General features: G+C 44.3%; 3 protein-coding genes across 3 annotated transcripts; 1 reads left to right on the forward strand and 2 right to left on the reverse strand.

Annotated features, from left to right (window-relative positions):
- Positions 1-19,647: 19,647 nt before the first annotated feature.
- Positions 19,648-30,311, reverse strand: LOC147980772 (uncharacterized). Its single transcript, XM_087515753.1, has 3 exons — positions 30,308-30,311; positions 28,679-30,027; positions 19,648-20,058 (listed from the first exon to the last, which is right to left on the reverse strand). The coding sequence occupies exons 1-3, from the start codon at positions 30,309-30,311 to the stop codon at positions 19,648-19,650; spliced, it is 1,764 nt and encodes a 587-aa protein (XP_087371879.1).
- Positions 30,312-36,673: 6,362 nt separating this feature from the next.
- Positions 36,674-38,045, reverse strand: LOC125548886 (uncharacterized). Its single transcript, XM_048712409.2, has one exon. The coding sequence runs from the start codon at positions 37,871-37,873 to the stop codon at positions 36,878-36,880; it is 996 nt and encodes a 331-aa protein (XP_048568366.1). The 5' UTR covers positions 37,874-38,045; the 3' UTR covers positions 36,674-36,877.
- Positions 38,046-63,187: 25,142 nt separating this feature from the next.
- On the forward strand, positions 63,188-64,094 carry LOC125548887 (RING-H2 finger protein ATL78). The gene has a single exon (XM_048712410.2). The coding sequence runs from the start codon at positions 63,188-63,190 to the stop codon at positions 63,947-63,949; it is 762 nt and encodes a 253-aa protein (XP_048568367.2). The 3' UTR covers positions 63,950-64,094.
- Positions 64,095-72,089: the final 7,995 nt, after the last annotated feature.

A 72,089-nucleotide genomic window follows, 5' to 3' on the forward strand; every position in this document is an offset into this window, starting at 1 on the left:
TTGTTAATAAGACTTGATCAACCTTGTTAGTGGATTCCTTTTGATGAGCATGAGATGGATGAAGTTAGAAAGCACAACTCTCTGTACCCTCCTTTTACTTTCTATTATTTAGATTAAATAAAGCAAAAACAATATTTTCTATATGTTCTCTGAATTATCCTTGCAATAAAAAATACCCCGAAAATAAAAGTTCTCCAAATACCCTGAAAATTTAATATGATTTTTAGAATATTCAAGAATTATTGGCACTGAGAACACACCACGGGGACCCACCATGTGCCCACAAGGGTGGAGGGCACGCCTACCCCCCTAGGCCACGTGGGCCCATGGTGGCCCCCCTCCACTTATTCCAGCCACCACACACTCCTTCTTCCTCCCAAAAAAATCACCAACCAGCTCAAGCATGAGTTCTAGTTCATCTTGCTGCCATTTTCGATCTCCTTGCTCAAAGCTCCATTCACAAAACTGCTTTGGCGGATTGTTCTTTGGTATGTGACTCCTTCAATGATCCAATTAGTTTTTATTCTAGTGCTTTATTTATTGCAAATTTTTGCTGCTTAGGTGACCCTATTCTTGAGCTTGCATGTCAAATTTATGTGGTTAAAAGTAGTTTTAATGATGATATGGCCTCTAGGCACTTGTAGGAGTAGTTGCTATCAATCTTTTTGAGTTTGATTCACTTTTATTTTCAGTCAATAAAAAAATTAGAAAATTTTCAGAGGAAATGATGAAGATATTGTTGAGGGGCTCTTCGAGCCAAAGCTCGGAGGATAAGCAAAGTGAAGAGAATAAGAAGCCTAAATATAATCTCCCTCGCACTGCGAAGGTTCGGCCGTGCGAATGGACTTGTGATGAGTTCTTGAGAGCAGCCGGGATATGTGAAGACTTTTATTACTTGGCTGAGAATGCAGGCCTCACCGACTTCCTCCACGACCAGCTCAAACAGTATCTCCTACTTACTAATATTGTTGTGCAAAATTTTCATTTCCATGCTAGGAGATCACCTCCTTCGGTGGATTCTTATTTATATGATGAGTTTAAGGAGATGTCACTTTATGATTTTTGTGCAGTTTGCAAGTTGCCTTTGAGGGCAGCATCGAGGAACCACATCCTAGGGATGTGGCAGGATTTATTGATATGATTGATGTAGGGGAAACGAGAAAAGTGTCAGATGCAAGAAATACTAGCATACGTTTTCCTATTCTATGTTATTATGCAATATTTGCTAGTAGATGTTTAATTAGCTGCGGGAACAGTGGGGGCCTCGGTGCTCCTGACCTCGCCATTTTGCGCCATGCTTTACTCCATGACAGAACTTTCAGTTTAGGTGTTATGGTTGCTAAATGGTTGAGTCTAAACCGTACAAAGGGTCCCATTTTGGAGGTATCTTTGCTTCGCGTCTTGCTAAATATTTTGAGATACCTATTAGACACTATGAGAAAGAAGAAAAGGTGCTGCCCCCTATTTTCTTAGACTATAAAAGTATGGTAGCACATGATTTTATTTGCGATGATAAGGAGAAGAGACTCATTTATAACCTGGTATTCAGTGAAAAGACTTGTCAGATTATTACCCTGCCTGCACCTTCTTTGTTTACCATTTATTCAGGCACATACATCATCCTGCCTGATGACATTTATGCATATTGGGAGCGAACACGATCCCCAGAGCCTGAGCCTGAGCCATCTTCTGACCGTTATCGGCAATCTGTTTATCAGTGGGATCCGGAAGAGATCGCCAACCAGTGGCACCATGAGGATCCTCCTAAGTACACTAGAGGGGACCAATTTGATCCATGGGCATAGACCAACTTAGGCCAAAAGCCTAAGCTTGGGGGAGTACGTATTCCTCACCAACATTACATTCATGTTCACACACTCATTTTAGTAGTCGGTGCTCATACTTTTTCATTGTACCATCCATGCTAGTTTATTTTCTTTTCCGGCATTCTTTTTGTGTGTTTGGAAAACCTTAAGAAAAACACAAAAAAATTAGTTGTAGCTTTTAGCTAATTTTACTTTCCATGCCTGTAGTAGTAATAATTAAAAATAAAACCCAAAAAGATTTCTCGTTCTTCTTTTGCTTGTTGGGAGCTTTCCCGTGTAAATAGTTTTGTTTCTTTTCTTTTCTTTGGGGGTCGAGAGGAGAAGACCATGATGAAAATGTTGAGTGGCTCTCATATGCATTATTGTTGATCTAACCATGATCCCATATTACCTTGTCTTCTCCCTTGTATTGAATGCTTGCAGATTCCAGCTTAGTCCAATGCACGTGCACTATTATTATTATTATCAACACTCTTCGGTTGTGCAAGTGAAAGGTAATAATGACGATATATGATGAACTGATTGAGATGAGAGAAGCTGGTATGAACTCGACCTATCTTGTTTTTGTAAATATGATTAATTCATCATTCCTGATTCAGCGTATTATGAATGAAACATGTTTGCAATGACAATTAGAGATTATAGTTTCTCATGCCATGCTTAATTAGCTAAGAGTTTATAATGGTTTGCCTTGCGTGCCCACATGCTATTAAAATGGTTGTGAGGTATGATAGGGTGGTATCCTCCTTTGAACGATTCGAGTGGCTTGACTTAGCACATGTTCACGCATGTAGTTGAAACAAAATCAACATAGCCTCCATGATATTTATATTCATGGTGAATTATACCCTACTCATGCTTGCACTTAGTGTTGATTAATTTTAAGGCATGTTGATACGTCTCCGTCGTATCTATTTTTCCAAACACTTTTGCCCTTGTTTTGGACTCTAACTTGCATGATTTGAATGGAACTAACCCGGACTGACGTTGTTTTCAGCAGAATTACCATGGTGTTATTTATGTGCAGAAACAAACGTTCTTGGAATGACCTGAAACTTCACAGAGCAACTTTTCAGAAAATATGAAAAATACCTGCAAAAGATGAAGGCCAGGGGGGCCCACCACCTGTCCACGAGGGTGGGGGCACGCCTGCCCCCCTAGGGCGCGCCCCCTACCTCGTGGGCCCCCTATTGCCTCTCCAACTCCAACTCTAACTCCATATATTGTGTTTCGGGGAGAAAAAATCAGAGTGAAGAAATCATAGCGTTTTACGATACAGAGCCACCGCCAAGCCCTAAAACCTCTCGGGAGGGCTGATCTGGAGTCCATTCGGGGCTCCGGAGAGGGGAATCCGTCGCCATCGTCATCATCAACCATCCTCCATCACCAATTTCATGATGCTCACCGCCGTGCGTGAGTAATTCCATCATAGGCTTGCTGGACGGTGATGGGTTGGATGGGATCTATCATGTAATCGAGTTAGTTTTGTTAGGGTTTGATCCCTAGTATCCACTATGTTCTGAGATTGATGTTGCTATGACTTTGCTATGCTTAATGCTTGTCACTAGGGCCCGAGTGCCATGATTTCAGATCTGAATCTATTATGTTTTCATCAATATATGAGTGTTCTTGATCCTATCTTGCAAGTCTATAGTCACCTATTATGTGTTATGATCCGTTAACCCCAAAGTGACAATAATCGGGATACTTACCGGTGATGACCGTAGTTTGAGGATTTCATGTATTCACTATGTGTTAATGCTTTGTTCCGGTACTCTATTAAAAGGAGGCCTTAATATCCCTTAGTTTCCGTAAGGACCCCGCTGCCACGGGAGGGTAGGACAAAAGATGTCATGCAAGTTCTTTTCCATAAGCACGTATGACCATATTCGGAATACATGCCTACATTACATTGACGAACTGGAGCTAGTTCTATGTCACCCTAGGTTATGGCTGTTACATGACGAACCGCATCCGGCATAATTATCCATCACCGATCCATTGCCTGCGAGCTTTCCATATATTGTTCTTCGCTTATTTACTTTCCCGTTGCTATTGCTATCATCACTACAAAATACCAAAAACATTGCTTTTACTACCGTTACCTTTTGTTACCGTTACCACTACTATCATATTATTTTGCTATTAAATACCTTGCTGCAGATAATAAGTTTCCAGGTGTGGTTGAATTGACAACTCAGCTGCTAATACTTGAGAGTATTCTTTGGCTCCCCTTGTGTCAAATCAATAAATTTGGGTTGAATACTTTACCCTCGAAAACTGTTACGATCCCCTATACTTGTGGGTTATCAAGACTATTTTCTGGCGCCGTTGCCGGGGAGCATAGCTCTATTCTTTGAGTCACTTGGGATATATATCTGCTTATCATTATGAAGAACTTGAGAGATCCAAATACCAAGATCTATCCCTCAACTACGAGGAGAGGTAAGGAACTGCCATCTAGCTCTGCACTTGATTCACCTTCTGTTTTGAGTAAGCTTGCCACACCTACACCTGTTTCTGCTATTCGTTCTGATATGTCGCATGTTATTGATGATGCCGCTTCTGCTATGCATGATACTTATGATGAGACTACTTCTATGCTTGATACTACTGTGCCACTTGGTAAATTTCTTGATGAACAACTTGCTAGAGCTAGAGAAATTGAAAATATTGAATCTGATGATACTGATGAAAGTGATGATGAAGAATCACTTGTTATTCCTAAGGGTTATGTTTTTGATCAAGAAGCTTCTTTAGCTATTTTAGCTTGCCAAAATAGAAATGAACTCAAAAGGCTATTAGCTAAATGGAGTAAGCAATCTCTAAATGCTAGAATGAAACCTGACCCTACTTTTGCTACTTCACCTATCTTTGTTACTGATAAGGATTATGAATTCTCTGTTGATCCTGATATAATTACTTTGGTTGAATCTGATCCTTTTCATGGTTATGAATCTGAAACTGTTGTGGCACATCTTACTAAATTGAATGATATAGCCACCCTGTTCACTAAAGATGAGAGAACTCGTTACTTTTATATCCTTAAAATATTTCCGTTCTCATTAAAGGGTGATGCTAAGATATGGTTTAATTCTCTTGATCCTGGTTGTGTGCGTAGTCCCCAGGATATGATTTATTACTTCTCTGCTAAATATTTCCCTGCTCATAAGAAACAAGTTGCTTTAAGAGATATATATAATTTTGTGCAAATTGAAGAAGAGAGTCTCCCACGAGCTTGGCGGAGGCTTCTCCAATTACTTAATGCTTTGCCTGATCATCCTCTTAAGAAAAATGAAATACTTGATATCTTTTATAATGGACTAACCGATGCCTCCAGAGATTACCTGGATAGTTGTGTTGGTTCTGTTTTTAGGGAAAGAACACCGGATGAAGCTGAAATTCTATTGAATAATATGTTGACAAATGAAAATAATTGGACACATCCGGAGCCAATTCCTGAGCCTATTCCTAAACCAACTCCGAAGAAGAGGGGTATTCTATTTCTCAGTCCTGAAGATATGCAAGACGCAAAGAAATCTATGAAATAAAAAGGTATTAAAGCTGAAGATGTTAATAATTTACCTCCTATTGAAGAAATACATGGTATTAATTTACCGCCTGTTGAAGAAACATATAATCTTAATCCATTACCTACTGAAGAAACTCATGGTCTTGATAACCCGACACAGGTAGTAAAGGTAAATTCTCTCTACAGATATGATAAAGCTGAAATCCCATTTACTAAATTTGCTAGCCCATGCTTAGATGAGTTTGATAAATTTATGGCTAAGCAAGAAGATTTTAATGCTTATTTTGGTAGACAATTCAAATATGCTTGAACACTTGGGTGATTGTATGGCTAATGTTAAAGGTGAACTTAAACTTATTCGTAAACATGCTTCTATGGTTACCACTCAAGTAGAACAAGTACTTAAAGCTCAAAATGATTTTCTCAATGAATTGAATAGTAAAGATAATGATAATGTTGTTAGAGTGGCTACTAGAACTGGTAGAATGACTCAAGAACCTTTGTATCTTGAAGGCCACCCTAAGAGAATTGAGCAAGATTCTTAGAGAAATAATATAGATGTACCTAGTTCTTCTAAAAAGAAGAAAAAGAAAAATGATAGGACTTTGCATGCTTCTAGTGAACCTATTACTGAAACACCTGAGAATACAAATGATATTTCTATTTCTGATGCTGAAACTCAATCGGGTAATGAACCTGAAACTAGTGATAATGTTAATGATAATGTTCATAATGATGCTCAACCTAGTAATGATAATGAAATAGAAATTGAACCTGCTGTTGATCTTGATAACCCACAAAGAATCAATGTTATGATAAGAAAGACTTTGTTGCTAGGAAACATGGTAAAGAAAGAGAACCATGGGTTCAGAAACCCATGCCTTTTCCTCCCAAACCATCCAAGAAAAAGGATGATGAGGATTTTGAGCACTTTGCTGAAATGATTAGACCTATCTTTTTGCGTATGCGATTAACTGATATGCTCAAAACCAATCCTTATGCTAAGTACATGAAAGATATTATTACAAATAAAAGAAAGATACCGGAAGCTGAAATTTCCACCATGCTTGCTAATTACACTTTTAAGGGTGGAATACCAAAGAAACTTGGAGATCCCGGTGTACCAACTATACCATGCTCCATTAAAAGAAATTATGTTAAAATTGCTTTATGTGATCTTGGAGCTGGTGTTAGTGTTATGCCTCTCTCTTTATATCGTAGACTTGATTTGAATAAGTTGACACCTACTGAAATATCGTTGCAAATGGCTGATAAATCAACTGCTATACCTGTCGGTATTTTTGAGGATGTGCCTGTTGTAGTTGCAAACGTTACTATTTTAACGGACTTTGTTATTCTTGACATTCCCGAGGACGATAGTATGTCTACTATTCTTGGAAGACCCTTTTTGAATACTGCAGGGGCTGTTATTGATTGCACTAAAGGCAATGTCACTTTTCATGTTAATGCTAATGAGCATACGGTACACTTTCCGAGGAAACAACCTCAAGTTCATAGTATCAACTCTATTGGAATAATGCCATCGATTATATTTGGAGGTTTTGAATTCCCTCTTCCTACTGTCAAGAAGAAATATGATATTCTTATTATTGGGGATGTGCATATCCCCGTTGAGGTAACATAGTGTTATTCGAAATTTCTCCAGTTCCATATTATTCGGAATGAGTTCGTTAACAAGACTTGATCAACCTTGTTAGTGGATTCCTTTTGATGATCATGAGATGGATGAAACTAGAAGTCACAACCTTCTGTACCCCACTTTTACTTTCTGATATTTATATTAAATAAAATAAAAATAAATATTTTTCTGTCTGTTATCTGATTATCCATGCAATATAAAAATACCTCGAAAATAAGTTCTCCAAATGCCCTGAAATTTAAATATGATTTTTTCTAGAATATTTGAGAATATTTGGCACTGAGAACACAGCAGGGGGGTCAACCACCTGCCCACGAGGGTGGAGGGCGCGCCCTACCCCCCTGGGCGCGCCCCCCTGCCTCGTGGGCCCACGGTGGCCCTCCTCCACTTATCCTTTCACCCACACATCCTTCTTACTCCCACAAACACGAATATCCAGTTCATACCCGAGTCCAAGCTCATTTTGCTGCCATTTTTGATCTCCTTGCTCAAATCACCTCTCTAGTATCGACTAATCTTTGACAGACACCGTGCTGTCCATATTACTCTCCCTGCTCTTGCCTTCTTTGATTATCAGGAAAAAGGAAGATATGTTATTACCAGAGAGGAGGCAGATGAGTATGAGAGGAGGGCGGAGGCTGCTCGTCGCCACGCTGCAACTCAGGAGGCGATAGCCGCTGCATCTCAGTACGACCCCAACTTTTACTATGGATATCAGCCAGGCCAGCCGTGGCCATAGACCAACTTAGGCCAAAAGCCTAAGCTTGGGGGAGTACGTATTTCTCACCGACATTACATTTATGTTCACACACTCATTGCCAGATATCGGTGCGCATACTTTTTCATTGTATCATCCATGCTAGTTTATTTCCTTTTTATGCTTTCTTCTTGTGTGTTTAATAAACCTTAAGAAAAACAAAAAAATAGTTGTAGCTTTTAATCAGTTTAATTTCCATGCTTGTAGTAGTAATTAAAAAGAAAACCCAAAAAGATTCCCTGTTCTTCTTTTGCTTGTTGTGAGCTTTCCCATGAAACTAGTTTTGCTTCTTTTCTTTTCTTTGGGGGTCGATAGGAGAAGACCATGATTAAATTGTTGAAGTGGCTCTTATATGCATAAATGTTGATCTGACGAAAGAGCCCATATTGCCTTGTCTTCTCCTATTTATTGAATGCTTGCAGATTCCAGCTTAGTCCAATGCACGTGCACTATTATTATTATTCACATCGTTCGGTCGTGCAAGTGAAAGGCAATTATGATGATATATGATGGACTGGCTGAGATGAGAAAAGTTGGTATGAACTCGACCTCTTTTGTTTTTGTAAATATGATTAGTTCATCGTTCCTGATTCAGCCTATTATGAATAAACATGTTTGCAATGAAAATTAGAGATCATAGTTTCTTGTGCCATGCTCGATTAGCTATGAGTTATAATGGTTTACCTTGTGTGCCAACATGCTATTGAGATAGTTATGATGTGGTATGATAGGGTGGTATCCTCCTCTGAATGATTTAAGTGACTTGACTTGGCGCATGTTCACGCATGTAGTTGAAACAAAATCAACATAGCCTTCACGATATTTATGTTCATGGTGGATTATATCCTACTCATGCTTGCACTCGGTGTTGATTAATTTTAATGCATGTTCATGACTGTTGTCGCTCTGTAGCTGGTCGCTTCCCAGTCTTTTGCTAGCCTTCACCTCTACTAAGCGGGAATACTGCATGTGCATCCAAACTCCTTAAACCCCAAAGTTATTCCACATGAGTCCACAATACCTACCTATATACGGTATCTACCTGCCGTTCCAAGTAAATTTGTATGTGCCAAACTATAAACCTTCAAATAAATATCATGTTTGTATGCTCTAACAGCTCATATATCAACTAGGGATGTCTGTACCTTCCATGCTAGGCGGGTTATTCTCAAGAGGAGTGGACTCCGCTCCTCACTCACGAGAAAATGGCTGGTCACCGGGATGCCCGGTCCCATGCTTTATGCAAATCAAATCAAAATAACTGCAAACAAAACTCCCCCGGGACTCTTGTTAGTTGGAGGCACTCGTTGTTTCGAGCAAGCCATGGATTGATGCTTGTTGGTGGAAGGGGGAGTATAAACTTTACCATTCTGTTTGGGAACCGCCTATAATGTATGTAGCATGGAAGATATCGCCATCTCTTGGTTGTTATGTTGACAATGAAAGTATACCGCTCAAAATATTATTCACCTCTGTTTCAAAACTGAGCTCTGGCACCTCTACAAATCCCTGCTTCCCTCTGCAAAGGGCCTATCTATTTACTTTTATGCTGAGTCATCATCCTCTTATTAAAAAGCACCAGCTGGAGAGCACCGCTGTCATTTGCATTCATTACTGTTAATTTACATTGAGTATGACTTGACTGGATCTCTTTTACCATGAATTACAATGTCTAGTCAGTCCTTGGTCTTTAAAGGTGCTCTACATTTATGTTTTGCGGTCTCAGAAAGGGCTAGCGAGATACCATCTTGTTATATCATATTATGATTGTTTTGAGAAAGTGTTGTCATCCAAGATTTATTATTATGGCTCGCTAGTTGATTATGCTATTGATATGAGTAAACTTGAGACCTATGCGTTATTGCAAATGTGGTTAGTTATAATCTTTGGTGAAAACTTGAATGCCGGCTTTACATATTTACAACAACAAGAGCAAACAGAGTTTGTAAAAGTTTTTCTTTATCACTTTCAGTTTGTCAACTGAATTGCTTAAGGACAAGCAAAGGTTTAAGCTTGGGGGAGTTGATACGTCTCCGTCGTATCTACTTTTCCAAACACTTTTGCCCTTGTTTTGGACTCTAACTTGCATGATTTGAATGGAACTAACCCAGACTGACGTTGTTTTCAGCAGAATTACCATGGTGTTATTTATGTGCAGAAACAAACGTTCTCGGAATGACCTAAAACTTCATGGAGCAATTTTTCAGAAAATATGAAAAATACCTGCAAAAGATGAAGGCCAGGGGGCTACCACCTGTCCATGAGGGTGGGGGCACGCCCCCCTACCTCGTGGGCCCCCTGTTGCCTCTCCGACTCCAACTCCAACTCCATATATTGTATTTCGGGGAGAAAAAAATCAGAGAGAAGAAATCATCGCGTTTTACGATACGGAGCCGCCGCCAAGCCCTAAAACCTCTCGGGAGGGCTGATCTGGAGTCTGTTCGGGGCTCCAGAGAGGGGAATCTGTCGCCATCGTCATCATCAACCATCCTCCATCACCAATTTCATGATGCTCACCGCCGTGCGTGAGTAATTCCATCGTAGGCTTGCTAGACGGTGATGGGTTGGATGGGATCTATCATGTAATTGAGTTAGTTTTGTTAGGGTTTGATCCCTAGTATCCACTATGTTCTGAGATTGATGTTGCTATGACTTTGCTATGCTTAATGCTTGTCACTAGGGCCCGAGTGCCATGATTTCAGATTTGAACCTATTATGTTTTCATCAATATATGAGTGTTCTTGATCCTATCTTGCAAGTCTATAGTCACCTATTATGTGTTATGATCCGTTAACCCCGAAGTGATAATAATCGGGATACTTACCGGTGATGACCGTAGTTTGAGGAGTTCATGTATTCACTATGTGTTAATGCTTTGTTCCGGTACTCTATTAAAAGGAGGCCTTAATATCCCTTAGTTTCCATAAGGACCCCGCTGCCACGGGAGGGTAGGACAAAAGATGTCATGCAAGTTCTTTTCCATAAGCACGTATGACTATATTCAGAATACATGCCTACATTACATTGACGAACTGGAGCTAGTTCTGTGTCACCCTAGGTTATGATTGTTACATGACGAACCGCATCCGGCATAATTATCCGTCACTGATCAATTGCCTACGAGCTTTCCATATATTGTTCTTCGCTTATTTACTTTCCCGTTGCTATTGCTATCATCACTACAAAATACCAAAAACATTGCTTTTACTACCGTTACCTTTTGTTACCGTTACCACTACTATCATATTATTTTGCTACTAAATACCTTGCTGCAAAGTTTCCAGGTGTGGTTGAATTGACAACTCAACTGCTAATACTTGAGAGTATTCTTTGGCTCCCCTTGTGTCGAATCAATAAATTTGGGTTGAATACTTTACCCTCGAAAACTGTTGCGATCCCCTATACTTGTGGGTTATCACATGTTCATGACTGTTGTCGCTCTCAAGCTGGTCGCTTCCCAGTCTCTTTCTAGCCTTCACTTGTACTAAGCGGGAATACTGCTTGTGCATCCACTTCCATAAACCCCAAAAGTTATTCCATATGAGTCCACCATACCTTCCTATATGCATTATCTAGCTGTCGTTCCAAGTAAATTTGTATGTGCCAAACTCTAAACCTTCAATTGAAATTCTGTTTTGTATGCTCGAATAGCTCATGTATCAACTAGGGATGTCTATATCTTCCATGCTAGGCAGGTTATTCTCAAGAGGAGTGGACTCCGCTCCTCACTCACGAGAAAATGGCTGGTAACCGGGATGCCCAGTCCCATACTTAAATTAAAATAATTGCAAACAAAACTCCCCCAGGATTGTTGTTAGTTGGAGGCACCCGTTGTTTCGGACAAGCCATGGATTGATGTTTGTTGGTGGTGGGGAGTATAAACTTTACCATTCTTCTTGGGAACCGCCTATAATGTGTGTAGCGTGGAAGGTATCGAGATCTCTTTGTTGTTATGTTGACAATGAAAGTATATCACTCAAAATATTATTCATCTCTATTTCAAAATCGAGCTCTGGCACCTCGACAAATCCCTGCTTCCCTCTGCAAAGGGCCTATCTATTTACTTTTATGTTGAGTCATCATCTCTTATTAAAAAGCACTAGTTGGAGAGCACCACTGTCATTTGCATGTATTGCTATTAGTTTACATTGAGTATGACTGGATCTCTTTTACCATGTATTACAATGTTTAGTCAGTCCTTGATCTTCAGAGGTACTCTGCATTTATGTTTTGCGGTCTCAGAAAGGGCTAGCGAGATACCATCTTGTTATATCATATTATGATTGTTTTGAGAAAAGTGTTGTAATCCAAGATTTACTATTATTGCTCGCTAGTTGATTATGCCATTGATATGAGTAAACATGAGAACTAAATGTTATTGTGAATATGATTAGTTTATAATCTTTGCTGAAAACTTGAATGCTGGCTTTACATATTTACAGCAACAAGATCAAACAGAGTTTGTAAAAGTTTTTCTTTATCACTTTCAGTTTGTTAACTGAATTGCTTGAGGACAAGCAAAGGTTTAATCTTGGGGGAGTTGATAAGTCTCAATCGTATCTACTTTTCCAAACACTTTTGACCTTGTTTTGGACTCTACCTTGCATAATTTGAATGGAACTACGACTAACGTTGTTTTTAGTAGAATTACCATGGTGTTATTTTTGTGCAGAAATATAAGTTCTCGGAATGACCAGAAACTTCATGGAGAATATTTCTGGAATATATAAAAAATATTGGCGAAAGAATCAACGTCAGGGGGCCCACACCCTATCCACGAGGGTGGGGGCGCGCCCCCTGCCTCGTGGGCCCCCTGAGGCTCCACCGACCTCAACTCCAACTCTATATATTCATGTTCGGGGGGAAAAATCAGGGAGAAGGATTCATCGCGTTTTACGATACGGAGCCGCCACCAAGCCCTAATCTCTCTCAGGAGGGCTGATCCGGAGTCCGTTCGGGGCTCCAGAGAGGGGAATCCGTCGCCATCGTCATCATCAACCTTCCTCCATCACCAATTTCATGATGATCACCACAGTGCACGAGTAATTCCATCGTAGGCTTGTTGGACGGTGATGGGTTGGATGAGATTTATCATGTAATCGAGTTAGTTTTGTTAGGGTTTGATCCCTAGTATCCATTATGTTCTGAGATTGATGTTGCTATGACTTTGCTATGCTTAATGCTTGTCACTAGGGCCCGAGTGCCATGATTTAAGATCTGAACCTATTATGTTTTCATGAATATATGTGAGTTCTTGATCCTATTTTGTAAGTCAATAGTCACCTACTATGTGTTATGATCCGGTAACCCCGAAGTGACAATAATCGGTGATGACTATAGTTTGAGGAGTTCATGTATTCACTAAGTGTTAATGCTTTGTTCCGGTACTCTATCAAAAGGAGGCCTTAATATTCGTTAGTTTCCAATAGGACCCTGCTGCCATGGGAGGGTAGGACAAAAGATGTCATGCAAGTTCTTTTCCATAAGCACGTATGACTATATTCGGAATACAGGCCTACATTACATTGATGAACTAGAGCTAGTTCTGTGCCACCCTATGTTATAACTGTTGCATGAGGAATCGCATCCAACATAATTATCCATCACTAATCCATTGCCTCTGAGCTTTTCACATATTGATCTTTGCTTAGTTACTTTTCTGTTGCCACTGTTACAATCACTACAAAACCAATACTATTACTTTTGCCACCGTTACCGTTACTTCCATATTACTTTGATACTAAATACTTTGCTGCAGATATTAAGTCTTTCAGGTGCAGTTGAATTGACAACTCAACTGTTAATACCTGAGAATATTCTTTGGCTCCCCTTGTGCTGAATCAATAAATTTGGGTTGAATACTCTACCCTCGAAAACTGTTGCGACCGCCTATACTTGAGGGTTATCATGGAGGCACAATGCTCCCCAAGAAGACACTAGGGCCACAGTAATCTCCTCACACCCTCACACAATGCAAGATGTCGTGATTCCATTGAGGGGCCCTTGAGGGCGGTCACCGAACCCGTCCAAATGGCAACCCTTGCGGGCGGTCACCGAACCCGTACACTTTGGCAACCCTTGGGGGCAGTTACCAGTACCCGTCAAATTGCTCTGGGCGATCTCCACAACCTAATTGGAGACCCTGACGCTTTCCCAGAGCTTTACACCACAATGAATGAGCTCCGACAACGCCAACCATCTAGGGCACCAAGGCACCCAAGAGGAACAAGCTCTAGGGTGCCCAAACACCCAAGAGTAACAAGCTTCTCAACTTCACTTCCACGTATCACCATGGAGAACTCAAACCGATGCACCAAATGCAATGGCAAGGGCACATGGAGTGCCCAAGTCCCTCACTCTCAAATACCACCAAAGCAACGAAAGCTATGGAGGAAAAAGAGAGGAAGAAGAAGAAGGAGAACACCAAGAGCTCCAAGATCTATATCCAAGGGGTTCCCCTCACAAAGAGGAGAAAGTTATTGGTGAAAATGTGGATCTAGATCACCTCTCGCTTTCCCCCCCAAAACTAGCAAGAGTCCATGGAGGGACTAAGAGATAGCAAGCTCAAAGAAGTTCAACAATGGGGGAAGAACACGAGCTCAAAGGATAAGGTTCAATGGGGAAGAAGACCCCCTTTATAGGGCCTCCCAAATCCAACGGTTATGTGCTCAGCCCGCACACAAGCGGTACTACCGCTGATAGGAGCAGTACTACCGTTCGAGCGGTAGTGCACGTAGTGCACTACAATGGTGCAAGACCACGAGCCAGTAGTGTTGTCGGAGCGGCACTACGGCTCGCCGCAGCGGTAGTACTACCGCTGGGGTCGCAACACAGGTCACTAAGGAGGCAGAGCAAAATAGGGGGCGAGGCAGAGCCACATCAGCGGCACTACCGCTGGAGCCAGCGGTACTACCGCCTATAAGCGATAGTGCTTCCCACCACAGCTGCTCTACTACTGCGAAGAACACGCAGCGACAAGAAAGGGAAGCGGAAGTGGAGCGGTAGTGCAAGGGCGGTACTACCCCACGTGCTACCGTCCCACTGCCACGAAAGCCAACATGAAAAATCGCATCCCCGAAAGCCGCGGTACCACGCGCGGTACTGCCTCCCATAAGTGGTACTACCGCTCATCTAAGCGATACTACCGCTTGGGGTGCTACAATGAAGCCCAAGCAAACAGATGGAAACAATAAAACCTAAACTGCCATAACTTCTACATATGAGCTCCGAATTGAGAAAACTCAAGCTTGTTGGATAGAGGACGGCAAGAACTATCCAACAGGGGAGAAATGCCTAAGATATAGAGATGTGAAACCTCTATGAATGAAGAACCGACAAAAACTCCAACATCGAAAACATCATAGAAGATGCATAAATGAACTCCGTTTTCAATGAACCCGAGCTTGCCATGAAGATGACCATAAGCTCCAAGTCTCACAAGGAGAAACACCAAACAAGAACCAAGAAAGATGATGCAAGGATGCAATGGTTTGAGCTCTCTACGAACGATACAATCAAGCTACCAACTAAGAGCCCCCCTTGATAGTACGTCAATTGATCCTATAACCCGGTCTCCTAACAGCCACCATGAGACCGGTAAAATAGAAAACCTATCAAGGGCAAACCTTTGCCTTGCACAAAGTCCATTTGAGCTAGATGATGTAGATCTTGACTTCCTCAAGTTGGACCACCTTTCATGATTGTGTTGGCTCGATGAAGACTAGTTGATAGATCCCCCATACTCCACTATGGGTGAGCCACTCTTCGGCACATCTTCACAAGTCCATTGTCACTACAATGGATGAAAAGCTTCAAGCACTTGATCTCTTCGTGATGCATCACTTGAACTTGCACATCACAGTCTTGATGATGATCACCACTTGATGCCATCCTCCATGGGTTGTATGAGATCTTCCTCTTGACGCAAACCCATGGAAACATACATAACCCCACAAACAACTCTCACATAGACCATGGGTTAGTACACACAGCGTAATGGACAATGCTTACCATACCATGGGATCACTTAATCCATCTCGATACATCTTGTACGCTTTGTGTGTTGATCAAGTTAAATCACTCTTTGTACTTAGTCTTGATCAACCTTGTATCATGTCTTCTACATGACCATCTTTGGATAATTCCTTGAATATCACTTTGGTCATCACATAAACTCCTTGAAACCAACACATGGACCTCAAGAAAATCATATGGACAAACCCTTCAAATATAACTCGAGGCAACCATCAGTCCATAGAGATTGTCATCAGTTACCAAAACCAAACATGGGGGCACCGCATGTTCTTTCACGGGTCCTACACCACCACGTCATCCTCCAATGGCGGCACACCTTGTCCAATGGCGGCACAACCTCCTCGTCGATCTGCATTATGAACAACATGAAGTTCAAATATCAGCATTCATCCCTATCGACCTAACACTCCTATATTTACCCACCCTACTTACCCACGACCGCACTCAAACCCTCTCTATTTCTCCTCTTCCACCTCTATACTTCTCCACCTCACCATCGCCATGAACCCCAACCCCTTCCCCTAGGGCATTGGATGGAGGGCCTTCTACCTTAGGACACAGACGCTGTTGTAAAGAAGGCTATGGTGGAGGAGCTGAAGACAGTGATTCCTGACTCGGTGAAGGGCGCTATGTCAGTGGACATCTTGCGGTGGGCCATGAATCGGGCAGACTCCAACGATGCTGGGCAGCGGGCAAGATGGGCCAAGTACATGGAGTATAAGGCTCCTCAAGACCAGCGTATTGCAACATTCTGGACTAGGACATTGGTGGCGCCGGAGGACGGCCACGATGTGGTGCAGATTGTCGTCAGGGCGATGGTGGAAGGTGACCGTGCAAGACCCATCGTCCTTGACAAAGACGATGAGGACGAGATTGCGGCTGGTGCAGTGGAAGCGGTGGAGGAAGAAAAGAAGATGGCTAGAACACTCCGCTGCTCGAAGTACCTCCAAGGTCGCCACGACTAGGATTAGGTGCTTGTAAACTAGTGTTACCCAAATTCCCACCCCTGATGTAATAAGAAAAGGACCATCAGAACCCTAGAATCCATCGATGCAGAACCGATGGATTCAAGGGTTCATCAGTCGTGTTTCCCCTAAACTATCCCCCAAACCAGATGTGTTCAGTCCCTACCCAAACGCTCCAATCCTGTCCGCAATTGAAATCTATCATGACTCTAAAGTAGTAAATCGAGAGACAAGATAAGGGCTTACCATCATAGCCGAAGCGCTGGTTAATCTGGTGCTCGCTGCCGCCTAGGGTTGTCTTGCAGTCAGTCGCTCCAGTGCTTGCCGCCGCCGGTGTGAGTGGGGGAGAGAGAGGAGAGAGAGCAATGATTGAAGGAAGGTGAGGGTAATATATGATGCGGCTTGATACGTCTCCAACGTATCTATAATTTTTGATTGCTCCATGCTATATTATCTACTGTTTTGGACATTATTGGGCTTTATTATCCACTTCTATATTATTTTTGGGACTAACCTATTAACCGGAGACCCAGCCCAGAATTGCTGTTTTTGCCTATTTTAGGGTTTCGAAGAAAAGGAATATCAAACGGAGTCCAAACGGAATGAAACCTTCGGGAACGTGATTTTCTCAACAAACAAGACCCGGGAGACTTGGACCCTACGTCAAGAAAGAAAAGAGGAGGCCACGAGGTAGGGGGCGCGCCTACCCCCCAGGCACGCCCTCCACCCTCGTGGGCCCCCTGTTGCTCCACCGACGTACTCCTTCCTCCTATATATACCTACGTACCCCCAAACGATCAGATACGGAGCCAAAACCCTAATTCCACCACCGTAACTTTCTGTATCCACGAGATCCCATCTTGGGGCCTGTTCCGGAGCTCCGCCGGAGGGGGCATCGATCACGGAGGGCTTCTACATCAACACCATAGCCCCTCCAATGAAGTGTGAGTAGTTTACCTCAGACCTACTGTCGGTGTCAAAACCGGCGGATCTCGGGTAGGGGGTCCCGAACTGTGCGTCTAAGGCGGATGGTAACAGGAGGCAAGGGACACGATGTTTTACCCAGGTTCGGGCCCTCTTGATGGAGGTAAAACCCTATGTCCTTCTTGATTAATATTGATGATATGGGTAGTACAAGAGTAGATCTACCACGAGATCAGAGAGGCTAAACCCTAGAAGCTAGCCTATGGTATGATTGTATGTTATTGTTGTGTCCTACGGACTAAAACCCTTTGGTTTATATAGACATCGGAGGGGGGCTAGGGTTACACAAGGTCGGTTACAAAGGAGGAGATATCCATATCCGTACTGCCTAGCTTGCCTTCCACGCCAAGTAGAGTCCCATCCGGACACGAGACGAAGTCTTCAATCTTGTATCTTCATAGTCTAAGAGTCTGGCCAAAGGATATAGTCCGGCTGTCTGGAGACCCCCTAATCCAGGACTCCCTCACCTACGGGTCCATAGTTAGTAGCTAGATGGCTTCTTCTCTCTTTTTGGATCTCAATACAATGTTCTCCCCCTCTCTTGTGGAGAACTATTCGATGTAATCTTCTTTTTGCGATGTGTTTGTTGAGACCGATGAATTGTGGGTTTATGATCAAGTCTATCTATGAATAATATTTGAATCTTCTCTGAATTCTTTTATGTATGATTGGTTATCTTTGCAAGTCTCTTCGAATTATCAGTTTGGTTTGGCCTACTAGATTGATCTTTCTTGCAATGGGAGAAGTGCTTAGCTTTGGGTTCAATCTTGTGGTGTCCTTTCCCAGTGACAATAGAGGCAGCAAGGCACGTATTGTCTTATTGCCATCGAGGATAACAAGATGGGGTTTTCTTCATATTGCATGAGTCTATCCCTCTACATCATGTCATCTTGCTTAAGGCGTTACTCTATTTTTAACTTAATACTCTAGATGCATGCTGGATAGCGGTCGATGAGTGGAGTAATAGTAGTAGATGCAGGCAGGAGTCGGTCTACTTGTCTCGGACGTGATGCCTATATACATGATCATACCTATATATTCTCATAACTATGCCCAATTCTGTCAATTGCTCAACAGTAATTTGTTCACCCACCATAGAATACTTATGCTCTCGAGAGAAGCCACTAGTGAAACCTATGGCCCCCGGGTCTATCTTCATCATATTAATCTCCTACTACTTAGTTATTTCCTTTGCTATTTACTTTGCCTTTATTTTACTTTGCATCTTTATCATAAAAATACCAAAAATATTATATTATCATATCTATCAGATCTCACTCTCGTAAGTGGCCTTATAGGGATTGACAACCCCTATTTGTGTTGGTTGCGAGGATTTATTTGTTTTGTGCAGGTACGAGGGACTCGCGCGTAGCCTCCTACTGGATTGATACCTTGGTTCTAAAAAACTGAGGGAAATACTTACGCTACTTTGCTGCATCATCCCTTCCCCTTCGTGGAAAACCAACGCAGTGCTCAAGAGGTAGCACGGCTTCAAGAAACAATGCAATGTCTTGAGACCGCATCCACACGTGCAAGGTGCAACCGCCCACGCCCATGTGCCCCGGGTTGCACAGATCGGTACTGGCTTTGGAAAAATGGCCGATTAGGCCATTCCTCTAGATGCAGGCCTAGAGACGCTTTAAGTTTTGTGTGGGCTGCTACCAGTGGCGTACCCAGCAATGAAATGAAGGGTGTGCACACTCTAATTTTTTTCTACTAATCCAAGTGTCAGACAAAATATGGCAAAATAATAACATGAATAGCTCAATTCAAATTTCACAACAATTTAGTTCACAAAATATATCTCAAATGTGCGAAATTACAATACGAATAGTCTTACACGAAAGAAGCACAAGTAGAAAATTACATCACTAGGTAACTCTACGTTTCTAGGTAACTCTACGTTTTTGCATTGCCATTAAAGCATCAACTATGTCATCTTCACTTACTTTCATGAACACATCTCGTTCAATAAACGTCACCAAGCAATCATTCAAGCGATCATCACTCATAGTAGTCTTCAACTTACTTTTCACTAGATTCATTGCTGAAAATACTCTTTCAACACTCGCCGTCACCACCGGTAAAATCAATATCAATTTGATGAGCAAGTAGACCAAATCATAAAGAACATGCTTCTTTGTTGCAACAAGCATAATAGAGAGCTCACCAATATTACTTGCATTTCTAAACCTATCATCTTGTCTCATATCATCAATAAAAATAGCAAGTTGAAATTCTAGCCTTATCAAATATGTGCTTGATATGTCCATGGGATAGAATTCGGCAAGTCTCATTACCTTGAGTGAAGGAAATATGCCCTAGAGGCAATAATAAAGTTATTATTTATTTCCTTATATCATGATAAATGTTTATTATTCATGCTAGAATTGTATTAACCGGAAACATAATACATGTGTGAATACATAGACAAACAGAGTGTCACTAGTATGCCTCTACTTGACTAGCTCGTTGATCAAAGATGGTTATGTTTCATAACCATAGACATGAGTTGTCATTTAATTAACGGGATCACATCATTAGGAGAATGATGTGATTGACTTGACCCATTCCGTTAGCATAGCACTTGATCGTTTAGTTTGTTGCTATTGCTTTCTTCATGACTTATACATGTTCCTATGACTATGAGATTATGCAACTCCCGTTTACCAGAGGAACACTTTGTGTGCTACCAAATGTCACAACGTAATTGGGTGATTATAAAGGTGCTCTACAGGTGTCTCCAAAGGTACTTGTTGGGTTGGCGTATTTCGAGATTAGGATTTGTCACTCCGATTGTCGGAGAGGTATCTCTGGGCCCACTCGGTAATGCACATCACTATAAGCCTTGCAAGCATTGCAACTAATGAGTTAGTTGCGGGATGATGTATTACGGAACGAGTAAAGAGACTTGCCGGTAACGAGATTGAACTAGGTATTGAGATACCGACGATCGAATCTCGGGCAAGTAACATACCACTGACAAAGGGAACAACGTATGTTGTTATGCGGTCTGACCGATAAAGATCTTCGTAGAATATGTGGGAGCCAATATGAGCATCCAGGTTCCGCTATTGATTATTGACCGGAGATGTGTCTCGGTCATGTCTACATAGTTCTCGAACATAGGGTCCGCACGCTTAAAGTTCGATGACGGTTATATTACGAGTTTATGTGTTTTGATGTACCGAAGGAGTTCGGAGTCCCGGATGAGATCAGGGACATGACGAGGAGTCTCGAAATGGTCGAGACGTAAAGATCGATATATTGGACGACTATATTCGGACATCGGAAAGGTTTCGAGTGATTCGGGTATTTTCGGGAGTACCGGGGAGTTACGGGAATTCGTATTGGGCCTTAATGGGCCATACGGGAAAGGAGAGAAAGGCCTCAAAGGGTGGGCGCACCCCTCCCCATGGGCTGGTCCAAATTGGACTAGGGAGGGGGGACGCACCCTTCCTTCCTTCTCCTTTTCCCTTCCCTTTCCTTCTCTAGTACTCCTACTACTTGGAAGGGCTCCTAGTTCTACTAGGAAAGGGGGAATCCTACTCCCGGTGGGAGTAGGACTCCCCTAGGGCGCGCCATAGAGAGGGCTGGCCCCTCCCCTCCTCCACTCCTTTATATACGTGGCCAGGGGGCACCCCATAGACACAACAATTGATCTCTTGATCTCTTAGCCGTGTGCGGTGCCCCTCTCCACCATAATCCACCTCGATCATATCGTAGCGGTGCTTAGGTGAAGCCCTGCGTCGGTAGAACATCATCATCATCATCACCACGCCATCATGCTGACGAAACTCTCCCTCAACACTCGGCTGGATCGGAGTTCGAGGGACGTCATCGAGTTAAACGTGTGCAGAACTCGGAGGTGCCGTGCGTTCGTTACTTGATCGGTCGGATCGTGAAGACGTACGACTACATCAACCGCGTTGTGCTAACGCTTCCGCTTTCGGTTTACGAGGGTACGTAGGCAACACTCTCCCCTCTCGTTGCTATGCATCACCATGATCTTGCGTGTGCGTAGGAAAATTTTGAAATTGCTACGTTCCCCAACAGTGGCATCTGAGCCAGGTTTTATGCGTTGATGTAATATGCACGAGTAGAACACAAGTGAGTTGTGGGCGATATAAGTCATACTGCTTACCAGCATGTCACACTTTGGTTCGGCGGTATTGTTGGATGAAGCGGCCCGGACCGACATTACGCGTATGCTTACGCGAGACTGGTTTTACCGCCGTGCTATGCACACAGGTGACTAGCGGGTGTCAGTTTCTCCAACTTTAGTTGAATCGAGTGTGGCTACGCCCGGTCCTTGAGAAGGTTAAAATAGCACTAACTTGACAAACTATCGTTGTGGTTTTGATGCGTAGGTAAGAACGGTTCTTGCTCAGCCCGTAGCAGCCATGTAAAACTTGCAACAACAAAGTAGAGGACGTCTAACTTGTTTTTGCAGGGCATGTTGTGATGTGATATGGTCAAGACGTGATGGGATATAAGTTGTTGTATGAGATGATCATGTTTTGTTGAAGTTATCGGCAATTGGCAGAAGCCTTATGGTTGTCTCTTTATTGCATAAGATGCAAGTGCCAAATAATTGCTTTACTTTATCGCTATGCGATAGCAATAGTTGCAAGAGCAATAGTTGGCGAGACGACCATGTGACGACACATTGATATAGATCAAGATGATGGAGATCATGGTGTCATGCCGGTGACGATGGAGATCATGACGATGCTTTGGAGATAGAGATCAAAGGCACAAGATGATGATGGCCATATCATGTCACATATTTTGATTGCATGTGATGTTTATCTTTTATACATCTTACTTTGCTTAGTTATGATGGTAGCATTATAAGATGATCTCTCACTAAATTTCAAGATAAAAGTGTTCTCCCTGAGTATGCACCATTGCCAAAGTTCGTCGTGCCCAGACACCACGTGATGATCGGGTGTGATAAGCTCTACGTCCATCTACAACGGGTGCAAGCCAGTTTTGCACACGCAGAATACTCAGGTTAAACTTGACGAGCCTAGCATATGCAGATATGGCCTCGGAACACTGAGACTGAAAGGTCGAGCATGAATCATATAGTAGATATGATCAACATAATGATGTTCACCATTGAAAGCTATTCCATTTCACGTGATGATCGGTTATGGTTTAGTTGATTTGGATCACGTGATCACTTAGATGATTAGAGGGATGTCTATCTAAGTGGGAGTTCTTAAGTAATATGATTAATTGAACTTTAATTTATCATGAACTTAGTCCTGGTAGTATTAGCATATCTATGTTGTAGATCAATAGCTTGCGATGTTGCTCCCCATTTAATTTTTATATGTTCCTAGAGAAAACTAAGTTGAAAAATGTTAGTAGCAATGATGCGGATTGGATCCGTGATCTGAGGATTATCCTCATTGTTGCACAGAAGAATTATGTCCTTGATGCACCGCTAGGTGACAGACCGATTGCAGGAGCAGATGCAGACGTTCTGAACGTTTGGCTAGCTCAATATGATGACTACTTGATAGTTTAGTGCACCATGCTTAACGGCTTAGAATCGGGACTTCAAAGACGTTTTGAACGTCATGGAACATATGAGATGTTCCAGGAGTTGAAGTTAATATTTCAAGCAAATACCCGAGTTGGGAGATATGAAGTCTCCAACAAGTTCCATAGCTAAAAGATGGAGGAGAATAGCTCAAGTAGTGAGCATGTGCTCAGATTGTCTGGGTACTACAATCGCTTGAATCAAGTGGGAGTTAATCTTCCAGATAAAATAGTGATTGATAGAATTCTCTAGTCACCATCACCAAGTTAGTAGAACTTCGTGATGAACTATAATATGCAAGGGATAATGGAAATGATTCCCAAGCTCTTCGCGATGCTGAAATCGACGAAGGTAGAAATCAAGAAAAGCATCAAGTGTTGATGGTAAACAAAACCACTAGTTTCAAGTAAAGGGGCAAAGGGAAGAAAGGGGAACTTCAAGAAGAACGGAAAGCAAGTTACTGCTCAAGTGAAAAACCCAAGTCTGGACCTAAGCCTGAAACTGAGTGCTTCTACTGCAAAGGGACTGGTCATTGGAAGCGGAACTACCCCAAGTATTTGGCGGATAAGAAGGATGGCAAAGTGAACAAAGGTATATTTGATATACAGATTATTGATGTGTATTCTACTAGTGTTCGTAGCAACCCCTCGGTATTTGATACTGGTTCAGTTGCTAAGAGTACTAACTCGAAACGGGAGTTGCAGAATGAACAGAGACTAGTTAAGGGTGAAGTGAAGATGTGTGTTGGAAGTGGTTCCAAGATTGATATGATCATCATCGCACACTCCCTATACTTCCGGGATTAGTGTTGAACCTAAATAAGTGTTTTATTGGTGTTTGCGTTGAGCATGAATATAATTTGATCATCTTTATTGCAATATGATTATTCATTTAAGTAAGAGAATAAATTGTTGTTCTGTTTACATGAATAAAACCTTATATGGTTACACACCCAATGAAAATGGTTCGTTGGATCTCGATCATAGTGATACACATATTCATAATATTGAAACCAAAATATGCAAAGTTAATAATGATAGTGCAACTTATTTGTGGCACTGCCGTTTAGGTCATATTGGTGTAAAGCGCATGAAGAAAATCCATGCTGATGGGCTTTTGGAATCACTTTATTATGAATCAGTTGATGCTTGCGAACCATGCCTCATGGGCAAGATGACTAAGACTCCGTTCTCCGGAACAATGGAGCAAGCAACAGATTTGTTGGAAATCATACATACTGATGTATGTGGTCCGATGAATATTGAGGCTCGCGGCAGGTATCATTATTTTCTGATCTTCACAGATGATTTGAGCAGATATGAGTATATCTACTTGATGAAACACAAGTCTGAAACATTTGAAAAGTTCGAAGAATTTCAGAGTGAAGTGGAGAATCATCGTAACAAAAATAAAAGTTTCTACGATATGATCGCAGAAGGAAAATATTTGAGTTACGAGTTTGGCCTTCAGTTAAAACAATGTGAAATAGTTTCACTACTCACGCCACCTGGAACACCACAGTGTAATGGTGTGTCCGAACGCCGTAACCGTACTTTATTAGATATGGTGCGATCTATGATGTCTCTTACTGATTTACCACTATCATTTTAGGATTATGCATTAGAGACAGCTACATTCACATTAAATAGGGCACCATCTAAATCCGTTGAGATGACACCGTATGAACTATGGTTTGGCAAGAAACCTAAGCTGTCGTTTCTTAAAGTTTGAGGTTGCAATGCTTATGTGAAAAAGTTTCAACCTGATAAGCTCAAACCCAAATCGGAGAAGTGCATCTTCATCGGATACCCAAAAGAAAATGTTGGGTACACCTTCTATCACAGATCCAAAGGCAAGTTATTCATTGCTGAGAATGGATCCTTTCTAGAGAAGGAGTTTCTCTCGAAAGAAGTGAGTGGGAGGAAAGTAGAACTTGACGAGGTAACTGTACCTGCTCCCTTATTGGAAAGTAGTTCATCATAGAAATCTGTTCCTGTGACTACTACACCAATTAGTGAGGAAGCTAATGATGATGATCATGTAACTTCAGATCAAGTTACTACCGAACCTCGTAGGTAAACCAGAGTGAGATCCGCACCAGAGTGGTATGGTAATCATGTTCTGGAGGTCATCTTACTTGACCATGACGAGCCTATGAACTATGAGGAAGCAATGATGAGCCAAGATTCCGTGAAATGGCTTGAGGCCATGAAATCTGAGATGAGATCCATGTATGAGAACAAAGTATGGACTTTGATTGACTTGCCCATTGATTGGCGAGCCATAGAGATTAAATGGATCTTCAAGAGGAAGACGGACGCTGATATTAGTGTTACTATCTACAAAGTTAGAATTTTTGCAAAAAGGTTTTCGACAAGTTCAAGGTGTTGACTACGATGAGAGTTTCTCACTCGTATCTATGCTTAAGTCTGTCTGAATCATGTTAGCAATTGCCGCATTTTATGAAATCTGGCAAATGGATAAAGAAAACTGCATTCCTTAATGGATTTATTAAAGAAGAGTTGTATATGATGCAACCAGAAGGTTTTGTCAATCCTAAAGGTACTAACAAAATATGAAAGCTCCAGCGATCCATCTATGGACTGGTGCAAGCATCTCGGAGTTGGAATATACGCTTTGATAAGTTGATCAAAGCATAGAGTTTTATACAGACTTGCGGTGAAGCCTGTATTTACAAGAAAGTGAGTGGGAGCACTACATCATTTCTGATAAGTATATGTGAATGACATATTATTGATCGGAGATAATGTAGAATTATTCTGGAAAGCATAAAGGAAGTTTTGAAAGGAGTTTTTCAAAGAAAGACCTCGGTGAAGCTGCTTACATATTGAGCATCAAGATCTATAGAGATAGATCAAGACGCTTGATAAGTTTTTAATGAGTACATACCTTGACAAGATTTTGAAGTAGTTCAAAATGGAACAGTCAAAGAAGGAGTTCTTGCCTGTGTTACAAGGTGTGAAGTTGAGTAAGACTCAAAACCCGATCACGACAGAAGATAGAGAGAGAATGAAAGTCATTCCCTATGCCTCAGCCATAGGTTCTATAAAGTATGCCATGTTGTGTACCAGACCTATTGTATACCCTGCCCTGAGTTTGGCAAGGGAGTACAATAGTGATCTAGGAGTAGATCACTAGACAGCGGTCAAGATTATCCTTAGTGGAATAAGGATATGTTTCTCGATTATGGAGGTGACAAAAAGGTTCGTCGTAAAGGGTTACGTCGATGCAAATTTTGACACTGATCCAGATGACACCAAATCTCAATCTGGATACATATTGAAAGTGGGAGCAATTAGCTAGAGTAGCTCCATGCAGAGCATTGTTGACATAGAAATTTGCAAAATACTTACGGATCTGAATGTGGCAGACCCCTTGACTAAACTTCTCTCACAAGCAAAACATGATCACACTTAGTACTCTTTGGGTGTTAATCACATAGCGATGTGAACTAGATTATTGACTCTAGTAAACCCTTTGGGTGTTGGTCACATGTTGATGTAAACTATGGGTGTTAATCACATGGTGTTGTGAACTATTGGTATTAAATCACATGGCGATGTGAACTAGATTATTGACTCTAGTGCAAGTGGGAGACTGAAGGAAATATGCCCTAGGGGCAATAATAAAGTTATTATTTATTTCCTTATATCATGATAAATGTTTATTATTCATGCTAGAATTGTATTAACCGGAAACATAATACATGTGTGAATACATAGACAAACAGAGTGTCACTAGTATGCCTCTACTTGACTAGCTCGTTGATCAAAGATGGTTATGTTTCCTAACCATAGACATGAGTTGTCATTTAATTAACGGGATCACATCATTAGGAGAATGATGTGATTGACTTGACCCATTCCGTTAGCATAGCACTTGATCGTTTAGTTTGTTGCTATTGCTTTCTTCATGACTTATACATGTTCCTATGACTATGAGATTATGCAACTCCCGTTTACCAGAGGAACACTTTGTGTGCTACCAAACGTCACAACGTAACTGGGTGATTATAAAGGTGCTCTACAGGTGTCTCCAAAGGTACTTGTTGGGTTAGCGTATTTCGAGATTAGGATTTGTCACTCTGATTGTCGGTGAGGTATCTCTGGGCCCCCTCGGTAATGCACATCACTATAAGCCTTGCAAGCATTGCAACTAATGAGTTATTTGCGGGATGATGTATTACGGAACGAGTAAAGAGACTTGCCGATAACGAGATTGAACTAGGTATTGAGATACCGACGATCGAATCTCAGGCAAGTAACATACCAATGACAAAGGGAACAATGTATGTTGTTATGCGGTCTGACCGATAAAGATCTTCGTAGAATATGTGGGAGCCAATATGAGCATCCAGGTTCCGCTATTGGTTATTGACCGGAGATGTGTCTCGGTCATGTCTACATAGTTCTCGAACCCGTAGGGTCCGCACGCTTAAAGTTCGATGACGGTTATATTATGAGTTTATGTGTTTTGATGTACCGAAGGAGTTCGGAGTCCCGGATGAGATCGGGGACATGACGAGGAGTCTCGAAATGGTTGAGATGTAAAGATCGATATATTGGACAACTATATTCGGACATCGGAAAGGTTCCGAGTGATTCGGGTATTTTCGAGAGTACCGGGGAGTTACGGGAATTCGTATTGGGCCTTAATGGGCCATACGGGAAAGGAGAGAAAGGCCTCAAAGGGTGGGCGCACCCCTCCCCATGGGCTGGTCCGAATTGGACTAGGGAGGGGGGACGCACCCTTCCTTCCTTCTCCTTTTCCCTTCCCTTTCCTTCTCTCGTACTCCTACTACTTGGAAGGGCTCCTAGTTCTACTAGGAAAGGGGGAATCCTACTCCCGGTGGGAGTAGGACTCCCCTAGGGCGCGCCATAGAGAGGGCCGGCCCCTCCCCTCCTCCACTCCTTTATATACGTGGCCAGGGGGCACCCCATAGACACAACAATTGATCTCTTGATCTCTTAGCCGTGTGCGGTGCCCCTCTCCACCATAATCCACCTCGATCATATCGTAGCGGTGCTTAGGCGAAGCCCTGCGTCGGTAGAACATCATCATCATCACCACGCCGTCGTGCTGACGAAACTCTCCCTCAACACTCGGCTGGATCGGAGTTCGAGAGACGTCATCGAGTTGAACGTGTGCAGAACTCAGAGGTGCCGTGCGTTCGGTACTTGATCGGTCGGATCGTGAAGACGTACGACTACATCAACCGCGTTGTGCTAACGCTTCCGCTTTCGGTCTACGAGGGTACGTAGACAACACTATCCCCTCTCGTTGCTATGCATCACCATGATCTTGCATGTGCGTAGGAAAATTTTGAAATTACTACGTTCCCCAACATTGAGTGCATCATAAGAAGCAAATGAGTTGATTGGATTCAAAGCCGGCATGCAAATAAGCAACTCCGTATTAACCTCATCAAACCGATTGTCAAGCTCTTGAATGGTTTGTTCAATGACACCAAGATATACCTCTCTTCTATAACGATCATCATTTGTTTGTACTTCATTATACCGACGTGATCTTCCATGAGGCTCATAAGTATCCTCCCACAAAGGAACTTGAATATCATGTTTGTTGCAAAATAAGGTTAGCTTTGAAAAAAATTCTTCCCAACCATGAGACCTCAAGTGTTGCATTCTACTCTTTGCCAAACTAACAAGTGCCATTGCATTAACAATATCTTGATCTCTCTTTTGCAAAGATTTGGACAACTCATTTGTATAGCCAAGAATAACAAGCATCAAGTGAAGATTGAAAACAAAGTCAAATGATTCAATGGCTTGAGCAACTCCACGTATTATTGTCCACTCACGTTTTTGTGAAGGATCTTTTCCAATAGCATCAAGTACTTCAAGGATTGTGGAATACATGCTAACAATGTGCATAATGGTTTTAAAATGAGAACCCCAACGAGTATCGCCGGGTCTAGTTACTCCCATCTCTTGATTTAGCTCACTTCCACTTTCAATCTCACCCATTTCAAGTGCTTCCAAAACCTTTTGAGCTCTAACATCTCGAAGCATGTCATGGCACTTACAAGAAACTCCAACAATATTGAGCAAGTAAGAAACATGATCAAGGAACCACAAACATGGTTCATTTTCCTTTGCCACAGCTATAGGAACCAACTGAAGTTGATGTGCAAAACAATGGATGTAATAGGCGAAGGGTGACTCATTCATGATCAATGTTTTCAACCCATTAATCTCCCCTTTCATGTTGCTTGCCCCATCATATCCTTGCCCACGCATTTGACTTGGAGTCAAATGATGATCTTTAAGCAAAGTTTGAATTGCATCCTTAAGTGACAATGAAGTTGTATTGGCAACATGAACAACTCCAAGGAATCTCTCACATCCTCTTCCCGATTTGTCAACAAATCGTATGCAAAGAGCAATTTGTTCTTTGTGAGATGCATCACTAGACTCATCAGCTAGGATTGCATAGTGGTCATCATCAATATCTTCAACAATTCTTTTAGTTGTTTGCACCACACAACATTCAATTATTTGATTTTGTATCTTTGGACTAGTCAAGATGTAATTCTGAGGAGCATTGTTCAAAACATGTTTATTAACTTCTTCATCATTTTCTGAAAGCCACTTAAGAAGTTCAATAAAGTTCCCCCTATTGCTAGATTCTTCACTCTCATCATGTCCATTTGTTTCAGAAAAGCATCGGTTTGCTACATCAGTTTGTAAGCATACGATTCAGAGCAACAACAAGCATATGTTTCAGAGCAGTATCAGAAATACATAAGTTTGCAAACATATGATTTTCACCAAGCATATGTTCAGAGTAGAAGCAAGCATCAGTTTTCTATATATGAGTTTCAGCAAGCATATGTTCAGAGCAGAAGCAATCAAGCATCAGTTTTCTATATATGCAAGATTCAATTTGAGAGAGCTTTAGGGGAGGCCACCGAGCGCACCAGCAGTCGGCGTGATGGCGTCATCAAAACTCACCCATGACCGGGGCGGGGAGCGGGATGGGCCGGAGGAGAGGAGAGCGTCGGGAGGCGGGAGCAGATCCTCCGAAGACCGGAGCGGCGGCGGTCGTCTGGTCCGGGTCGGCTCGACGGCGCCTCGGCAGGGAAGGCGCGACGGTCGATGGCCGTGACGGGAAGGACCGAAGGAGCTCCAGTGGCGGCTGCCACGCGTGAGCGCCCAGCGGCGGTGGCCGAGCGCGAGCGGGGAGCGACTGGGTGGAGGCGGGGAGCGCCAGCGGGGAGCGGCGGCGGCGGCCAAGCGAGATGCGATTGTGCCTTGTGCGCCTGTGCCTCTCTCTCGCTCGCTCACAGTGGAGCCCGAGAAGATGAGGTGGGCCTGGGCTCAATAGTCAATAGCCATTGCTAATTTTCTATATATATAAAAAATCCCAGATTTTCTGGGTGTGCCACGGCACACCCGGCACACCCTCTGGTTCCGCCACTGGCTGCTACCTCTTGAGCATGCGTTGGTTTTCCCTTGAAGAGGAAATGGTGATGCAGAAAAGTAGCAAAAGTATTTCCCTCAGTTTTTGAGAACCAATGTATCAATCCAGTAGGAGACTACACGCAAATCGCCTAGTACCTGCACAAACAAATAAGAACCTTGCAACCAATGCGATAAAGGGGTTGTCAATCCCTTCACGGACACTAGCAAAAGTGAGATCTGATAAAGATAATAAGATAAATATTTTTGGTATTTTTGTGGTATAGATTGGAAAATAAAGATTGCAAAATAGTAAAGTAGAATTGTAGATTGGAAACTTATATCATGTAAAGTAGACCCAGGGGCCATAGGTTTCACTAGTGGCTTCTCTCAAGATAGCATGTATTACGGTGGGTGAACAAATTACTGCCGAGCAATTGATAGAAAAGCGCATAGTTACGATGATATCTAAGGCAATGATCATGAATATAGGCATCATGTCCGTGACAAAGTAGACCGAAACGATTCTGCATCTACTACTATTACTCCACACATCGACCGCTATCCAGCATGCATCTAGAGTATTAAGTTCATAAGAACGGAGTAACGCATTAGGAAAGATGACATGATGTAGAGGGTTAAACTCAAGCAATATGGTATAAACCCCATCTTTTTATCCTCGATGGCAACAATACAATATGTGTCGTTTCCCTTTCTGTCACTGGGATTGAGCACCACAAGATTGAACCCAAAGCTAAGCACTTCTTCCATTGCAAGAAATATCAATCTAGTAGGCCAAACTAAACCGATATTCAAAGAGACTTGTAAAGATATCAAATCATGCATATAAGGATTCAGAGAAGAATCAAATAATATTCATAGATAATCAAGTTCATAAACCCACAATTCATCGGATCTCGGCAAACACACTGCAAAAAGAGTTACATCGAATAGATCTCCAAGAAGATCGAGGTGAACTTTGTATTGAGATCCAGAGAGAGAGAAGAAGCCATCTAGCTAATAACTATGGACCCGAAGGTCTGTGGTAAACTACTCACACATCATCGGAGAGGCTATGGTGTTGATGTAGAATCCCTCCGTGATCGAATCCCCCTTCGGCAGATCACCGAAAAAGGCCCCTAGATGGGATCTCATGGGCACAGAAGGTTGCGGCGGTGGAAAAGGTGTTTCGTGGCTCTCCCCGAAGGTTTCAGGGTATAAGAGTATATATAGGCAAAAGAAGTAGGTCAGTGGAGCTGCAAGGGGCCCACGAGGGTGGGGGCGGTGGGGGCGCGCCCTCCTGCCTCGTGGCTTCCTCGCTGCTTCCTTTACGTCCACTCCAAGTCTCCTGGATTGTGTTTGTTCCAAAAACGATCCTCGCGAAGGTTTCATTCCGTTTGGATTCCGTTTGATATTCCTTTTATACGAAACACTGAAATAGGCAAAAAAACACCAATTTGCACTGGGCTTTCGGTTAAAAGGTATTCCCAAAAATAATATAAAAAGATATAATAAAGCCCATGAAACATCCAAAACAGATAATATAATATCATGGAACAATCAAAAATTATAAATACATTGGAGACGTAACATGGTCCAACTTTTTGATGTGCCCCGAGCAACGAAACAGGCTGAAAACTACCCGCACGGGCCTTGCTACCAAACACGTCCTTGGCAATGGAGAAGAACTGAGCAAAATTGGGCATGGAGCATTGCTCAACAAAATAAAATTCCAGCAACCTATCATTGCATGCTAGTTGCATGTTGAAAGTAGTCATGCTCACATAGCCTTAAACGCAGCTAGCATGACCTCCACCTACAAATGGAACCGCCACCAAGAGCAAGTTGTGAGCGTGATTCTTCTATTGCTCCTCCAAAGATAGAAACAATTCCCATGGACGACACTGTTTTATCAACACTGAATCCTGTTAGGAGTGAAGACATATGTTTCTTCCAGAATACCGCTCACCACCACACAACTAAACCCCCGAGAGAAAGGACCAAACCACACTGGTTACCGCAGAGGCAGAGACGGACGAGGAGCACATGGTAATGCACCCCCGTGAAATCAAAGCCACTCATGGTTAGTTTGGGGATCGGTGTAGGTTTTCATTTAATTGGCAGCAAAATCCCAATACCACGTGCTTGCGTATATGCCAACATTAAAGAGTTGCCATACTCATTTAGTTCAAGGTAGTGTGTAAGAGAAACATACTAGAAAAGATTTCAACAGAGCATTGAATGCAAAGACTTAGGGTACACATCCATTTAATAAAAATAACTAGGATGAACCACTGTAAAATGTAAAGATGGAAATTGTCTTTTTTATTGAAAACCCAGGAACAACATGAAGATACATATAGGGTGTGGATCAATGATCATTACCGACTAAATTTGTAGCATAAGTAGATGATTCGATTTAGATTGCACTTGGAGTCCCTCAAACCACTGATGACGATCCTGTGAACCGCCCTCGAACGGAAGACCGAAAGCACGACCTCTCTACTTGGTTGCAAGCGTAAAGTCTTCATGATCTGGCAGTGCTTCGCCATCCAAAGCTAATCGTCGCTGGAGAATTAGAGGGGAGGGTATTAGAACCACACTGGGCTTCTAATTATGAGGATTATATGAACTAGGTCTAGCTCTAATTAGTCAACTAGGACCAGCTAGAACTAGAACTAGATGAACTAGAGGAGGCTCCAAAACTTGTGTATCCATAGGGCCAAAGTCCTCAAGTATATATAGGTTGGAGGGAGGAGGAGAGGGGGAAGCCACAAGAGACGAAAAACTCTCCCTTTGGGCGGACAAGGAAGGGGAATTCCCCTCCAATTCGGCCTCCCCTTTCTTCTACAAGGAGGAAGGGGACGCCTCCACCTCTTTGGGCCCAAGTAGCCCGAGTAGCTCACCACCTCTTGCCTTTTAAGGCCCGTTGATATTAAATTAAATATAAAAGTCTCCTAACTATTATTAGAGCCTTTTGTTATTGATTTAACATCTCTGTAAACATTTTTCACCTATATATTATTTATCGGTAATACCTGGTATTGCCCAATAAACTCCAAAACCCTTCTGGTGACCCCGAAACGCTTCCGGTTCCTCTCGAAACTATTCCAAATATTAATGAAACAATTTCACAAATAAATACTCAATACTCTCGTCCTACTAACACTTAGAAGATCATGGTTACCTTAAGCTTGTGACCCAGTAGGTTCGGTAAAACATAGACATGAACGAAACCCCTTCATTCAATGACCGTCAGCGGAACCGTGGACGTCCATATCGATCCCTATGATTACACGAATGACACTCGAGTGAACTTTTGGTTATCATGTGATGTTCCCTTTTTTGTGATATTTTACTAAACCCTAGGAGCGTCGGTATCCTCCTCAGTCATCCACATGCTCACTATATTGTTGATCCCATTGTCGGTTCTGTTCTTTCTCGTTGAAGTGTTCTGACATCCCCATGACGTAGTCACCTGTGTCTGGCCAGGCGATGGTGGATGCCGTCACACCGAGAGGGCCCTAAGAATATCTCTCCATTGTCGGGGGAGCAAATCCCACTCTCGAGCTATCTAGTCTCTTGTCAAACTTTCCGATGAACCTGGAAGTTGTCATTATAATCTCCTAGTTACAGATGATGTTTGAGCAACCCTAAAGTCCATCGTATGGTAGGAAGTGACTACGATACTCAAAAACACATGTTAACGCTCTATGTTTTAACAATATATTTTAGACGATATTATCTCAAAATTTAACAAACAAGTTTGGATCGATTCAATCTGATCGGTCTTCCAATGTCATATTCTCAGTGTTGTTTTAGGATTATCCTTACACTTAACGATATCCTAAGATCCGGAAAATATGATCACCTACAACACTTGAGCTAGTCTCAGAGGCGAGACTAGGAACCTAATTTTACCATTTATCATTCCACACATGAGATTTCCATTGAATCACATATTTCAGAATCATAGCAGTTATAGCATGGAATATAAACTTTTAATTATGACCATGAAAATATAATGATACAATGTTATTGCAATAGACACATAGTAGCAAAGCATTTAATATGACACGGTATCTACCTATGTTACTCCAATCCTCTCTCTCTCCCCTCTTTAATTGTATGCCACATCAGCATGTTTGCTAGTCCTGAGTACATGATACCGGCTAAGATACCACCACTATGGCCAGCCTTAGGCCAACAACGTCACTGCCCGCACTAGATGTTCTGAACAAAAGTTACCCCTGGTTGTTGGGAAATGGAGTTAGAACGATGTGTGCATGGTGGTGCATGACATGTCAGAACCGGAACACACCTTATACTTCATTTGATAAGGAAACTGTTGGATAACTGTACCTGGAAAAATTCATCCAATACGTGTGACCGTAATATAGTGGTTGGGATCCTGAGGCAATTCAATGGGTGAGATTCCAGTGGGCATAGTCGTCATGTGCTCCTAGGCATTTTTGCCACAGAGGCCGCCTAATATGCACCCAACAATGACTAACACATGAAATATCTTACACATGCCCAAAAGTATAAAAGAAAATCAGTTCCATATGAGGGGTGAGGGGTTGTAAACACTCTAAGAGCAACTCTAGCAGAGTCATCATATAGGCGGCCTCCATATGCACATGGAGCATCGAGTTGATGCGCAAACTTGCAGTCTCCATATTTGCCGCCTTCATGATAGTGGGACCCACTCACCAGTGGGGCATCTTTTTCTCAATCTCCCAACCATCCCACATGAGGTGGAGGGCTACCTGAAATTTTCTCTGTGCCGCATGCAACTACCATCTGAGTGCGCTCCAAAAGGCAACCCCAAATTCCCAAATACGAAGATTGTGAGGCCAAATATGAAGGGCACCCCATAAATTATGGCGATTTGAAAAAAGCTGCTAGAGTGTTTTTTTGTTGTAAAAAATCGCCATATTGATAGTTATTATGGCGATTTGGCCAGACAACTCTGCTAGAGTTTTTTTCTTTGAGGGTATAACTCTCTAATAAATACAATAACAATATAACAAATGGAGACCTCAACTTTTTCCGAGCTAGTTTCTTAATTAGTGGTAGATATTTGGCCCAACGTAGTCGTTAATTCCAAGATCTGCTTTGTAACAGGGTTTCCTCATCACTCTGCATCGTTCGGCCATGTACTCGGGTTTTTTGTTTTATCTATAAAAGCAGGGTGAAAGCCTTTTCTTAGAGAGAGAGAGAGAGAGAGAGAGAGAGAGAGAGAGAGAGAGAGAGAGAGGAGATTTAACCCAAAAAGGATCCTCCAAAAGAAATTCTTGTGTTTTATATATTTAACACAAGATTTTACCCAAAATCAAGGGAGTAGAAAAGATATGAAGTGATCCACACAAGTGGGTCTCTCGATTCTACCGAGACGATCAATCTCCTAGCTCATAATTCAGGCAATGGCTGAATGGCAGCAGCCACTCCACCTAGCCCGAATTTAATTGGACCGCTAGCTTCCGTTTGACTAACCATTTCCACCGAGCATGAGGGAGACAAGGGACACATGCACTGTTGAATACTTGTCATGCAAGACATCATTTGCTCCACAAATTAAGCCACACAGGTACTCCCTCTTATTAAACAAGTCTGTTCACAATGTGAATTTGCCGACGATGCAAGCTAGATAATACGCCATGTCCTCTAATTAGTTCCAGAGCTTGCATGGTCATTCCTTCTACACCGAATAATTTGCGGTAAGATGGGATTACAGCAGTAGAATCAAGTCTTGCAAGCAATATCTCACCGGCGTGCGGTTATATGTAGAATTGTAGATATATACTCCTAGATTTGGATGGGCAGCTTCAATATAATGTTCTATAGGGGAGCTTGCACAAAATACTGATGAGAATATGTCAATATTACACGATCGATATAATCAAATATTTTCAACATCTATCTCACAAGTATACCGACCCTTAATTTCTTCACATATGAGTACTTCATTACCGCCTCACTCCTCTCTTCAGAACATACATTATATCTATGTATGTATATATAATAATTCTTCCAAACCAAATTGAAAGAAAGTAAAAAGGGACAAACTGACAAAAATAACAGCAAATTAGCCAAAAAAAATCATTGTAACTGTATATATAATTACGGCATGTAGAGAGCTTCCAATCCTTGGCAATCCGCGCTCCAGTCATGATCGGCAGCAAGGATTCCGTCATGGAGGCTGAGGGTGTCGTCAGGGAACGAATCAAGCGAGTCGTACTTGGGCTCCTCCCATGTCGACAAGCTCGGAACGATCGAGCACCACGACGAGAGGTTAGCGGCGGCACCGTCCGTGGGCAACCCCAACGAGTCGAAACAGCTCTGATCCATGGCGAAGTTGAGCTCGCCGAGCGCAGCTTGCACGCTCTCGTCGGTGCACAGCATGGTGGTTGCGGTAGCTGGGCTGGCCGTACAAGTTGGGTCGGCGCTGCTCACCGGTCGGGACCATTCGAGGAACCCGTCCGGGCTCGCGTCGAACTGCGCGGGCGCCAGAACGCCGGCGGGGCTCATGTCGCTGGAGGCGCTGAACGTGTCGAACGTCTCGTCGACGTGCCCACCGGCCGACTCCGGCGTGACGGAGCCGACAAGGCTACCGTCGCCGGCCGGTTGCTGGTTGTTCAGAAACTTGGAGTAGAGCATTGCGAGGTCGATGGACGAGCCGTCGGGCGCGGTGGGCACGTCGTGCATCACCTGGCCAGGGTTCGCCGGGTTGCCGACCATGCCTTCCAGGACCATGTCCGGCCGGAGCGGGCCGGGGAACCCTCCATGGCCGAACGTGGCGTCGCGGACGCCGGAGAAAGAGTCGGACGCCGACCGCACGGACGACTTCCCCCGGCGGTTCTTCCGGCATCCGCCGCCGACGGGCACGTTCCGGAGAGACCCACCCTTGGTCCAGTACCGGCGGCAGCCCTTGCAGAAGTAGCGCGGCTGGCTGAGGCTGTAGTTGTTGTAGTAGCAGAACTTGGTGTTGGGCGAGTCGCAGCGCGGGCAGTTGGGCGCCACCTCGGCGCCGGTGCTGTAGCGGCGGTCCACCAGCAGCGACGGCGGCCGCGGCACGTACGGCAGCATGGCCGCCTCGTGCGGGTGCGACGACAACATCCTCGTTCACAGATCCTTCTTCTGCAGCGATCGATCAGACTACGGCCAGCCGGGGAGCTATGCGGGCGATGTGAGAGGGATTGACCTGATCGGAGGACACGGTGGCCGGAGAAGAGATGGTGACTTGATCGGTGGGGGTGGGGGAGGAGGCCGGCGAGAGGGCAGTGGAGGGAGTGGCGGGGTTCTTATATGGATCGGCGGGGTGGGAGCTAATTACGCGGTGTGCATGTGCATGTGAGTTTGCGTTGCTTAGATTTGGGCCGAGTTGCAGTGTGGTATAGTGGAAATTCTCCGAGCTTTGATTTAGGGTTAAAGGAATTAGGCAGCTCCTAGTTAACCACCCCCAACGAACTGTGGCAGTGCAGTGGTGCAGCAGCAGGTGCCCTTTAGTGGCTACAGTACAGGCCTTGTTATCGCACGATGATGGACGCATCAACCACTGTTCAACGATCGATCAAAGGACGCTGCTGCTGCTGCAGGCTTTCACTGTTTCATGTAAAAATGTTGTACTCCAGACCGTGAATTTCTTGTTTCAGTCTAGTGGCTCGTGGTTACTACGGCGTGGTCGGTGTGGGAGTCTGGGAGAGCCGTATGAAGCTAGGGATCGATCGACGGAGGCCTGCCAGCGCGCGCACGGGCGTGGTGGGAGCGGCCGCTCCGTAGGCTGCCGGGGTAGGCCGTGCCGGCGGCAACCTCGCTGGGATACGTGGCGGCGCTCCACTGGCCGGCCACGTGAAGCCCAGGGGTCCCCCCCGGAGAGCGGTGGGGTGCGAGGGACGCAAATCCCTCGGGATCGCCCATACGACTTTGTTACTGGCTGTCGCCCCGCTCGATGCGTCGGATGCATGGCCGCCCTTCGACGGGTACGCTGTGGGGAGGGCGGGATTTGCTCACACGGTTAAGCTCTCGGGACGCAACATGCACGCGCCGGCGCCCGCGGGAGACGATGATGTGCGATTCGGTGGGCTGGCTATGGCTAGCTAGCTACTATGCTGGGGACGTGTGCCTCGATCGATCATCCGGCCGGGCGGCGTCGTCGTCGTCTAGCTTCAACGTAGATGCTGGAAGGGACCAGAACGAATTCGACCAATCAAGCGGCCGGCCGGGCTCCTATGGCGAGTGAAGAAATGCATGTTTGATTTATTTTTCTAATTTATTCAGCAATGAACGTACATGGAGTCTTCTTTTTTTTGCATGAAACGTACATGGAGTCTGATCGATTGATATCCTGGACGCAGCAGCGGCTGCCGGTATTAACAGGACAGTACACCAGTCCGTCCAGATCTGCCGGTCGACGACGTACAATCATGCCATGCGATCCAGCGCAGCGCGCGTGGCGGGGCCAGCCGATCTCCAATCGTAACCTGATACCGTGACCACAGCAGGCGGGGACTGGACTGGGAGCCAGGCGATCGATGTGCGTACGTACTCATGTCATGTAGCAGTACGTACGCATACGAGCACGCAATAGTTGTACTGCACAGCGACGATCGACATGACCAGCCGTGTGCCGGCCCGGTCCGAGCCCGGCCATCAATAGCCGGCCCATACGGGCACGGCGCCCTTGTACGTACCCGCCCACGGCCCTGCTACGCGCGCGGTTCGGTGCACCCGACCCGATCGCGTCCCGTCTTTCCCGCGCACGTACCCCCCGGTACGGTGGGGCCGGCCTTCGGCCTGCCGAGACGCGAGGCCAAGACGCGCGTACGGTACGGCTCTCGAGTCTCGGCTCTCTGACTGACATGCCACTGCTTCGTCCATCCAGCTCCTACTGCTCTCGAGCGCCATCGATGGCGACGGCGCGTACATGCTCCAACCCGGAGCACTGCGCCATCTTTGATGTGCGTCCGCACGCACGTACGCACGGCCCATCCATCATCGACCATCGCCATGTCGTCCATGCATGTGGCCCGGCGAGGTACGTACGTAGTACCGCGGTACTGGGCTACCCACCCGCCAGGGGCACGCGCGTGTCTCGCTGGCCTTAACCACATGCAATCAAGCTTAACCGAACCATCAAGTCGGAAGGAAAAACTTAACCGGGCCATCAACCGCAGATTTGACTTTGCGTGCTCCGTCCCCTGCCACAGTGGCGGATGAAGAGCACTGACACGACAGTGACAGGAGGGACATGTTAGGGGTCTTACTGGCGAGCTGATCTAATTACCCACTCCAGCTCCTCGTTTGGGTGTTACTTAGGTCGTCCTGCCGCGCTGTCCAGTCGTAACCCGCAAGCACGCGACCTGAATGCGGTGAATCCGTCCGGCGCGTCCACGGATCATCGATCGACAGAAATGGGATTGCTTGCACGGGCTCCCCGGGGCGTGCTATGATTGGGGGGCGCGTACTGTTAGGGTGCTGTGCTTCGTGTGTACTGTCGACGCCGCTCATCGACTGAACGGACCTGACGGGCTAGCCTTTGTAATGATTGTATATCCGTATCTGTATTTTGGGGATTGTGGCACGGCACCGTGGGCCTGACGATCGAGGATGAGCGGTACGAGTACGACCCAACCGGCTCAGGTATCGTGGGCCTCCAGAGACTTGACAGTATTTATATCCTGTTTGTTGCTCCGTTTTATACATCTCAGAAAAATAGATTCAAGAAAAATCTCAGAGAAATAACTTGTTTCTCCGTTTCGGAAGGAGTTCGCGTGCGGAAAAGAAGAGGTCCACTGTCTCTGTATACCATCTAGCGCGAAACCACACTCAAGGGAACGGTCTTGGCGGAATCGGCGAGAAAGAAAACCCTAATGTTCTAGTACAACTCCCCCGCTAACTTATTATTTATCTAAACATTCAAGCATGCCACATCAGCATACAGTTATGGTTGGGATAAGACCCACCTTCATATGCAACCATGCATGGAAAAAGACCCACCACCACATACAGCCATGCATGGAAAAATATTTGTCGTCTTATTATTCTACTTATATTCAATAAATATTTTACAACTATACATAATCAAATATAATAAGTTGTATGTATTTTTAATTTTGGTTCACGTGTTATTAATCTAAATTTTCATATTCCACATAACCAAATATCATTGAAATATATTGCAACCGTTTCCCACAACAACGCGTGGGGTATTATCTAGTAAGAATTTTCAAAATAAGTATACTAAAACGATAAAAGACGAGGCCCTCTAACAATATTTGCACTTCTTCCAGCACTACAATTTCATGATGAGAATGAGTGCATTATTCGCTCACAAAAATGTGTGCACCAGAAAAAAGACGATGATACATAGAATTTCAAGCCATCTGACTGACTATGAATGTGGACATCTCAAACTGCAAATACCTTCCCGATATATTTGAGTTAGGCAGGTTAAAATAACCTAACATTGTATCATTCCCTACAAAAACTAGGATTAAGTAACCATGGATCAAAATTTCAGTGTTTTGGTAATTTTGGTGGGTGTCAAACTATTTTTAACCTTGAAAATTTCAGGACATATTCAAACTAATTTCAAAATAAAATAAAATAAAGTCAAAATTCATCCAATTTAGGTGAATATCTATAGATCAAATTCCAAAATAATTTCCGTAATTTTTTATATTTCTGTAACAATTTTTCTTGTAATTTTAAACCTAGGAGATATCCAACAAAATGGCCCAGTAAGCTAACTTTACTAAAGTTATCATTCTAACTTGAGCTCTCTTACCCCTGCAAAAAAGTAAGCTCTGTACTGCTAGTTCATACAATCTACCTGAATGGTGATTTAGGATAATTAGGATTAGCACACAAACACAGGTTTCCCCAAAAAAGAACATTGGGAGGGCAATGGGTTATTACAATGCACTAAGAAAGAGCGAAGTTGCCCGAAAATACCCAATTGAAACTGGGTCTATATGCACACACTAATTAAGAAAAATATATATAAATGCCACATAATTCTGAAACTTCTTGGTAACGAATATGCTCTAATGTTATACTCACGTGTAACGTTTTGCAAAGAAATTACTTCTATGTGGTCTTCTATGCGAGAAAAAAATTGATTATATATAGAAGCTACTATTCAAGTTTTTCGAAATTACTTCCCAGAAGAACACCGAAGTCATTTGTTTCATGAAACTTCACACGTGAGTAGAACACTCGATCATGTTCGCCACAAAAATCTTATCCATTGCCGATTCACACTTCATGTGTGGAACCATATTCTTCCGTGGTCTGGCATGCACCATATCAACACGGCCATTTGGACAGCGAGGGTCTCAGTGAGAGATTGGTGGGCCGGCAACATACACATTCTGTATGGATCTACCAAGGCGCTGGCCTCTTTGATGATGCTCACATCATGGGAGATTTAGTCAAAACGCAATGCTAGAGTCTTCCGTAACACGGTCGTCCCTTCGATGGTTCTCATTACCAAGATTAAAGAGGAGGTATTTCTTTGGGCTTTGGCAGGTGCCAAGCATTTGGGTATTGTACTGCCACGACAGTAGTCCTTTTCTACTCTTGCTGTTACTCGGCTTTGTTCTAAAACTTCTTCCTTAATCAATGGAATGGCGAATCTTTTGCCATGTTCCAAAAAACATTTCAAAATTGTTTTTTAAATAAAAATAAATGCTATGAGGGCTGAACAGCGGAACGGGTATCTTTAGCAAAGCAATTTTGATTAGTTGAATCGTATTGCGTTCCAGGTAGTAGAGTCCTCGGCCAATTCTAGGTGTCAGTAAAACACCGCCGTCTGTTCCTAAAAAAAAAGCCCTTAGCGCCATGGGACGGGAGTGAACCGCTTGATAATCATTTATTGAATCAGTGTAATGACTCGACAAAATCGAGAGAAAAAAGTTGTCTTTTGGGTAAACAAAACTGGAAGGAAGAAAATTTCTCAATCCAACCTAAGCCACCTATTGCGCCTAATCTAACTATAGTGCCAGTGGTCGGCGAGGAGAAGTTCATTCCTATAGAGAAGAGAGGGGGTAAAGGTCATAATTTCAGAGGAATCATTACCGCAAGGCATAGAGGGGGCGGTCATAAGCGCCTATACTGCCAACTAGAAACTATAGATGTGTGCATTATATGCACCGCAAGCAATCGACCCGGATCATTCAGGGCCTTTGCTCAACTAGAGTATCAGAGCTCGATCATGGCAAATGAAGTAACTCAGACCCAATCTAGACAACTTGAGGAGCAAGTTGGGGCTACGAGAGAATGCCTAGTATCATGTCACAAAAAACCGCACTGAGTTGCCCGACTAATCAGGGTGCAAATACAAGCTGGTACTATTATGTTAACGCATACACAAGTCAACTTAAATAAAATGCATCCTACCAACTTATTCTTTTTTCGTGGCGAGGGAACATTCTAAGGATTTCAATACCGGTTGTGGAAATCATTATGATTTTGTTGACAGATGGCTTGGCGGGGTGTATAGCACAAGCACTAGTTAATAATGAGTCGATGATATATGTAGTGGAGCTGCAACCGTCTGTGTGCTACAAGTCAGCGAGAGAGCTGTCTGCAAATTTGTACTCCCTCCGTTTCAAATTACTTGTCGTGGTTTTAGTTCAAATTTGAACAAAAATCACGATGAGTAATTTGGATCGGAGGGAGTAGTAGGTTACTGAGCCAGATTATATTGCTGAACATTTGGAACAGGGGCGACACCGCACATGCTTAGCTGCTGCCTGGATGGCGATGTGTGAGGGGCGTTGAGTCCACCTACACAGTCCACTGATCGGCAAAAGAGTACAGTAAGTGTAGGGATTGGCGATCGATGCTCCTCATTCGACGAGTGTTGTCTTCATGATGACCTGATGTATACAGTATACTGGTTGGCGTACGTGCACGTAGGTACTAGGTACAGTGTATTCATGTTCTACTGGATGGATGATCAGTGCATTATTGATGTACTGCTATTCATGTGCATACACACCAAGCTACATGCAGTACAGGGACTGGCGATCGATGCTCCTCCTTCGACGGGTGTTGTCTACATGATGGCGTGATGCATGCTGGTTGGTGTACGTAGGTACAGCGTATTCTTGTTCGATCAGACAGATGATCAGTGCACTGTTCATGTACTGCTATTCATGTGCGTACACACCAAGCTATATACTCCCTCCGGTCATTTTTTACTCCGTGTATTAGATTTGTGTCAATTCAAATTTTGTAAAGTTTGACCAAATTTATATTGAAAAATATCAACATCTGCAATACCAAATATATATACTCTGAAACTATATTTCATGATGGATCTAACAATATTGATTTGACATTGTGAATGTTGATACTTTTTTCTATAAATTTGGTTAAAATAGAGATACTATGACTTTGTGCAAAACTTATATGCAGACTTAGAAGGACCGAGGGGGTACTATGGCATAACAATTAAGACACACTGTTCTGTTAAAAAAAAACTTTCACAGTGTATGCACGCGGTCTGAGCAGCCGAAAAGTTGTTCAATGTCGCTTTCCCCTTTTGTGAGCGATTTACCGCAACAAGAAATGGCTCCAAGAAGCAAGCGAGTGCTAGCTAATCAGGGCAGTGATCAAGCTGGCATGTACTATATATATGAGAAAAACATCAGTCAGACTCAGATCTGATGGAAGATGCATGCCCACTCTCTCCTGCCTTCTAGGTGTGGGATGGAACCAACAGCTCGAGACTCTATCGCTAGTGAGGGTCGCAGGTCACACCACCAATGATTTTGCCGGGGCACACCACTAGCTCGCTAGCTAGCTAGCTGGAGTTGCTTGGTTTACACTCTTCTGTGAGCCACACACGCCGATCAGTCGCTCGCTCGCGCACACGCACATACAGAAGTGGCATGGGCATTCATAACGTGGCCGGCCGCAATCGATTGGCCCGCGGGAGAAAAACGGGCAGGCAGCGCAGTAATGCAGGCCAGGAACTCGAGCTGAACGGCCACCGCATGCAATTATCTCGACTGGACTGTTGCTGTACGTGCGCGGACAGGCAATCAGCTCGCGGGTCGGGGCAGTGCATGCGCTGGCATTCGTGCATGGACCCGGGCGCGACCGACCGGCGCACGTACGACGTCGAGCTGCCTGCGCGCGCGGAGGTGCAGGTGCATGCAGTGCGCGGGAAAGCGACCGAACCGCGCTCGATAGGATGCCGCTTTGCTTTGTCCGTTACTCCTGCGTTGGAGCGGCAGTCTGGGAGCCCCGGGATGGACGAACAATACGTGCCTGGAGTAGCGCTGCTCGTCGGCGTGCGTAGCTGCAGGATTCCTTCTGGTTCGAGCTGGTGATCAATCAGTTCGATCGACCAACCCATATGGTTTCGGTGCGTGTATCGGGGATAGTGGTACTGTGGATGGATATATAAACGACTCGAGAGCGTAGATGGAGCCAAAGCCCCATCAGCTCGACCCGGAATAATGATTGAGACCATGCATACACCGCCTCTAAGACATGCATGGCTGACAAACATACCGGTCGAGTTTACGCACATCTGGGAGCGTGTGTGTATGTGTATGGAGCCGATTGATTGCACACCGTGCATGCATGCAGTACCATAGATTGTGCACGGGGTACTGGAGAAAGATTTTGGAAGCGTCCTGGTCTCTGGGCAGGGCGGTACTGGGCCATGCACGCACGGTTGCAGCAGCTCCAGAAGTCTGGAGTGAGTGTATCAGTATCTCCCGGACAAAAGGAGACCCAGGCCGGCCGGCCGGCCACATAAAACCGCCACGACACTAGTAGCTGCCAACGGTTTTGCAAGTACGTACGTCGGACGAGCATGATTTCCCTGGGGACCGTCAGACGAGCGTGATTGATGGCGCTGCATCTCGCAATCCCTTCCTTGGAACGCAATCGACAGGGACGCATGCGGAGGTGACGGGCCGGCCCTCTCGCCGCAGGGCCGATCATCAAGGGGCGCGTTGACATGCCGTACCCAACATGCCTCGAGCCAGGAGGACCTCAGGACCACCGGGTCTCTGGCTAGCTAGCCTGCAAACTTTGCCGGAGATGTGTGTGGCCGCCGGGTTCAGTTCACTCGCATCGGCGTGGTGGGAGCTACCGAGGTAGCAGGGGCCAGCCAGAGAACGACGCCCGGCCGCGCGCCAGCCGGCCCGGGGGAGGGGTCACGCGAGCGTTGGTGGTGGCGCTCGGATGGCCGGGGCGGGAGGGACGCGCCGTGCCGGGTGGTGAGGCTGAGAGGCCACGCCCGCGCGCTCTGGACCACGCCGGGATCGACGACTCGCCCCCCGACGCTCACATGGGCTTGGCTCCATGCGTGCAGCGTCGCTCGCAAGCGCACCTCGCGCGCCCACGCCCGCCTCTCCTGCGATGTGGATGCAGCGGCGACGTTGTTCTGTTCGTGTATCGGGCACGGTACGTGCGGAGTTGTTGGAGATGTGGACTGACCGAGTCTCCATGGTTACGTGACTTAGATGGTGTTTGATTCTCTAGTCTAGGATTTTTTCTAATTCCAACTAAAAAGTCTCTAGTTTTTAAAAAGTCTCTTCCTATTTGTTTTCAGAGACTAAAATGTCCCTAATCCCTTTCTAGAGGTTATTAAATGACCATGTTGCCTCTAGTATATAGAAAAATAACAATCAAACAACACCATGGGGTGGCGGACCAATGGATGTATGGAGGGGCATTGTTGAAAAAGTCTCAAAAAGTCCCAAAAAGACTCTCCTTGAGAGTCTTCTTTATTTAGTCCCAAATGCCTAGTTTAGTCCCTAAAAAGTTCTTCCTGTTTGGTAAAAAAAATCTCTAAGGACTTTTTCTAGCGGAAAATGCCATCGGAGGCCGAGCTCCAGTGAGCTCGTTTTTATTTTTTATTTTTCTAGAGCATGAAAATTTTCAAATTTATTTTTTGAACACACATGCACATGTATACTATGTATATGCAAAATTTCACAGTATTATACGTTTACATGTGGCCTACAGGAAAAAGACAAATACACATTTTTTAATGGACCTTTTATTTTTGTTATTGGGCCAGAAATTTGTTATTTTTGTACAGCCTACAAATCACAACATTTTTCGACAAAATTTAACACGTTCTTGCGGAATACATATAAGTTTTCATGATATTTTTTTCAGATTTTTTGGAACTTTTAAATACGCTTTTTGATTTTTTTTCAAAATACCGAGCTCACTGGAGCTCGGCCTCCAAAAATCCGCACTCTTTTTCTAGTCTCTACACAAAAAAGTCCCTGAAAACAAACACCCCCTTATATGTACTTTTTAACTGCAATCTGACGAGGTGGACTTACCGGTTATTTGCAAATTGTAATGCGAGCCCTAGGCTCGGCAGTTTTCCTGTCAATTGATGCATGGGACATGCCCCTCAGGGCATGTACAATGCATAGCCTCAAGGTGATGCCTCGTATGGCATGTAGGATCGGATATGACGTAAAATAGGTTTGGATAGGAAAGCGGGATCCTCTCCAGGAGGCGGGTGCTTAAAGAGAAAAAGTGTGGTCCGATGACAAAAGCTGAAAAGGTTGGAGTAAAAAATTGAGATGCATGTGTACTAGAGCCTTTATTTTCTATTTCTTAATGAGGCCCACTAGTGGTAGTTTGCATTAAGAAGAAAAAATAAATGTAGATGTCTAAATTACTTTTTGTCATGGGGCATATGTAACCATATGCCATCATTGTACATGCCCTAAAAAAAAGCATGGGACATGGAAGTGGTCCGAAGTTTTTTTTTTGCGATGGAAGTGGTTCGAAGTTTTTTGACATATGCAAGTTCTTTGTCCCTGGGTACAATACACCATGTATGTCATAGTATTTCTCCTTTTTTTAATAGAGAATATCTTATCAAAATATGTATTTGGCAACCCTGTGCCCGATTGCAAAACTGCCACACCACTCGGTGTCCCTTCGATCGGCATCGCACGCATAAGTCTTCCTCCCGTATTCCTCCCCCGCGCCAAGTCCCCAGCCGATGGTGTCTTCCTCTGATTCCTCCTCCCTGCCGCCAAGTCCGAGCCCTCCTCGCAGCATCCTCCTCCGGCGAGCCGCCGCCGGCAAGCCGAACCGCAGTGCCGCCCCTTGCTCCCTCCTTTTCCCTTCATCTTCCTTCCTTCCTCCCTCTCCATCTCTTTCTTTCTGCTCACGGGAGCTCCCATGGCGCTGCCCATGGATCCGAGCAAGCTGCCGCCGGAAACACAACCCATCCACTGGACCCCCTCCGCCCCAACGGTCGCGACCTCTGGCGCCTCCCTGGCGTCCGCCGCTGCCTAGTCGTCATCCTCGAAGCCCACGATTGCAACACCTCCTCCAGGGCCGGACTAGGGGGTGTGAGGCTCCAATAAATTATGTAGTTGGGAGGTGTAAACAAGCTCAGTTGACCGAAAAATGGAGTTCCGAAGGTTGCTGGATCCAAGCAGAGTGAGGAGCCTGTTGCGTCGCTGTAGAGAATGGACAAGACCCGGCGCCACCGCATCGCAGGAGTGTGTTGTGCGTCCCTTGCTCATTCAGTTCAGTTGTCTCGTAAGAAAATCCGAAGGAAAATGTATTGTCAAGAGATGCCAATACTATTGTTGCTTCTTTGCAACTTTTTTGTTCATTTCTTACAAGAAACCCTAGCCTATTCATATCTGGTGCTGCTACAAACTTACAAAGTGTACAGATAGACTAGCCTGGTATATTCAGTACTTCAATTTATTGTTCAGTTGTACCACTTGTTGGTACAAAAAAACTATGTTAGGTCTACACATTTTCCAGTGTTATGTGCTAGAATTTCAGTGTTAAGTACTACAAAAATGTTCAATTTGGAGAGGTTCCGGTGCTTTGTTGTTGCTGTTATGTGCTAGAATTTCAGTATTATAAATCGTTTCTTGTGTTCTTGTTAAGCCTATAAGTGAGGCTCTAAAAATGCAGTTTGAATAAGTTCCAGTGCTTTGTTGTTACTGTTATGTTGTACACAATCTGCACTTTAAAGAGGGTCCAATGCTTGGATGGTGCCGTTTCTTGCTATTAAGCGTGCAAGTGTGTTGTGAAAATCTGCAAATTGAGATATTCTAGTGCTTTGCTGTTGTTCGTTATTCCTGTACTAGCACTTGTAAAAGTCAGAAATCAGGAGACATTCAAGTCCCATGTTGTGGTTGTTTTCTTGCTTCTGCTAAGTCCATAGGTGTGTGCTATTTTGTTTTCGAACAATCTCATGCATTGGATCTATATTCGATGTCAGATAAAAGAGGGCATGTTACAACACGACTTGCTAGAGGCAAGTTACTAGATCTCGGTCCAGATAGGACAAATAATATTAGGGATTGTTGCGTCTGTGTTGTGTGGTGTGGTAAGTTAGTTATTTCTTGGCTAGATACACCGCAATATTGGTACCAGTTTGAAGTTGAGATCAATTTTCACCGCGTGGATGAAAATTGATGCTATTTCCTAGTGTGAATTTTTTTTTCAGTCACACCGTAATTTTTGTTTCCTATTTTTGAAAGATTGACTACTCCTTTTTAATTCTTGAGGTTGACATTGTAATATCGGCAACAAAAATTGAGAAAGCAATTAGGTGACTAATGGGTGTTCACTTTTCACATCGTTTTTCACATGGTAATTTATGCATTACAACCCTCAAAAAAATTTATGCATTACAGATTTGATAACTTACATAGAAACACTGTGATAACATTTCGTGTATGTTTCTTAATTGAGAAATGTTTTTAAGTGTAAATAGCATGGTCATATATGTACCGCAGACCCGATAACTTAAAGACAAATCCCATGGTAACTTTGGCCCGGAAAAAAATTATTGAAAAAGATAACATCACTAACTTATGTGTAAATAACATCATAATTTACGCTCCGCAGACTTTATAACTTGCATATAAACATCATGGTAACTTTAATAGCGTAGGGTGGAGGGAGTTATTGGAAACATACCCCGGTAATTTTTGTATAAATAACACGGTAATATAAGTACCGCATAACTAATATTTTATATACAAGCACCGTGGTAACTTTTGATCCGGCAAAAAAGTTACTGAAAACATAACCCCGGTAACTTTTTCTGTAAATACTATGGTAATATACATTTTGTAGACATGATAACTTAAGTACAAACACCGCGATAAAATTAAACAAGGAGGGGAGTTGTTAAAAAATAAACCCAATAACTTTACGTGAAAATAACATGATAATATATGAACCATGTACATGATAATTTACGTAAAAACATCGCGGTAAAATTGACCAAGGGAAAAATGTTATTGACAAATGTACTCCCAGTAACTTCTGTGTGAGTAGCTTGGTAAAATAGGAAACACCGACTTGATAATTTGGGTGCAAACACCATGGTAACTTTGTCCAAAAAAGGGAAAATTGTTAAAAAAATATACCTCGATAACTCACATGAAAATAGAACGGTAATATACGAATCATATACCCGATAACTTACGTACAAACACCACGGTAACTTTGACTAAAGAGCAAAAAAGTTGTCGAAAAACATACCCGCGATAACTTAAGTGAAAATAGCACTGTTATATATGAACCGCAAAATCCGATAACTTACGTCCAAATACTATGATAAGTTTGATTCGAGTGGATGAAGTTGTTGAAAATATACCTCGGGAACTTATGTGTAAATAGCACGGTAATAGTCTTGATTTGGGGAAAAGTAGTAAAAAGTGGTCGAAAAATACACATGGTAACTTTTTTTATGTAAATAGCATAGAAATTACGCATCACAACCTTGATAATTTAGGTCCAAACACCATGGTAAATTTGATCTGGAGAAAAAAAATTGTTGAAAAGATACCCCGGTAACTTCTGTGTAAATAGCATAGTAATATACACACCGCATACCTGATAATTTACATACAAATACCATGGTAATATTTGACTCGGTGGGGAAATTGTTGAAAACATACCCCCGTAAATTTTGTGTAAATAGCATGGTTACATACGCATCACATACCTACGTACAAACACCACGGTAATCTTGATCAAGTAGAAAAAAATGTTAGAAACATACCCCCCGGTAACTTATATAAAAACACCATGGTAATATACGAACTGCAGACCTAAAAACAACATGGTAATATAATAACCGCAGGCCCGATAACTTATATGAATAAAACATGGTAATATATGAACTGCAGGGTTGGTGAACCATTTTTATGCCTTCGATAACTTATGTGGAAATAACACGGTAACTTGCATATAATGGGCATGGTAACTTATGTAGCCTAGGTGTGATAAATTTTGGCTGAAAAAAAAGTCATCGGAACATGCCAACATGAGATCTAGTTTCGAAGATCTCGTCGCGACGAATCTTTTATATAGAAACGATTTTTACATCGGACCAATGGTTTGAGCTACAAAACATTTTAAAATTTTGAAATAAAGAGAATCTAGAATGACATCAGCTTTTTTGTCCTCTAGTGTATGCATATAATTAGAAAGAGAAATACACGTGAAAGAAGAAAGAATGCTAATGTATGCATGTATTTAAAGTGAATGAAGTAGAGGTGTAGCAGTTTTGCTTATATGACACACATGTGCCAAATATCACAATCCATATCTTATTTCTCGCTAGAGAGAAGCATATTAGCTAAACCGTAGAAAGTTGTCAAAAAAAAAAGCTAAACCTTAGAAATACCACACCCCTCTCACGCCATGGGCCGGCCCAATACAGGCTCCAGCAGCTAATTGTTTTTTTTCTGAGTATCAGTATGTGTTCTTCCAGTTTTTCCCACTTTAGGCCTAGTTCGGCAGCACAGTTTTTTCTTGTTCTTTTTCTGCTATTCATTTATGTCTATTTCTATTTTCATTTTCTGCACACTGTTGTTTCAGTATTTTTATAAAAATTTTTGTTTGCTTTTGCTTTCATCGGCTTTCGCCCTTTCCTTTTTCTAATGTTTTTTCTACACTTGCTTTATTTTGATGATTTTTTTAAAAAAGTCAGGAACATTTACCAAAGCCATAAACATATTTGCAATTTCACAAACATGTTAAAAAAATCTCAAACGTTTATTTAAATATTTATGGATATTTTTAGAAAAATCATCATTCTTTTAAAAACTTGTAAACATTTTTAATTAATGATCAATTTTAAAATATTTCGAAAAAAACCGTGTACCACCTACAAGAGGTATATAGTTGCTTTTTAGAAGTTTTACCTATGGGAGCCAATAACACGACTGGTTTTTCTCAGGAAGAGATGAATTCAGCGCCGGTTGTTGGAGAGCAAAAGAGCGTAATAGCTCCGCTGCACATTATATTGACAATTCAGCGTAGAAGATGAAGAAATAGGAGGTGATTTTCCCGGTGGATCCAGCTGAGCACTAACTATACTTCTATAGCACCTAGTATATCTAGCCTGAGCTAAGCTAGGGTTCTGGCCCGACTCTATTTGCCACATTTTTTGGTGGGGGAATGCAACCCTCATTTTTGTAAGCAACTGCTATTGTGCTCCATATGACCATAGGGCCAGTATGTAAGTATGAAAGTGTATATGCGTTGCATGTTTTACAAGGTTGCGCTTCATATGGATCCTTGATACCATTCCTTTGAGGAAGAACTGTGGGGGTTGAAGTACACATTCTAATTCACTTTCAGTTCAGCATACAACTATGAGTTCAGCTGGGATTAATGTCTTTAGAATGTAAAAGCACAAACTTAGCTTATAACTAGCGGCAGGGTCTCGCCCACAGCAACATCCTATACGCATGAAAACAACCAGCAAGTCTCTCATTCAGAGCATATCCCGAAGAACAGACTAAGAACTACCGTAGTGAGGTTATCATAGCATAGCAAATATCATGCATGTCAACTAGACAATTTACTAAGATGATATACAATTAAATAAATAAAAAAGTGTTTATCATATCATAATGAAAAATAATGTGCTACTATATGTCATGCAAGACGATAAATGAGGTAATCTGAAATACCAGCATATGATACTATGTACCACGGAAATAATAGTATATAGCTAGTATCATATGCGCATGATATCAATATATGATACTCCATAAAAGCAGAACAAGACCAACCTAATATATATGAATGCTTCTCAATCATCAAACACTTGCATCAAAATCAGAGAGATAACCCAAGAGGATCACAGAAACACCCAAACACCACCACTGCACCCCAGGTCATGGTGACCCCAGCTATGTTTTGCTGCCACCTGCGCCATGGCGATTGTAGATATCCCGGGAAAGTACACACAAGTGCACTTTAGATATCTTCTTTCTTCACGGGTTAGTGCACTTTTGAGGTGGCATGGACTCGTCATTAGGTTGACCCATGAGGCCATCACACGTATGAAAAGCGCATGGCCTCGATATGCACTTTTTGCTCAATCCGCGACACTCGTCGCGTACGTGCCCTCATCGCCTAGACTGACATGACAGTCCGTCACGCGCCCAAAGTAGTATGCCAATTAAGTGGGTTTCGATCTGGATTTAAAGATCGGATTGCCCGCATCAGACATGCCTTACCACGCATGCTAGCAGTAGAGCATGCAGTGCCACCATCTCACTAAACAAAGTACAGCCGTACAAGCAACAGATGCATGAGAAGAGCTCCCGGCACTGTTTCTGAGTCGATGAAGCTGAAGTTATTTCTCGCTGAAACTGGAGTGAGGATTCCTGCAGCTTCATGCGGAAGAGTTGAAATGGGTAACTGATCTATGTGTACATACTGAGAATCCATTCTCCCCTCGTCAGAAAAGAGAGGATAGAAGGTTCTCTCTTTATTTATTTGCGCTCTGGTCTTGTGGCTCGTGAGTACCTGAAGGGATGAAACATACAAGATTACAAATTGTCGAGTATAGTAGTTACTCCTGCACCCCGAGCCCATTATTGCATGCTTAACTATGGCCACTTGCAGTGCAATGCTTGGACTGGGTTGCTTGCCGTAGTGGATAGGATGGGATCAAATGACATGGCTGTTGGTCTACAGCCGCGTGCGCCTGCACGGACATTAGGCTCTTGGCCATCCAGACTCCAGAGCCACCTCGACTAATGAACTACAGCTCGTCTGCTTGAGATAACCTACCTTAAGAGCAAGTAGCATAGCATCTCGTGGCTAGGATCTACGAGGCCCTCTCACTGCCTGTGCAAAAGCATATGAACTGCCTAGTGGTATACTTAACACAGCCCTTCTCTTTTTCAAGCGCCTTTGTTCTTTGGAACGCCTTTTTTTTCTTTCTTTTGTGTAGAAAACACAGGGAGGGTGTGCACGCGTGGTCGATCATTGGTTGCTGTTTATCTTGAGCTCATAGCTGTATCTAAATCTCTTGGTAGCAGCTAACACCGAGAGATGTAATCACCAGACATTAACTGGGCCTACCCGTCATTCTCCTAATTTGTTCCCTTTCTCTCTCTTTTGTTCCTCCATCTGGGTGTGAGGATACGATCATCCTCAAACCTTTTGTTTGTTGTGTCGTTGTATCCTGCTCCAATGCAAGATGCGGTTTTAATCTTTCCTGCTTCATCAGTCAGAACACATCCACGCTCCTCGATCTAAACGAAAAGCTGTAGTGGATATGATTCAGAGACATCTGATGCAGAGCTCTGTATATGCGTGACGTCGTGACGATGGTCAAGGTATATATGTTCATGGTGATGTGCATTTTTTAAAAAGGAGGATGACCCCCGGCTCTGCATCTGGAAGATGCATGCAACTATTTTATTAATTATTCACATGGACTTTACAAGATAATCCATTAATATGTCTGAATCCGTCATCAGGGGCATTAATCGGTCTGACTCACTCCCATGGGTCGTCACCATCATCTTCCACCGATCCATGTTCAGAGCAGTTATTGACGCATCGACCTTGACAGGCCTGTCGACGACGCCGCCACGGCGTCAAACAGCGCCATCTTCCTGCGCTCGTCCATCCAGACACATCCGTCGTCAAGATCCAGCTGCACCATGCCGCCAATACTCATCGTCTTCACACGGTAGATGACACACCGCTCCACCTGCGAACCTCCGCACCACCGCCAGAACAACCCTCTCCCGAACACCCAAGCCTCCCCAAACAGCGCCTTCATGAAGGGTACGACGCGCAAGGCATCATCGTCGCCCAATCGTGCGGATTTTGGACTTCCGTCCGAGAGGGAGGGTCAGGAGACGGAATTAACCACATGGCACCACACACCAACCTCTCCTAGCCAAACGGCACCCCCGTGGAGGTAACGAGACCGAGCGTTGCAGCCGCCGCATCTGCAAGGGATAACATGAATTAATCTTGGGTCGGAGAAGAAGGGGTGGGGAGAAGGGATCTCGTTGGTGCCTCCAAGGAGGGAAGCAGCACTCGCAGGCGGTCTCACCGACGTGGATGGCCAAGCCACCAAAGGATTTCTCCCGAACCCAACTCACACCACCGTGCCCAGCCACACCATCAGCCCGGTGAGACAAGATCACCGGCGCGAGATCTGGCGGGAAGTGGACCAGACGGGAAACTTCAGATCTGACGCTAGGACAACCGCCAGAGCAGACCACCAGCCACGAACCGCACTTGTCGTCGCCGCCAAGGACACCGACCCTCTCCCATGAGCACCGTCAGCCGCGAGCCTCTGCAAGCAAGGCCGCCGCCTGGAGCCTAAAGGCCTCCGCAGAGGCCGGAGCGACGGAATCTCCGCCGCCACTTTCACCAGCGGCCGCACGGGCTTGCCCGGCAGCCTCCTCCGGTGGCGGAGTGGAAGACGAGGGGGCTAGGAGTGGCGGTGCGGGGGTAACCCTAGTCGCCTCCCCAATGTGCATTTTATTGGGGATGGGTTAGCTCGGTGCATTATCACATCGGTCGTTGAGTCGTGTTCTAGACTGACCGTCATGTACATCTCTTCGTTCCATGCCATTCTTTGATCCCCGTGTTATATCTACAAGTAGGAGGATAAGGAAGAAAGTTTACTTATGAGTAATGGTAGTAAATAATGGATGTACAATGTCTAAAATTTCTAAATCAAACTATATTTGTAGTCTTGTGGATAGAGAAGATAATTGGAAAGACTTGCAGGCTACAGTTTCCATGGAAGTGAGTAAAAATTATGAATAACATGTTCAATAGTAGAGAATGCCTAGACACGATAACACCTTTTATTCTATTGTGAGTTACCTCTTAGTGTTTTTGGATCAATTAATTCTCGCATTCACATGTTTCAAATTAGTGCATTTGTTACAATTAAAATGAAAAAATAAGTGCCAAAGAGAAAACGTCTCAACAACTGAAGAAAGTGGTGTTCTTCTTAGATGAGATGGATCAACCTTAACCAAGGGAAAAAAACTTATCTCCATTCTTTTTATCTAAAGCAACTTGATACAAATTCAAAAGACACCTTGAGTAAAGGCCAACCACGTATTACTGAAGATGTCATGAGCGTGATACTAGAGTTGTTTGGATGAAGCCCAAGGCAACCCTACCAAAGCATGGTGTGCCAAAATATTGGTGAAAGAGTTCACCACCACGAACTCACCGGTACTCGGACGTACAATCTCAACATGTGACCAAAAAGTTGGTTGTGATGTGAAAATTTGGCTGCCAACCGGATGGACGCCTGGCATGTCGGCCAATGCCAAAAATTTGGCACGACAACTCTGGGCTGCTATCCAAACATGAACTTTATTTCAAAGGAAAACAAAACCCTGCTTCTAATTTTCTGCTTAGTGGATATATCCTAACCACCGTCCCCGTTGGTTCCCTCTTATAGTGACCTACTCGATATTGTAGTGTGGGAGAACCTCAATTTCCTTTAACCAAGGTTTGTGGGTCCCCGCAGAATAGGGTCTCACAACTCTATTCCTTTTTCGGTGTGATTGTCATGGTTGATGTGTTGTATTGATCCCGTGGGCAAATGGATTACGGCCCAATGGATTGTTGCCCCGCGCTCTGGTCTGACTTACCACGGTGAGTGTGATGGCGGTATCAAGTCTATTTTGTTTAGTGGTTTTCTCATTTTATTCTTTTTGTGTTGTGGGTTTCTTCCCAAACAACAGGTGACCAAGCATCATTTCTACTGGCATAAGGGGTTTGTCCCCCAAAACTATAAGTTCAGCTAATATTGGATACTCCATATCTAGGGTGAGATTCATGCGACAAAACATTAGAGATTTGTGCAGGTGGTTTCTATAGTTTCCTTACCTGTGATATGATTGAATATCGAGATGCAAAAAGGTGAAACTAGAGATGACAAGTTCAAAAGACTCTAAAAAAGACGCATTATTGTCCATATTTGTTTAAGCCTATAAAAGATGCATTTTCCAGAATTAATCGACAAAATTTAACAAACTTTTTTGTAAAACTAGTTTATGTTTAACTTTTTATTTTTGAACGAATGTTTCGTTGATCCTATAAGGCAGCGGTGTAGCTAGAAATTTCTATCGTTGGGTTCACTGTGTTGTAGACGTATATTTTAAAATAGCAATAAACAACAACTGAACCCAATGAATATATGTTGCCCCGCCCCTGCTCTTCCCAGAAAGTTGGGGTAGGCACTCTCAGGGAGTTTCTTTCAAATATATATAAGGACTGTGATATTTGGCACACGTGTACCATATAAGCAAAATTGCCACACCTCTATTTCTTTCATTTTAAAGTATCATACGATCCCTCGTCCTTTCACCTCGCCTCCTCCCAAATGACCCCGCAGGCTCGCCCGAGAAACCTGCTTCTCCCGCACATCTCGGGCGCTCACCCCCGAGAAAACTGCCATTTCTTCACGTCTACCACATGATTTCTCCCCAGGACAAAGTTACCATGATATTCGTATGCAAGTTATCAGTCCTGTGTTGCATAACTTACCGTGGTATTTACATAGAACGTATCAGGTACTGTGCTTCAACAACTACACCCCTTCAAAGTTACCACTGTGTTTTGTACACAAGTTATAAGGTCTTCGATGTGTAAAATACCGTGGTACTTACACATAAGTTATCAGGGTATATGTACATCAACCTCCCCCCCCCCTCGTCAAAGTTACCATGGGCGATTGTACATGAGTTACCGGGTCTACGGTTCGTATATTATCATGGTACTTGCACCTAAAAATTGGGTGTGTTTCGGTAGCTTTTTCCATAGGTCAAAAATTACCATGATGTTTTTGCGTAACTTATCACGCCTATAGCACGTGTGCCCCTCATGACACTAAACATTATGTGACTTTCCCGTGGCACGCCATGTGTTGTGTTCATCCAAGAGCCCCACGCGCGAGGCGAGCGTATGTTTTTAACAAATTATTTTCCTTTGGTAAAAACAGTTACCATCATGTTTATATTACAAGTTATCGGTTATGCGATGCTTATATTATCATGTTATTTGCACAAAAATTATTGGGGATGTTTTGAACAACTTTTTCCCGGGGCAAAAAGTTATCATGATGATTCTAGGTAACCTATCAAGCCCGTAGTGCTTAAAATATCATGCTATTTACCAATGTTGGGGATATCGCTTATCGGGAAGTTATCGGTCGACCCATGATAAGGGGTAAATCGGCAATTTATCGGCATATCGACCGATTAATCGCCATATCGGCTGATTTATCAGCCGATTTATCTTATCGGCCAGACAACGATAAGCGATAAATCGGCCAATTTATCGGAATATTGGAAGATATCTTGAACAATGCTATTTACACAAAATTTATTAGGGATATGTTTCAGCAACAACCCCCCCCCCCCCATGGGTCAAAAACTTATCATGGTGTTTAGTTATCGCAGTGCATATATTTTCATGCTATTTACACATAAAAATGTTAGGGGAGGGAGGTATACTACCGTGCTATTTACACAGAAGATACCGGAGTATCTTTTCAAAAAAAAAAAAATCCCTACGGTCAAAGTTACCATGGTGCTTCTACCTCAGTTATCAGATGTGTGCTGCGTATATTACCATCTATTTACACATAAAATATCGGGTATCTTTTCACATTTGTCTTCCCCAATGGTTAAAGTTACCACGATGTTTGTATCTAAATTATCAGGTCTATGGCGTGAATGTTATCGTGCTATTGACAGAAATTACCGGGGGGCGGGTTCAATAAATTTATTCCCAATGATCAAAGTTACCACGATGCTTGAAACAAAAAGTTTTTCAGTGCTAACATATTAAAGGTAAAAACAAGTCAAAAAAAATATTTCCCTTAGAATGTTCAACAATGAGTGTCATAGGTGAGGTGGTTAGCTCCCTTTGTTAATTACTGAAGGAAATATGCCCTAGAGGCAATAATAAAGTTATTATTTATTTCCTTATATCATGATAAATGTTTATTATTCATGCTAGAATTGTATTAACCGGAAACATAATACATGTGTGAATACATAGACAAACAGAGTGTCACTAGTATACCTCTACTTGACTAGCTCGTTAATCGAAGATGGTTATGTTTCCTAACCATGAACAAAAGAGTTGTTATTTGATTAACGGGATCACATCATTAGAAGAATGATGTGATTGACATGACCCATTCCATTAGCTTAGCACCCGATCGTTTAGTATATTGCTATTGCTTTCTTCATGACTTATACATGTTCCTATGACTATGAGATTATGCAACTCCCGTTTACCGGAGGAACACTTTGTGTGCCACCAAACGTCACAACGTAACTGGGTGATTATAAAGGAGCTCTACAGGTGTCTCCAAAGGTACATGTTGGGTTGGCGTATTTCGAGATTAGGATTTGTCACTCCGATTGTCGGAGAGGTATCTCTGGGCCCTCTCGGTAATGCACATCACATAAGCCTTGCAAGCATTTCAACTAATGAGTCAGTTGCGAGATGATGTATTACGAAACGAGTAAAGAGACTTGCCGGTAACGAGATTGAACTAGGTATTGAGATACCGACGATCGAATCTCGGGCAAGTAAAATACCGATGACAAAGGGAACAATGTATGTTGTTATGCGGTCTGACCGATAAAGATCTTCGTAGAATATGTAGGAGCCAATATGAGCATCCAGGTTCCGCTATTGGTTATTGACCGGAGACGTGTCTCGGTCATGTCTACATTGTTCTCGAACCCGTAGGGTCCGCACACTTAAGGTTTCGATGACAGTTATATTATGAGTTTATGAGTTTTGATGTACCGAAGTTAGTTCGGAGTCCCGGATGTGATCACGGACATAACGAGGAGTCTCGAAATGGTCGAGACATAAAGATGGATATATTAGACGGCTATATTCGGACACCGGAAGTGTTCCGGGTGATTTCGGAGAAAACCGGAGAGCCGGAGGGTTACCGGAACCCTACCGGGAGAAGTAATGGGCCATATGGGCCTTAGTGGAGAGAGAGAGGGGCAGCCAGGGTGGGCCGCACGCCTCCTCCCCCTGATCCGAATTGGACTAGGAGAGGGGGAGGGCGGCGCCCCCCTTTCCTTCTCCCTCCCCACTTCCTTCCCCCTCCTAGTAGGAGTCCTACTCCTACTAGGAGGAGGACTCCTCCTGGCGCGCCAATAGGGGCCGGCCGGCCTCCTCCCCTTGCTCCTTTATATACAGGGGCAGGGGGCACCCCTAGACACACAAGTTGATCCACGTGATCATATTCTTAGCCGTGTGCGGTGCCCCCTTCCACCATAATCCTCGATAATATTGTAGCGGTTCTTAGGCGAAGCCCTGCGACGGTAGTACATCAAGATCGTCACCACGCCGCCGTGCTGACGGAACTCTACCCCGACACTTTGCTGGATCGGAGTCCGGGGATCGTCATCGAGCTGAACGTGTGCTAAAACTCGGAGGTGCCGTAGTTTCGGTGCTTGATCGGTCGGGCCGTGAAGACGTACGACTACATCAACTGCGTTGTGCTAACGCTTCCGCTGTCGGTCTACAAGGGTACGTACGTAGATCACACTCTCCCCTCTCGTTACTATGCATCACCATGATCTTGCGTGTGCGTAGGAAATTTTTTGAAATTACTACGTTCCCCAACAATTACCTGCAGACCAGAGATCAAATCCTAGTCCAAGCATTATTTTTGTTAAAAATCGAGAAGGCATGTGGGGCCATAAATGACGATTATACGAAAATTAGGAAGGCACGAGCGGGTGTGCCCGATAAAATCGGGGAGGACGTGCGGGAAAGGAAAGAAATCGGGAGGTCGTGCCGGAAAGGAAAGGAAATCAGGAGAGAATTGATGGCGTTAGATGCGTGTGGCAGTTTCCCAATCTGCCACACGGTTGCCATATACATATTTTGTATATATAAAGAACAATATCAATAAATATAAAAGTATATTTGGACATGCTACTATTTATCAATCATTGACATCAACAGACCGTGAATTAGGTTGTATCTGATCTAGAATTACATCTACATTGACACAATTATAACATAACATGTCATGACAGGGTACACTAGCATATGTTGGTTATAGTTCTTATTGTGAAGAACATTCATTGGACATAGTTGTTTTAGGGTCCATAGTGCACATAGATGATTGCTAGTATATAAAAAGTAAGTTATCATGGGCTAGCAAGATATATGTTCTCTCCCACTCAAACCCAGGGAGGAGATTTTCACTGGTGTTGGAGTGCGGGGAGGCCTCGATCTACCCGGTGGAGCTCATCTCAATAATATCGGTTTGTGGCGGCCTCAGTGGCTTGATGGCATAAATTCTTGCCGACTTATCTAGTTAGTGAGGTTATGGTTTCTAGGGATTGTCGGCATGACGGGGTCAGTAACTTCATTTGCAATTTTGTTCTTCAGCTTCTTCGCCGCCACGTTGGTGCGGCCTTCGATGGCCTTGCGGAGCCTGTGAGTTTCTTTGGAGGTTGGGGTATTGGATTTGTGCATCTTCCGGTGGCGACTGATTTGAAGATTTCTTCTCTAGGATGCTCATCCCGCAGGGACATGGCTCTATTACTTCCCGTTTGCAATCAATAGCGACTGACTCATTTCGGCGATAAAGACACGGTGACCATGGCACACCATGGTCTATTCAGGATGAAGAAGACAATCGACCCTCAGAGATCTTGATGTACTTTCTTTATTCTCAGAGAGGTGTGTACTGCTAGTTTGATCGATGGATCCAAGGCCTCCTTTAGAAATAAATGAATGCTAGTATAGAAAATGGCTACGCCCGAACTAAAAAACCACAACACTTATTTTTGATAGAAGGGAGTACATTTTTTTGTTTCTTTTTTGGGCGAAGCTTTATTTTTTCTAGGATCAAAGGAAAAAAAACAGCTTCATGTGTGGGAAATGTAGTATGATTGCATATATCAAAATTTGAAATGTACATTTTTAGAACAATCCTCTAGGTTCTAGGATTTGCAAAACATAGGAGTTTTTTTTAGCGCTATTGACCAATAGGAATTGTTACAAAGATTTGAAATATAGTGAAAATTCATGTGGGTGAGGTGACATTTGTCCCATGAACGCACGACTTTATCCCAGCCCAGCCCAGCCCAGCCCAGCCCATACATGCCGTCTCTCCTGACCACTCCCACGCGGGAACCCACTGGCGCCAACAGAAACTGAAAGCAGCCGGCAAGAACGACAGAGAGAGACACATCGGACGCCACGTCGTCGAAGGCGGCCTGCGCCGAACCAGCCGCGTATAGACAAGTCAGCACCACGCTGGCGCCCGCCGGTCCACTTGTCACCCGCTGGCGCGCTGGCAGGTCGCGGTTAGTGGAGGCTCCAATGACATGCAGGATTATGATCGGGACTTTTAAAATTTAGATTAATCGCTAATGATGGGCGTAAGTGCGGTCTGGCAAATCCCGCCCTACTTTTCGAGTTTCCGGAGCAAGCTACCCCTCTTGGCACGTCGTGGCCCTACGGAACTCGTTCTAGACAGGCAGCACTGTCGGCATGTTGTGGTATTGTATCTATCTTGAGTACTTGTGGACATAAACTAGATGTAGCAAAGCATAGTGGTTTTGCATCTATCTTGTGTACTTGTGGACATAAACTAGATGCACTGAAGCAGAAGCATAGTGGTTTGCATCAATTTGAACCCTGAGAACGTTTGAGAACTTGTGCTTTTCGCTTGAGACAACGACACTGTAGCACTTGCGCCACACTAATCATCCTGCACAACTACAAAAGGTGCCCTACTTGATGGTACCTGAAATCCATGGGCCATGCCCATGCATGGCCGATGCTCCCATGCTCCCACGCGAGATACTAGCTCTGCGTGTGATTTGAGGCGTGGCCTCTGAAAGCGTTACAGTGTTCTGACCGATGCTCCAATACGCACAGTAAGAAAGCATTTCGGTGTTCCAGTCAAAAGCTTCTCCGGATTTTGCCGCCCGTTCGGAATCGCCACCCAGCGAAGTGCATCTTTCTTATCTCCCTGAGTGACTCGGCTGCTCCACATTCCACGAAACATCTCCCTCATCGATCGCCTGCAGCATATACACAAGGCCCACTACTGCGATGGCGACACGAAATATTTTGAAAGAAAATGCCATGCACATTGTCCCCCTTCAGCTGCTATATAAGCGGCTTCTCGCCGCGCCACAAGAGAACTCTCCCGCTTGTCGAAAAAAAAACACAGACGCACACGCACAAGCAGGAGTACAGGAGACAGTAGAGGTTGCTACGATGGACGTGGGACGCATGCATGCCAGGAGGCTTCTGTCGCACGCCGCGGCGACGCCGGCGGTGGCGGTGGCGTCGCCCGGCCCGTCGGGGCAGACGCCGCCCTCGAGCCCCTTCGGCTCCGTGGACGCGACGGTGATCTCGATCCTGTCGCTGCTCCTCTGCGTCCTCGTCGTGGCGCTCGTGGTCCGCGCGTTCGTCCAGTGCGCGTGCCGCGTCACGCGGCGCGTGTGCTACGGCCCGGCGGAGGCCCCCGGCGACGCCGAGGCCGATGGCCTGGAGAGGGCCGCGCTGCACGCCGGAGCCGGCGCCGGCGGCAAGAAGAAGCGGGCGGGCAAGGGCGCCGCCATCCGGGCGATCCCGACGATGGAGTACTCGGCGGGGATCGAGCTCGCCGTGTGCTGCTCCACCGAGTGCGCCATCTGCCTCGCCGACCTGAAGCAGGGCGAGCGCGTACGCGTGCTGCCGCGCTGCCACCACGGCTTCCATGTCCGGTGCATTGACCGATGGCTCTCCGCGCGCCAGACGTGCCCCACCTGCAGGCAAGAGCCGTTCGCGCCGCAGGCCCGACCCGAGGAGCCGGCGGCCGTGCAGGTGCACGTGGACGCTGCACAGCTCGAGACGATCTAGACAACCTAGCCACATGTGTGTGAAAAATCGTTCGAGGAAATTGTACAGTACTAGTGAAACGGTGGGAAAAAAATATATGAATAGTGAACAATTTTGCAGCTCTGTTGTCGTCTTTTTTTAAAAAAAAAATTGTTGCAGCTCTGTTGTCGTCTGTGATACCGTGGTCGTGATCTTTCTTGTTGCATATCTTGTTGAGGCAGTAGAAGTGACCCGTGTCCGAATGTCCGATGAAATAAGTTGCGAGTGAAACCACATGGATAAACTTTTGTGCAATTTATGTGTTTTTTACACGGTACAATCAGAGACGGTCATATATACACACATACACTCAAGCAATGTATATTTTTTAAGGATATTTTTATGCAAATTATGCATCCTAGTATTTTTTTAGACACGATTATGCATTCTTGTTGGACAACGACGTTCGGGCTATCCAGGTTCGTTGTTCCGACATGAAGTTAGCAAATTATATCTGCCAAAAATATATATCAAAACGGCCCACTAACCACTGAAGATATCTGGGCCAAGGACTGCAATTGTTTATACGGTCATCCCTTGAAGTGGCCTAGCCCATTAGCTCATTTTCTTTTCTCACCCTATTCTACTCTATCGACAGTTTACACCTACTCAGGTGCCTCCATAGGCAGCATCACCCGTTCTCACACATGCTCGCACGCCTGCATACACACTAACACACGCATGTTCAGAAACATACACACACAACACAGACACACCTCTTCCGTTAAGGGATGAACCCATGAGAAATCATAAGTGCTGCTATGTGGGTTCTTGGGAGCATGTCAACAAAAGGTAGGGCAACCGGACATGTTCGGCTCACTGCGATAGATGGTGTAAGAATATCTTAAGTTAGACTTTTTAAAGTTTGATCAAGTCTTTCCTTTTTGTGGGTAAAAAAAGCTTGATCAAGTCGATAGAGAAATCTGCAAAGTTCTATGATATCAAATATTTTTTCGGCGAATAATATCAAATGTATATATTATATGACGATATACTTCATACTGAATCCAACGAAGCAAATTTGGTTTATAGACACTGATATATTCAAACTCAATGAAACTTGACTTGGAACAAACCTAAAACTTTAATTATTTTGAAATAGAGTAGCAGAAAATAAACATCACTCAACCCTTCGTAGTCTACCACCATCCTCTCTGTCTATCTTGCTACTATGGCGTCTTTTTAGGTCACTCCAGCTCCATAAAACATTAAGAAGAGGACAAATACCGCTTCCTTTTCATGTGGTGGCTCAACTTACAGGATGCGCCAGCGGTATTCCTTTCCATCTCGGTACTATATTTTTATTACTATAATTCGAGAGAATATATCTTAAAATCAACATGTGTCTAGGTGAGCTAGATGTTTCCTCGGAGGGGGTGTTAGTGTTTTAAAACAATTACATATGTAACTTAATTCTAATGTGGAACCAACCTAGTAGAGTTTGTTCAAGCACAAACCTTAAATATGATAGGAAGTGCGCCAACAGCCCGTGCTAAGAAAGTTTTGCAAATAAGGGAAACTAGCAAGCAAATTGAATTATGCAGAAGGTTTATAATATCAAGTATGAAGACCCAAGAAATTTCCCGGAGTTCAAACATCCACCTATTCTATACTTTGTTGTGGTGCCAACGCGCGGACCCTCTCTCGAGTCACTCTTCTCTCGAGGAATTGTCCTCGATCCAGTATGCATGGAGATGGGACACTTCACAAGAAGATTTCGGTTGCTTCACAAGCTTCTCGAAGAGATCGTTGAGACAATGGTGGTGGTCTCCAAGAGTAACAAGTCCCTCGACGAGCTCTTGGATTTGGAGTTTCTGCTTCTGAGCATAAATGCACCCTCATAAATAACAATAAAAAAGTCAACCAAAATGATTTTTTTGCAACAAACATTGTTGAATGTTCTACATGCGCCCAAAATTTTGTTAAGAAAACATTCGTAATGCTCTGGGAAAAGAAAAGAAATTGATTCTCCAGAAAAGACTATTTTTAAAGCATTTTGGAGTGCCGATTTTGTTATTTTTCTCCCAGAACTCGACGAATGTGATTTCGTCACAATGTTTGCATGCAGGAAAAAAACTAAGGCAATGTTTGTTGTCAAAAGATCAAAATATTTTGAATGTTTTTCTATTTTACAGTTCATGGAGGAGCATTTGAGCTCAGGATTAGAAGAACACTTTTGCTAGACTCTCATGTGAAGTGGTTCAAGGGAAAAACCTTTAGTAGTTTTGTGCAAACATGTTGACATAGTGGCATACACCAAGTAATTGTACATCATATCTAGTGATTCCTTCTAGTCCAGCTAAAAAATTGTTGACATGTAAAATTTCAACGTACTAGCTTAAAGAAAATCAGAGGTAGCCAGGTAGGGCATGCTATTTTTTTATCCTTTTTCCTAGATGAAACATAGTTGCACGATTACAAGGTACAGCTTTGCACCTCGCATGTATCTTAGGGCATCTCCAGCCGCGCCCCCAAGAAGGCCCCCCAGACGTTTTTTCATCCGCCGGCGCCAAAAAATCGGCCCAGTCGTGCCCCCAAGAGCCCAGTTTTCGCCGGCTCGGGTCGAAATTGGCGCCGGCGGACCCAACCCGAACCCAACGCGCTAGGGGTCGCTCGAGGGCGCCGGACGAATCATTTTTGGCGTGAAGAGCCGCGGGCCCGCCGCGTCAGCGACTCTAATCTCTTCTCGCCCCTTCGTCGTCCTCATCGCCTCGTTTCCCGCGGCGAATCAATGCCAAAGCTGGCGCGTGCTGCCGCGCCGGTCAGCCTCCATTGATGCCTCACGGGCGGCGCAGTGAAGGCTGGGCGACGCGTCCCTCGGCCGCCACGCAATCACGCCACGCGTAGCGCGCCGGCCAAGCCTACCACGCGGCGTCTCCGCCTATAAAAGCCGACTGCAAGCGCGCCGGAGAGACTCACCCCGATCATCCACCGACGACGCGCTCATTTCTCCCCCTTTCCTCCTCTCGCCGTCACCAGTTGAGAAAGCATGGCCGAGCGTTTCCCAGGCGACGGCGCGGCGGCGAACGGATTCGGGCGCCATCATCTGCACGAGGACGAGTCTCGCCTTCTTTTCGAGGCCGAGTACCCGGTCCCGTCGGACATGCGGGTGCCCGGGGCGTGGAGGATCAGCGCCGGCGGCATGCCGGTGCCCCCGGTACCCACCGGCGCGGCGCGGCGTGCGGAGATCGCACGCATCTGCTCGTCCCTGCCGCGTGCGGCGAGGAAGGGGCCCCGGTACGTCCCCGACAGCCCAATCTGGGAGCCGTACTTCCGCCGCCGGCACGACGAGCAACTCGAGGCCACCAATGGCGTCGTGCCCTCCGGCAGGTTCAACGCCGTCGGCCGGCGTCGGTGGTGGGGTGTGCCCGGGCGCACGTTGGAGTCCGTCCTCGAGTACATCGAGGGCGGCAACACGCCGCGCCTCGAGTACCCCGCTCCCCCGTCCTTCTCACGCCGCCGGGCCGCCAGGGAAGCTCCTGGACACCGAGGCGCATGGAGACCAGGGTGTCCTCCTCCTCGTCCGGCGGCTCTTCCTGCCTCCACCTCCGCCCCGTCAAGCCGGAGCCCCAGGACACGCCTGTCAGCGCGCGTACCTGCAGCTCCGGCGCCCTCGTCGAGCCCAAGGTGAAGCCCAGCCTCCCCCCGGAGTACGAGGAGATAGCCCGGCGCGGCTTCTCCGACGAGGACGCCATGCGGTGGTCGCGCGATGACTACCTACGCGAGGAGATGATCCGGCAACGCCGGGCCCTGGAGGAGATCGCCGCCCGCAAATGTGGGCGCGAGGACGAGGACGGTGTCGTCGTCCTCGATAGCGACGACGACGACGCCCCCGGACCGTCCAACCCGCCGCGCCAACCGGGGGAGGGATGCAGCAGGGACGGCGGAGGCGTAGGCGGGGGCGATGACGACGACGACGACGACGGCGGTGACTACACGCGGTTCTACAGCCTCCTCGGCATGTAGAACTGCGTGGGCGGGCGGCGAGGGAGACGGCGGGGGTAGCCCGCGGTAGTTTTTTTTTCTTTTTTATAAAATATGTTTAAATTTGAACGAACTCGCCCATATTTGCGTTGTGTTTGCGCCGAATTTGAACATTTTAAAAACTTGTGAGGGGCCGCGACTGGGGGGCATCACGCCCCCAGTGCGCGGTTTAGCGCCGATGCGCCTCTAGGGGGCGATTTTTTGCCCCTCCTGGAAGGCCAACGGCTGAAGATGCCCTTAGCACTTGTAAGTAAGATGGATCTGACGTGGTCTCACTTGTGAGGTGTGACGACCATGATACCATGATTTGCCCTTTGACATCTCTGTTGTAGAAAATATGCTACTAAATTAAGATTGTAAACTTGTACTAGAGCGCTGCATCAATTAATTTTGATAGGAGGAAGTAAATTAAGATTGTAATTTGCTGCTCACTCTAATCCCGCAAGAAATGCTTGCTTGATAGTTCATCTAATGAGGCCATCATGAGTCCAACTAGACATAAACGTGGGTCTGAAGTATGTCAGGCCGCCACGCGCCACCGACTCTCAACTTTCACTCCACGATAACACTCCAAAGTTCACACAAACAAAGAGCCTTTGCTCCTCTCCAGAATACCATGTGCCACATTTGACTGTTTTCCCATCAAACCTTCATTCTCATTTCTTTAATTAGTGCTGTTTAGCTCGACAGCAAAGCTAAACTGAGGATGCACGAAACACGATTCTAACTCGCACGTAGCCGGGAAACTTCCTCCTGCATGCGCTCTCCGGCCGGCCGGCCGGCCAGAGTGGGTTGCTAGCTGCAGCCACCGCATGGACCTCCTTTTCCGCATTATTGCCTCACGTACCGACGCGCCTAATGGGTTCTCCTCAGGCCTTCCACTAGTGGAAGCTTCAGGCCATGAAACTGTGTACGGCAGCGCGCAGCGCGCGCCCCCTGGCGAAATACACTTTCAGTTGCCAATAATGCAGCCACTTGTGCTCCCCCCACCACTACGTAACGCACGTGCTCGTTATGAAGATCTAGGGCTCTGGTCTAGGCTAGGCATATGCGTATCACCTTATCAGATCCCCGAGTGCTGAAAGCACCAACGGGGTATCACCCTGCAGGCCTCCAGCGTCAGAGGAGCAGCGTCTGTTACGTCAAACTTTGTGAGAAAGGCAATTATTGGGCTTGTTAAACCCCGGGAGTTCGGTTTTCGATGGATCCAGCGGCGGCGAGTGGTAGTGCGGCGACAGTGCTCCAATGGCGGAGCTCCTTGTGCCGTCCGTGGTCCAATCGGCCGGTGGAGTCGTGTCAGGTGTTGACGGAGTTCTGAGTCACGAGGCATGAGCTGAGGAGGATGTTCGGACTTGACAGAGAGATGGTGCCTCACATCGTACTAGCTCGTTAGTTAGCCGGTCGCTTGCGGCGAAGATCGCGATCATGCGGCGGAGGAGGAGGGGGTGGATCTTTGTTGCGGGGTGACTAATGCTCGGCGTTTTACTCGTGCAGCTACGCTGTAAAAATTTCTGTGAGCTCGGATCGCACTTGGTAGAACCGTAGAAAGTGAATGCTGGAGTGGAAAAACGATGCGGCTCCATTTGTTCTTTTTTTTTGTTTTGCGCATATCCATTTGTTGTTTATCACATGTGACTTTCTTGTAGGTGCATATGCGACTTTGCTAACGAGTTGACTAGATATTTCTAGCTTAGTTGACCTCACGAAGCCATGAGAAGGACACAACGAACGAACACACACGTTCGCGTCCTTGAGGGCAGCGCTATGTCTCGCTTATAGCAAGACCTAGTCTGCTCTGGCGTCAGGTGCCTGCCTAAATGGACCGGCTCAGGAGCGCAGGAGACCATGGCCTCCGTGATTTCTTTCACTTTTTCTTTATGTTTTTCTTTCTTGTTTTACTGTCGTTTATACTTTAAAATGTTCTAAATAAATGTATTAAAAACACGTTACATAAAACATTTGAAAAAAAATGTGAATCAAATATTTGAAAAATGATAAATGTGTATAAATAAAATATTTCTTATGTATACAAAAACTGTGTACAAAAAATAGTGTGTTTCAAAAAAGTTCATTGTATTAAAAAAATTAACCAAGCATTTAAAAAATGGTAAAGATATATTTGAAAATGTTAGTGAAGCATTTGAAAAATGTTGACCATGTATTCAAAAATGTCAAACATGTATTTGAAAAAAAATCTTAATAATGCATTTGAAAATGTTAATATGTATATAAATTTTTTGATCATGTATCAATAAAAATGTTAATCTTGTATTTGAAAAATCATTTTATATCAAGCATTTGAAAAATGTTTAAAGTGTGTATAGAAAAAATGTTGACCATGTATTAAAAAAGTTAAAGTTCTATTTGAAAAATGTAAAATCTATATAAATAAAATGTTTCTCATATATATGAAAAACGTATAGAAAAAATATACAATGTATGTGAAAAAAAGTGTTCATCTATTTATAAAATATTAGTCAAGCATTTGAAAAAATGGTAAACAAGTATTCAAAAATGTTAATCAAGCATATGAAAAATGTTAAATGTGTATAAAAAATCTTGACTATTGATGACCCACAAGTATAGGAGATCAGTTGTAGACCTTTCTATAAGTAAGAGTGTCGAACAAGACTTCTTACATGACCTAAAAAACAAACGAAACTACTCACAAATCATATTACTGTTCAAGATAAGAGGACTATAGTATGATTAAGGATCTGAACATCTAATCTTCCATCTAATAAACCTAATAGCATCAGCTACAAGATGTAATCAACACTACTAGTAACCCACATGTACCAATATGAGGTTTTGAGACAAAGATTGATTATAAGAGAGGAACTAGGGTTTCAAATGAGATGGTATTGATGAAGCTGTTGATGGAGAAGTGTCCTCCCACGATGAGAGGAATGTTGGTGATGTCGATGGCTTCGATTTCCCCCGCCTTGAGGGAAGTATCTCTGGAGGAATCGCTCTACCGGAGAGCAAAAGTGCTTCTGCCCAGGTTCCGCCTCGAGACGGCGGCGCTTCATCCCGAAAGTCTTTTTCTGATTTTTTTTCTAGGGCAAATGGCTTCATATAGGAGAAGATGGGCCACAGAGACCTGCTTGTGGCTCATTGGTGGGGCCCCTATTGGTGATTCTTCTTCCAGTATTTTTTATAAATTTAAAAATAAATCTCAATAAATTTTCAGGTCATTTGGAGCTATGGAGAATAGCTATCTGTGCTATAGGTCTTTTCAGGTCCAGAATTCCAGCTGCGGCAAATTCTCTCTTCATGTAGATCTTGCATAATAAGAGAGAAAGGGCATTAGAATTGCATCATAAAGTGAAATATTGATCAAAAACACTATAATAACATTAGGAAAAAATGATGCAGAATGCACGTATCAACTCCCCCAAAATTAGACCTCGCTTGTCCTCAAGCGAATGCTCTACTCGATAATCATGACCGCATGTTTATGAGGGGGAACGTTGCATGGAAAATCAAAATAAAACTCCCTACGAGACACCCAAAGATCTATCTATGGAGATGCTAGCAACAAGAGACGGAAGTGTGTCTATGTACCCTAGTAGGCCGAAAGCGTTAACGATCTAAAGATCATAGTTGACGTAGTCCTACTCGTGTCGCAATCCAATCCGATCCAAGCACCGCACTGATACGTCTATTTTGCATCATGTTTTCCTACTGTTATTTATAATGTTTTTATGCATAATAATACTTTATGAAGTAATTCGAATGCGTTTTCTCTCATAATATGCAAGGTTTACACAAAGAGGGAGAATACCGGCAGCTGAAATTCTGCACATCTCCAAATGAGCTGAAATTTTACGAAGAATGGTTTTGGAATATTTATTAATTATTGGAGAAAAGAACTACTGGAGGGGGGCCACCTAGTGACCACAAGACACTGGGGCGCGCCCTGGTGGGTTGTGGCTAGCCCAGCCCACCTCCGGTGCCCATCTTCTGGTACATAAGGTCTTTTGACTTAGAAAAAATAAGGAGAGGACTTTCGGGGTGGAGCGCCACCGTCTCGAGGCGGAACTTGGGCAGGAGCAATTTTTCCCTCCGATAGAGCAATTTCGCCGGGGGAACTTTCCTCCCGTAGGGGGAAATCAAAGCCATCGTCATCACCAAC

Source organism: Triticum urartu, chromosome 3A (genome assembly GCF_056163025.1).
Source record: "Triticum urartu cultivar PI428250 chromosome 3A, HENAU_Tu73, whole genome shotgun sequence".
Classification (NCBI taxonomy): domain Eukaryota; kingdom Viridiplantae; phylum Streptophyta; class Magnoliopsida; order Poales; family Poaceae; genus Triticum; species Triticum urartu.

Coding starts and splice junctions, on each gene's coding strand:
- LOC147980772 (XM_087515753.1), bottom strand. Junction 20,059..28,678: donor CTTCTTATGATGCACTCAAT/GTTGGGGAACGT, acceptor CCTTCACTCAAG/GTAATGAGACTTGCCGAATT.
- LOC125548886 (XM_048712409.2), bottom strand. CDS start 37,873: ATGTTGTCGTCGCACCCGCACGAGGCGGCCATGCTGCCGTACGTGCCG.
- LOC125548887 (XM_048712410.2), top strand. CDS start 63,188: ATGCACATTGTCCCCCTTCAGCTGCTATATAAGCGGCTTCTCGCCGCG.